Genomic DNA, 68,926 nt, shown 5'->3' with positions numbered 1-68,926 from the left:
GGAAAGGGAGTTCACACCTAATCCAATATTCTTAGCACTAAGAAACTGAGGCAAGAGGATCAGAATTTCAAGGTCAACCTTGCCTATTTAGAGAGTTCAAGACCAACTTGACATTTCATTTAAAAAAGAAAGACAAGAAAAGGTACTACTGTATCACAATAGTCTAGGTGAGGTGTGATGAAGAACTAGAGATAAAAATTAAATATGGCCAGCATATGATTAAGCAGGTAAAGATGCTGAACACCTGAACTTGATCCCCAAGGACCCATAGAGCAGGAAAGAACAGATTCCCACAAATTGTCCTCTTTGGCATGCAGTCCCACATTAAATAAATAAACATAAAAGCAACACAAACAAACAAACAAAAAAACCTGTCGGGGTCCAGCCCCGACACAGGATCGGAGTTCTCAACTGGAAGCAGGGATATCTAGAAGGCGCATAATAAATAAAACAAAAAAATTAGGCACAGACTACTTTTGGGTACAAGCTGACAGGCAATTTTTCAAGGCATAAAGTTTCTCTCTCTCTCTCTCTCTCTCTCTCTCTCTCTCTCTCTCTCTCTCACACACACTCACACACACACACACACACACACACATGCTCACACATGCTCTCACACTTGCTCTCTCGCTTGCTCACTAGCCTATCTCTTGCCCCAGTCTTTTTGATATTCCAAAAGCGGGTAGAGAAAAAGACACTGTATAATCATTGCCAAATCAAATTCAAAAGAATAACCACATCCCACAAGGAATTTAAAATTACAGTTGTTCACCAAAGTTTCAAGCTTCCCCTATTCCCAGGTCTGTGACTGAGATAATAATAATTGCAAACTTATCATTATTTAAACTTTAACTCTTGACTTATTACACTTCAGAGCTCAGAGCACCAAGGTCAGCTACTTGCATTTTCCTGTGAAGCTGTAATGATAAATGACATGGGCAAAGCTGCCAGGCAGTGGTCAGAAAGAATCAAATTAACCCTCAACTCAGTAGTTCCTCCATCTTTTTTGTTCCTGTACATTGTACACAATGACTCTCCGAAGAATCCCAGTATTTTGACTTAGTTTTTCTAGTATATAATTTCATGCATTCTATACTTTCTTATCCAGGAACCACCCTCAAATGTTATGCAAAACTTATTTCATAACTTCAATAACTTTTTCCTTTTTTGGGTCCCAATGTTGGCTCTAATTCATTTTCTAATAACTTCTTCAAACTTTCATTGCATGTTGAGCATTAATCTGGAACTATCATTGTGCAATTATTACATTGTTTCCAAGATGAGAACACACAGCATGCACCTGGGACATTAGGACTGTGCTGTGCTGTGCCTCTGTGCCTCAGTTTCCAATTGTTTAAGAATCATTACATCAAGGAACATCTAGTTTCACAGAATCCACCAGAGCAGAAGGAAAAAGAAATAGGAAAGTCAGATATAGTAGGATAATTATGCACACCAAGGCCAACTGAAAAGCAGTCACACACAAAGGAAATCTATACAGCCATTGTCCAGGGCTAAGGTTAGGAGACGTGGGAACAACTGTTGTTTACAAAGGGCTGCTACAGTCTACTGAGATGTCTCCATCTCAGCCTACTGCTGGCAGTCCCTGTCATGGTATGCTGTCCCCAGCAAAAACCCTTACTAATAATCAGAGTTTGTTGTGCACATCCAAAATCAGATAGATGTAAGGGGAAAAAATCCCCCTACCAATGCTTCTAGTAAATTGAGCTTTGTACAAAACAAATAAAAACACCTTGAGGCAGTCTTCTGAGGTGAGAAGAGGCCCCTACTTGCTAGGCCTAAGCACTTGCACAGTGCTTTGATGAAAAGTTCCACAGGAAGATCTTGGAGATGTAGGAATCATTGTGGACCAACTTGGACTTCTTCTTTCTGCTCTCGGGGGGCATCAACGCACATCTTTGAATTCTGCAGCAACTTTGATGCAGTGCTTATCAAAGGCCGTACCCTGGGCCAGAAGATTCTTGTTTTATGACAGTTGATGAAACATTTAGTTCCTGGTTTTTGTTGGATGTGTTGTTTGGTGGTCATTTGTCTTTTTAAACAGTGTCTCTGTGTAGCTCTGGCTGTCCTAGAACTTGCTTTATAGATCAGGCTGGCCTCGAACTCAGGAATCCTCCTGTCTCTAGCTCCTAAGTGCTGGAGTTAAAAGTGTACGCCACCAGGCCTGGCTTAGTCTCTGCTCTTAATCCAACAGCCTGAGCACAGAGAAGAGGTCTTCATTAAATTCCTCCTCCCCAGATTCTGCAGCCCTGCCTCTAGGGTCTTGGTCCTTATAGGTTTGTTGATGAGAGTCTCCTTCAGCTCCCTGCCACTGGGGAAATGAGACCCCAGGCTCCTGCTGCAGAGGTTGAGCTGGCTGAGCATTCACTCTGGTCTGCATCCATTGCTTTGCCTCTCTCACTAATTTTTGTTTCTTAATGGATGGGGGTGTTTTCCCTGCATACCTGTGCATGTCCAGTTCCTGGAGAGGCCAGATGAGGGTATCAGATCTCCAGGAAGTAGAATTACAGTTTATAAACTGCCCTCTGGGTGCAGGCAATCCAACCCAAGTCTTCTGGAAGATCAGCAAGTGTTTTTAATGGCTGAGCTATCTCTTAAGCTGTTCCCCTTCCTCCCATCCTCACCCCTACCTACTGTCTTTAAAAGACATGTTCTTAAATATCCCAGACTGGCCTCAAATTCCATATATATTCAAAAGTGACTTGAACTTATTTTGTGTCTTCACCTGCAAGTGCTGGCATTGGAAGCACTGAAACTGCTCCTTTACATTTTGCCTCCTTCCTTCCTTTCTCCTTTCTTTTATGGCTTTGTTTCTTTCATCTCCAAATTACAACTGCTGATACACCCAGTTGCTAAACTGTTCCTGCCTCTCTTAACTCCTCTTTGGCATCTTTCAGCTGAAAGCCAACCCCTACAGAAAACATCACCCTTCTCTTTCTTATTAAGGCACCTAGCAAGCTAAGTGTGGTGGGTGGCACAGGCGCTTAGTCCCAGTACTTGAGAGGCATAGGCAGGAGGATCTTTGTGAGTTCATAGGCCAGCATGATCTACAGAGCAAGTTCCAGGACAGCCAGAGCCACACAGAGAAACCCTGTCTTGAAAATTCGACGTAGCAACAAATGCTTGCTTTTGGCCTGAGTTTACTTTGTCCAACCCAGGACATCAATAACTAGGGAAATTGACTTTGGAGCTGAATTAGCCAGGAAACTCAGTCTTTGGTTCTTAGTGGTCTGAAATAAATCCCTCAATGTCTAGTCTTTAGATTTCTCATATGTAAATATCAAAGATGTAAAAATAGTTCCTATTTTAGGAAGCATCTTATTGTGAAGGTCGAATAAGATGGCTCCTGCTCTATGTGCACACAGTGCTTAGCAATTATATCCCCCAAACACTTGGAAAAGCATCGTTGACATTATCGTCACCATCATCATTAGTGTGAAACTATCCTGACTCTCTTTCCAAATGTAGGTCAGCGTTGGTGGAGTCAGTGTCCCAACATACATATTTCACATCTTTTCTTTTCTTGCAAACAGGGGCTCATGTAGTCTCAAATCTACCTAATACCAAGTATGATTTTAACTCTTAATCCACCTGTTTCTATAGCCCAGTTGCTGTGATTATGGGTGTGGGTCAGGTGCCCAGCCCTTGTATAAATCTTAACGTTTTGTGAGGTTTGGCCAAAATAGCCCCAAACTACAAATCCCTGTGACTAGGATTTGTACTTCAAATTGCTGCCATTCTCAAAGCAGCTCTTTTGTGGCTGGAACATGCATGTGACTGTCGCCTTAGAACAAAAAATATATCTTCCAGGAAGATGGTCCAATTTTTTAAAAAAGATACAGATGTAGATTTCATTGTATTATGATTGATAAATGAATGTAAATCTTCTTCAATTGGAGTAAGACATTTATTTTCAAGTTAACTACTAAAATCATTTTCAGAAAACAAGCTTGAATTGCTCAAGCTAATTTCTTTGCAGAAGGAATTCTGAAAGCCAATTCCATTTCCAAACTGAAATTACTGTCATTTGAATTCAATAAAGAAAGATGTCTTGGTAAACTTTGGGGGAAGCAATGCCTAGTTTTAGAATAGACAACCTTATTCTAACTCGTGTGCAGGATAGCTCTCTGGGTGACTTTGAACCTACTCAGTTCTCCCTCGAGACTTACCTATAATTCTTCAGAATGATTGTAAAATCTGTTGGCAAGACATGGCTTTCCCAAAATATCCTGGACCCTGTTCCTGCCCTTCCTGCCCTTTTTCTGAATGTTTCATTTCAGATTAGGGAGGAACAATTCTGGACAGCCCCAAATTTGTCCTGTTCCATTTAAAGCACAATGCCCTTTAAATTTTTGCTCAATAAGTCCCACAACCCTTGAGGTATACAACTTGAAGACAGGAACCGTTGGAGTGGCCTCAATCGTGCTAGAAGTGAAGTAGATGCAGTCCAGACTCTATCTGCCCCAGGAAGCTTTGGAGGACCAGCTCCCAAATGATCGTAAGATTCACTTGTGCCTTATACACACCTGTGAGAAAAATGTCTGCTCTGTCAATCTTCTACACAAACATGTTTTGTTTTACCACTTAATTGTAGGGAGTGGTGGTTCTGATACTTTTACTGGGAATCTGCATATGAACTCTGAAGATTAATAAAGGTGCTAGTGGCCAATGAGCTGCTTCCAGTTTTCCTGCAGGCAGACTAGCAGACACAGGAGAGAAGATTTGTCATGCTTTGGAGGGATAAAGAGCCATCATCCATATGACAGCTAGGATGGAGTGGCCATTGGCCTCTTCTCTGATTGAACCTGGGGTAGTAGGGGGTAGGTTAGAAACATAACTAAATTGAGGGCAGATTTAGGGGCCCGAGCTAGGACTAAAGGTAACTGAGAAACTTAAGTTAAGGGCAGATTTAGGGTGCTGAGGTAGGAGTGAAAAGAAGGGTTCAATAGAAAGTCTTGGAAGAACCCAGCCATTGAGCTAAAACATATAAAAATTATGTGTGTGTGTGTGTGTGTGTGTGTGTGTGTGTGTGTGTGTGTTTTATCTGTGGGTATGAGGGGACCTGGGAAGAGCTGGTAGCTTAGTCTGCCCTGAGCTTAAAGTGGAGTAGTTGGAAATGCATGCTACACTTTAAAAGAGTTGGGAATCTCTCTCTCTCTCTCTCTCCCTCCCCCCCCTCTCTCTTCCTCCCTCCCTCCCTTCCTTCATGTATGTGTCTGTCTATGTGTCTTATCTCTCCCTGCCTCTCTCTGAGGTATTTGTGGTATGTGTTTTAATGTTGAGTTCCAGAGATTGGCACTCAAAGGTTAGACTTCCACAGTTTTATCAACTAAGTCATCTCCCTGTGCCTTCTCCTCTGTTTTAGTTTCATTTCCGCTGCTGTAATAAAATACCGGGACAGAATTATTATAAAAGAGAAAGGGTCTATTTTAATTCACAATTCTAGGTTACAGCTCATCATTGTAAGGAAGTCAAGGTGGCAGGAACTTGAAATAGCTAATCACATCATTGCCACAGGCAAGAGCAGAAAGAATGCATGCATTCTTGTTAATGCTCAGCTTGCTTTCCACAATTATACAATCCAGAGCTCTCTTGCCTAGGGAATGGTGCCACCCAAGTGGGCTAGGTTTCCCCACATCAAATACAAAACAACCCTCCACAGACATGTACACAGACTAATTTGCTCTACATAATTCCTCATTAAGACTCTCTTTCCCAGGTGACTCTAAGTTGTGTCAAGTTGACTGTGGCTATTTCTTCACAGTGAAATAAAGCAATTCAAACCAGATTAGATTATACTAAAGGCAGGTTTATTGGGAAGCTGCTCTGAGAGAGAGAGAGAGAGAGAGAGAGAGAGAGAGAGAGAGAGAGAGAGAGAGAGAGAGAGAGAGAGAGAGAGCAAAATGTCTGGACAATGTAGGGAGGAGCCTCTGGAGGAAGAGCTAGAAAGTTCAGGAGTGGGAGCAGGGTATGCCACTAAGCCATCTCTCCAGCCCCCTCAGCCAGACTTTGTGATCCCCCAGCAGATGGCAGGAAAGGGAATGAGGAGGGTATGTGCCACTGGTAGCCATCCATATCCCTTTGATGTATCTGAGCCTGAAAATTCCCCAAGTGAGAAAGTAAGACCCCTGGGAGTCTGCTAGCTAGATAATCACAGAATTGAATATGTCAATAGGTTGCCTCTTAGTATCTGTGGGGCTGGGGAGAATGGCTATTACAAGTATTGTGGCCTGGCCAGCAATCTGGTCTGGAGTCTACTAGGTTTTAGTCCATGGTAACTGGTTCCATGTCTGGACCTGAAGTGAAGCAGTACTAACCGTGATAGGACAAAATCCCCAAAGACCCACTCCCAAAGTTCTACTTCCTCCAGCCAGGCCACACCTTCTACCCTCTACGACCACTCAATAATCTATTCAAAGTTCGAATCCATCATTAGATTAAACTATTGATCACATTAGATCTTTAATGATCTAGTCATCTCTGGAAACTTTCATGGGTACTCAGTATAAACTCCCGTGAGCCTCTGAACCAAATCAAGTTGAGAAGATTAACCATTATACCACTAAACACAACTCTCCTTCCCTCCCTCCTCAACCCTTAGTAACTAATTTCTATCTCCATGGTTTTGAGGACTTTAAACACATCATAGGAATGGAATCATATGTTGTGTGTCCTGGAACTGGCTTATTTTACTTAGCAGAATGGCTTCTACCTTCATCCATATCATACATGAAGGTTTTTCTTTTCTTCAAAGCTAATATTCCACTGTACCACATTCCCTTTATTAATCTGCCCTTGGCCATTTAGGTTGCTTCCACCTCTTGGGTATTGGAAATGATGCCATGAGAAAGAATGCACAAGTATCTCTCTGAGATCCTGCATTGGATTCTTCTGGTTATCTACCCGGAGGTGTGATTTCTGGATCATATCATAAATCTGGTTTTAGTGGATGTACCATGACACTTGTCTGCATCTTCACATCACTGTATTCCATTTTTTTGTCTGGTAGTGATATCATGATGGTCATGCTGTGATAGCTCATTGTTGCTTTGATGTACATTGTCCTGATACTTAGTGATGTTGAGTAGCTTTTTGTGTGTTTACTGGCCCCCTGTGTATCTGCTTTGGAGAATTGTCTGATCAAGTCTTTTGCTCATTTTTAAATTGGGCTACAGGGGTTTTTTATTCCTCAGTTATTGAAGTTCTTTAGTGTATTATGGATATGAAGCTCTCATCATATACGTGATTTGTGATGATCTTTTCCCATTTTATAGTTTTCTTTTCACTTTGTCGGTTGCTTTTTGTGATGAGAACTTGTAACTTTATGTCACTTCAATCTTGTTCTGTAGATTAAACCCAATGCTTCTCATATTTGAAGCATGAGCTTGGAGACAACTAGAAACATTCTAAGATATCTACAAGGAAGCACAATAGTGCTGTGCATTCTTCAAAATAAGTAAATCATCTAGATTTCATACCGACAAGTTTCTCTCTGTGGGTATAACAAAAGTCTTCTAAGCCCCTGTATAAATCAGGGGGCTTCTTAAATCAGGCATCTGCCATGTAAAGAACTTCAGCAGCATGTCTTCTCCACTCCCAACACACACACACACACACACACACACACACACACACACACACACACACACACACACACACAGTCACACCTAGGCTAATAAGTAAATAAAATCAATTTTATAAAATATTAAATGGTACTGAAAAGACAGCTCATAAGTTTAGAGCAGTTGATACTCTTGAAGAGGAACCCACAAGATGGCTAACAACCATTTGTATTATAACTCCAGTTACAGGGGATCCAACACCCTCTCTTGGCCTTCTTGGTCACCTAGCATGTATGTGGTGCACAGACATACATGCGGGAAAATAGCAATATACATAAAAGAAAAACACTGTTGGAAATTCCATTGCAATCCATGTGAAAGTGTATGAACAATGCCAACTAACAAATGTCTGCCTACTAGATGACTACTCTTTGAGGTGTATTTCTGTAAACTCAGCATGAAATATTTCTGTATTCTAGCATTTCAATCATTAGAAAATTCTGTATATGCTTCATCCTGGCTAATTTTATGTCAACTTGACACAAACTAGAGTCATCTGAAAGGAAGAAACCTCAATTGAGGAAATGCCTTCATGAGATCCAGCTGTAAGGCATTTTCATAATTCGTGATCAAAGGGGGAGGCCCCAGTCCCTTGTGGGTAGTGCTACCCCTGGGCTCTATAAGAAAGCAGGCTGAGCAAGCCAGGGGAAGCAAGCCAGTAAGCATCACCCCTCCATGGCCTCTGCATTTGGCTCCTTCCTCCAGGTTCCTGCCCTGCTTGTACATTTATAATGTGCATGGGGTTGTGTGTATGCGATGAAACCTGCTTGGTCAGACAGCAGTTTTGTGGGGTTAGTTTCTTTTCTTCTACCTTTATGTGAGCTCTGGGGATAAGCTCAGGTCATTAGGTTTACATGGCAAGTGTCTTTATCCACTCAGTCAGCCCATGATTACAAAATGTATTTTTATACACTGAATTTATAACAAGTAGACATATAATATGCTAGTAATGACAACTAAAAATTAGTACAAACATACACATTGAGAAATCTGAGTACAAATTTTACACCCAAGTTTTGAAACAAAATACACCCAAAAATTATAGCCAGTATTCAACTAGGACATGTCAGTCTGGGCCCGTACAGATGTTTTCTGAGAAGCCTGGGATTTGTGCAGTCAGTTGTGATACTGTGGGTAGTTGTTAACATTCTGACTATAATCCCTACTGGTAATTCTACACAACTATAAACACTAGAAGACAGCTAAAGCCAAGTGGAATGGCACACACTTGTTATCCTAGCAGTTGGGAAGTGGAGGCAGGAGCATCTGGAGTTCCAGACCAGCTTCTGCTACACAGCACATTCTAGTACAGCCTGAGCTAAAGGATGCCTTGTTTCAAAAATAAAAATGATAACTAAATGTGTCAAATATGATAGTTGAGTGTGGTGTCTTGTACCCTTGAGAGACTGAGACAAAAAGATTACTTTGAGTTCTAGGCCAATCTGGCCTACAGAGTGGGACACTATCTCAAAACACAGACACAAACACACACACACACACACACACACACACACACATTCATTCACAAACACACACAATGTAATACATAAAAACACAACACAATTACCAACAGGTTGCTTATAAGTTCAATTGCATGTTCTGTTAATATTCCAATGACACGTACTATTATCAGTCAAAGAGCCAATATATTTGATAAGATGAATGAAAGCTGGCCGTGGTGGCACAAGCCATTAATCCCAGCATTTGGGAGGCAGAGACAGACAGACCCTCTGTGAGTTCAAGACTAGACTGGTTTACACCATGATTTCCAGGACAGCTACATAGTGAGACCTTATCTTAAAAGAATCGGCACAAAATACTCTAAAACCAGTAAGTGTACACCTAAATGGTGGTAGCCAAGAGTGGGACCAATGCTGAAAGATGATACAATTTAACAGTCTGAGCAAAAGGGAGGCATTGCTAAATTCACAAGAACCTCTTGTTGAGGGTTAAGCTCCTAAATTAGGCCCAAGCAGAGAAATCAAAATCAGGCACTCAAATTAAGCTCCCATTTAGTCAAGGGAAAACTAAACTGTTTATCCGACTTTCTGAGAAACATATTAGAGAGATTTAACAGTTAATGAAGATTCCTCTTCCTCAATCCTGTCATAAGGAAGGGTGACCTCAGGTAACTTGATGTTATTTGGTTACAGGATTTTGTGTTCTTGTTTTGTCTTTGCTTTATAAGAATAGGAATTTTGGAATGTTGTTACAAAAAAGAAAGAAACCCAGAAATGTATACATATAAGTATTATTAAATGCTGTGTTTTAAAATAATCTAGTTATAAATTTAAGCTAATATGCATTCAGCCGAGATGCTGCCTAAATATGCTGTCTTAGGGGTTGGCTTCGCTGGCTGTTGGCTTGGGCTTCACTTGTATATTGAGCACATAGTCATGGCGGAAGGAGGAGCGGACAGTGCGATTCATCAGTGGCTGAAGTGGGCGGAAGTTGTCCACCATTCTCTTCTCTTTCTCTCCCTCGGAAGTGAAAAGCAGGGTCCGAAACTGCTCAAGCTAGAGACAGAAAACATTAAGAGTATCAGTAAAAAAAAAAAAAAAAAAAAAAAGCTTTAGTATATAGATAAATTATTTTCATTTTGTTTGTTTGAGTCTCACTGTGGAACCCTTAAAACTCATTATGTAGACCAGGTTGGCTTCCAACTCCTGGAGATCCGCCTGTTTCTGTTTCCTAAATTATGGGATTACAGATATACACCACACCGTAGTTGGCTTGCTTTAGTTTATTATAATTCTACAACACTTTGTCTCACATTGCATTCAGAAGGCAAACTTATTTCTGAGAAATGTCTTTACCCCTTGACAAGGGGTTAAAAGCCATGTTGTGGCATGGTTCTATGACAGCAGCAGGAAGTGGTGAAAAAGCCAAGCTTTTGGAATCTGAAGATTAGGGATAAAGGCCCTTGTCCCCACATATTAGCTGTTTGCCAAAGGTGAGTTACATCATCTCCTTGATTTTGAGGTATGTGAGTGGAGAGAAAAAAACTAGAAAAAATGCTATGTATAAATGATTCCATTTTGTCCTAAAATTATGTATATTACAAAATCAGAAGGACTTGCCCACATAATTAATAATGCCGAGCTCTAAAATGAGTGGCAATTACAATTATACATGTCAGATGACATTTTAAATGTTTTGCTAGCATATATTAATTATACAATACAATGGGCTTCATTATGAAATTTTCTTACATGTAATATATTTTGATTCTGCTCACTGCTACCCCCATCCCCATTATCCCATACTTCTACTCCCACTGGTCCTTTGAAAAATAAGCCACCAACCCACACCTATCAAAACCAAAAGGAGCAGATGGCATTAGAAGTAACCATGGCAAAGACTATGAACCTCAGAGCAACGACCATTACACTCCAACAAGTTCACAACCAAGATGCTCAACAAATCAAGGTTGAACTGACATTGGCAGAGGACAACTCTAGGCTTGGGGTTGAAGATATAGCCCAGTGGCTAAAAGCAGTGGCTGCTCTTGCAGAGGTCCTAAGTTCAATTCCCAGCACTCACATGACAGCTCACAACTGCCTATAAACATAGTCCCATGGGGTCCAATGCCCTCCTTCCTGACCTTTTTTCTTCAAGATCTTCTTAATGTATTTTATGTACATGAGTGTTCTGTCTGCATGAACACCTGCATGCCACAATAGGGTGCTAGATCTCATAGTTGGCAGACTGAATGTGTAGGTCACTGAGGCCAGGCTTACGAGTGCTCCAGCTCTGGACTCTCATTTCTCTGTGATTTGTTTGTAAGTTCGACCATAAAGAAATGTTCAAGTGTAGTCTTATAAACTACTTGTGTTCCTTCAGACTTCTGGTTTTCTTTTTTTAGTTCAAAGAGCTCCATTCATTTTGTACTTTGAAAGGATTTCCATGTGCTGATTTTTTACGATGCTTTCCTGTTTTGCAGTATGTGGGTACTCCCAGAAGCCAGACAAAGTGTGACTTATGTTTTGCAGTGCTGAAGGTTAAATGTGGGGATCACATGTATGCTTGGTAAGCGGTTTAACACTTAGCTGTATCCCTATCTGCAACTGTGCTGGTTTTGTACATGCTCCTGTAGAAAGTTTGAATGCTAAATCTAACTCCCCTTTCATTACCAAGCATCATCCTTAGTGTATTTTATAGAATACCCTGTCCTTTTTCCTCACTCAGCTGAGATGCCCTCTTCATCATAAAGTAAACTCTCATAAGTGCTTGGGCACATTTTTGGATCTACTAGTTTCTTCCTGCCAAGGCTGCTTTTCTCTATCAGCTGGACTGGGGGTGTGCAGAGAGCTGCTTAACCTATTTCTGAGTGTGTCTGGGAGGGTGCTCGCCTGAAGAGATTAGGATTTGGACTGGGAGACTGAGTGAAGCAGACGGCTTTCTTTTATGAGGGTGTCAGCCCCGGTGGAGAGCCTGAATAGAACCAAAGAGTAGACAGCTCATGTTTCTCTCTGCTGACTCTTTGGTGGTTTGTTTTGAGAAAGAATCTTAAATAGCCTAGGCTGGCCTTGAACTGAAGGTGGCCTTGAATACCCGTTCTGGTGGCTACCTCCCAAGCTCTGGTATTAATAGGCTGTACCACAACACCTAGTTTGCGTGGAATTGGAGAACCTAATTCCTGCCTGACGTTCCAACAGACCAACATAAAAAATTAAGATGCAGGGGATGGGGGTGGTGGCTCCTCAACCCCAGCACTTGAGAGACAGAGACAAGCAGATCTCTGGAAGTTGAGACCAGCCTGGTCTAAATAGGGAGTTCCAGGTCAGCCAGGACTACATATATAAGACCCTGTCTCAGAACAAGAAAGACAGAGGTAGAGTCCTACTAGACTTAACATTTCATCAAGAGGAAACTAAACTGTTTATCTGCCTTTCTGAGGAATAGTGACAGTGAAATTTAACAGCTAAGTCCCAAACAGAACATTTCGATTGGTTTTGTAATGAGCATTCCTCTGCCTTAATCCTGTCACAAGAAAGGGATAACCTGATGCTTTTTGGATGTGGCTTATTTTCTGATTGTTCTGACTCCTTCTCTATGCTTTTCAAACTACACCATGTCTGGCTTGACTGCTTTTGAGCTGAGCCAGCATCAATCTGCCTCTGCCCTGGGAACTCCTAGCTTTCAGACCTTAAAGCCGAGATTAGAACACATACCACTGGCTTTCTAACTCTCAGACCTTTGAGCTCACCTCTGGGGTAAACTTCAGGTTGTAGACAGCAAACCAGAAGCCTTCTCAGCTTCTATAATCACAGGAGCACAAAAAGCCTGGCTCAAGAGACACCACTTTAATTCATCCCCATTTCTCTCCCTCCTCCTTCCTGTCCTCCCTCCTGATGTCCCTCTTCCTTTTTCTCCCTTTTCCCCACTCTCTGCCTGTCTGTTTCTCTGTCTCTCTGTGTGTTTCTCTCTGTGTTTTTCTCTCTCCCTTTCTCTCTCTCTGTCTCTCTCTCTCTTCCTCTTCCTCCCTCTCCCTCCCCACCTCAGGCTTTGTGTCTCTGTTTCTAAACACTTTTCTTGATTTTTTTTTTTTTTTGTTATTTCTGTTCCAGTTCCAAGGCAATTAGTTACTGAAGCCTTATAACTTTGTGAATCTAATCACTCCTCCTTTGTTCTTTTAGAAACTTCCCTGTCTATTTCTGCATATTTGTTTTGACTCAGATTTAGTTGGGGACTGGAGAGATGGTTCAGTAGTTAAGGGTGCTTGTTATTCTTACAGAAGATCCAAGTTTGGTTCCCAGGACCCAATCTGAACAACTCATAACAGCCTCTAACTTAGGCTCAACTGTATCTGACACCCTTTATATGTTTTTGGGGTATACCCACAAACATATGAGTGTACACATACGCAATTAAAAACTGAATAAAATGCTGAAGAGACGGTTCAATGGTGAAGAATACTTGCTGTTCTTGCAGAGGACCTGAATTCAGTTCCCAGCACCCACATTGAGGCTCTTAACCATCTGTAAACCCAGTTGCAGGGGATCCAACACTTGCTTCTGGTTTCCCTAGACACTAGGCTCACATGAGGTCTATTTACATGCATGGAGGCAAACATCCATATACATAAAATGAAAATAAAGAAAGTCAAACCTTTTAAAAGTGATTTATCTACTTTAACTTCTAATGGCATATTTATTGGGGCTACACTAAATTATGGAGAATAAACAATTCATGGAAAATACAACAATTTAAGAAAAACTGACATCTTTATGATCTCTTCCTAGCCAGAAATAGAGTATGAATTTAATTAAATCTTCTTTGGTGTCCTAGAAGATTTGTTTTATTGCTAACACTTCTTGTTCAAACTACTCAAAGGTATTTTACAGTTTTATTCTGATCATATCTAGGACTTTCTTCAATTATATCTTTGTATCATTATACCTTTTACATATATTTGATATATATTTTATTTCTATATATTAATATTACCCTACCAATTGCTAAATTACCTTATTTTGTGCTATTTTCTAAACTGTTTTCCTCATTTAGTTTTATTTTTCTGATCTGATCATACTGGAAATTTCTATAACATTTTTTATAGTTTTTGAGACAGGGATTAAAGACATGTGCCACCACACCCAGCTCTATAGCATATGTTTTAAGAGGGGGAAACTTGATATATTGCTCAGTCTACTTTTGAATAGCTAGACTCAAGTAATTCTTCTGCCTGCACCTTCTAAGTAGCTAAGACTGTAGGCATACACAGCACATAGATAATTTCAGAATATAATTTAATATAAAATTTAATGTGGTAATAATTATTTCCAGTGGACATGGTGGAATGTACCAAAATTTAGGAGATAAAGGTGGGAAGATCAAGAGTTCTAAGTTGTAGGACAGTGGACCATGAGAGGTATCCTGGTCCTTGGCTGAGTTAAAGGCTTTGAAGCCCTGGAGGCCCTGAAGGGACGGCAGGAGCCTTGCCTGCTCCCTGGCACTAGGTCTCTGTCACTAGCCATGGTCCCCCCATAGATTTGTGTCTACCAGTCATGTAAGGGCAGTGCTGTAAGCTCCTCTACACTTAGGTGAGGAAAAGGATGTAGTCCCTTAGCCCAAAGACACAGATCATCATTCTAATGAGGTACATGGAGGCCTGAAGGGCATAGCCAGTAAGCTTTCCTTCCCAGACATTCCACCTTGCAAAAGGTATTTAGTCTCAGGCCCACCCTGGGAAGTGGGGTTTGGTTTTATGCATCCACTTTCCACCATGCCAATAAATGATTTAGAACCATGGACTGTCTCTCTTTATCAGGATCTGTAGTGGGGAAAGCCATGGAGAAGGCCTTTGCCTACAGGGCCGCTGTCTAATCTCCCCTAGAAGGCGTCTTTGCTTGCAGACAACCATTGGACTGAGAACGGGTCCCCAATGGAGGAATTAGAGAAAGGACTGAAAGAGCTGAAGGGGTTTGCAACCCCATAGGAAGAACAACAATATTAACCAACCAGAACCCTTAGAGCTACCAGGGACTAAACCACCAACCAAAGAGTGCCCATGGCTCCAGCCATGTATGTGGCAGAGGATGGTCTTATCGGGCATCAGCGGGAGGAGAGGCCCTTGGTGCTGTCAAGGCTCGATGCCCCAGTGTAGGGGAATGCTAGGGCAGGGAGGTGGGAGGGAGTGTGTGGGAGAGTGAGGGAGTACCCTCATAAAGGCAGGAGGAGGGGAAATGAGATAGGGGGTTTCTGGAGAGGAAACCCGGAAAAGGGGAAAACATTTGAAATGTAAATAAATAAAATAAGCAATAAAAACAAAAGAAGGCCCCTTTGTACTCCCAGCCACAACCACCACCAAGCCAAGCCTGCAGCATGCCATCCAGCCTAGGACTCTACTCATAGGAGCAGGCAGAGTGGTCCCCTTCCTACCCTTCCTGACCTGGGCTAGATCCAGCCCTGTGGCCCAGATTCTACTGTCAGCTCCTCTGTGTCTTTCAGAGGCACCTGAGTGCCTAAGAGCCTAGGAACGCCATGGTTCCAGCCTCTTCTCAGGCTCCAGGGACACCCCCCCCCCTACAAGCCAGCTCTTGCTCTCCCTCTTTCCCACCCCTGGACAGTGCCCTAGGGCTTCCCTATGGCCCAACCCCCGCCCCAGCGTAGGGCAAACATAGTCAAACTTCCTCATCCCTCATCACCTAGAGGCCATGACATATAATGAAGCAGACTCAGTACCCATAACCCTACACCAAGTCATCTTTAACTACACCTGAGTCCAAAAGATTGCTTCCATATTAAACACAATTATTGGTATTCTATATCCTTGGTTTATATAAATATTAGAAAAGTACTGTTGGCACTCAGGAGGCAGAAGCAGAGGATGTAATTTTGAGGTCAGTTTGGTCTATAGAGTGAATTCTAAGACAGCCAGGAAACTGCTCCTATTAAACATGTACAGATATTTTTCTTGTCATTATTCCCTAACTGATATAGTTTACATAGCATTTAAGCTGCAGGGCAATATTATCTTTAAAAGTAATATAGATATGATTTAAAGTATATTGGAAGATGCGTAAAAAGTAATAGAGATGTGATTTACAGTGTATTAGAAGATGTATAAAATACAGATCTGATTTAAAGATGTGTGTAGTCTAAATGCAAATTTAAAATTTTTATGCAATTCCACATAAGTTACTTGAGCATCTGCATGTTTTGTATATATTTGGAGTTCAGGAACAAGTCTTCCACAGCTACTAATGGATGGCTATATTTACTTTTAAAATATACTTATTTTACTTTTTGTTTCTAAGAGAAAGTGTGTGTGTGTGTGTGTGTGTGTGTGTGTGTGTGTGGTGTGCCTATGGAGGCCAAAAGAGGGCTGGGGATCCCTCGGAGCTGAAGTTGCAGGTGACTGGGCACTACCTGATGTGTTTGCATCTTCCAGAAGAGCAGCCGGTGCTCCTATCTGCTCAGCCACCTCCCTAGCTCCTGTATATACTTTTGAATGAAGATCATTGGGCCATGTTAACGATGTCTCCTCCTCTATATATTATTAAAACTTATTAAGGACAACATAGAGCTGGGTGGTGGTGATGCACACCTTTTGTCCCAGATTCCCAGAGGCAGAGGCAGGGGATCTCTGTAAGTGTGAGGACAACCTGGTCTACAGAGCAAGTTCCAGGACAGCCAGGGCTACACAGAGAAACCTCGTTTCAGAAAGCCAAAAAAGAGAAAAGAAAAGAACAGTTACAAGCATCCTTCTGCATCTCCTATAGTGCTGGGTCCTGTTTCTAATATTCTAATTCTCCTCTTTTTGCCTTCTGTATCTATCAGTCTACAGTTCACTTTGCTGGGAGCATCAGAGCTGTGTCAGCTTGGCTTCAAAAACAGAGCTTGAAAGGTTTAGTTTGTTTCTTGTGACAATTCATTGAAATCAATATACATCCCATACAGCAAGTATGAGAAACTATTAAGAACTATCTGTTTGACGTGTGTTTGTGGCAGGGGTTGCTGGGAATTGAATCGGGACCAAGCTAGATTTCAAGTCCATAAGTAAATATTATTGCACTTCAGTTGTAAACTAAACTGTGTTATATGTATAGTAATTATCACTTCAATCATTTTTTTCCTAAGGAAATATTAGACCATAGGTTTATTATTTATTATGAAGAAGTATTAAAAGTTCCTCACAGTCATTGTTAGAGTCTCTTTATTCTGGGCCTTCACCTGGGTCTTTATTTTAAATAGAGATTCACAGTTACTGAGGATGCACATAATTCATAAGCAAATATAGAAGCAAATAGCATATGTCCTTCTATGCTTTAATCCTTTTTCCTGATTAAGACTGGGGACAGAGTCCCAAATGCTTGCCTCCCATGTGCAAGCCCCAGAGATCAATCCCTACCACCACAAAACAATAAAACAAGCACACAAACCATTTGTGAAAAGTTCCAGGCCAGCCTAGGTTACCCGAGACCCTACTTCTCCCAAAAGAAACAAGCAAGTAAACAAACAAGAATGATGTCATGGTTTGAGCCCAGCTTGAACAGGCAGACTAGCAGACTTCAGGTGGAAAATGTACAAGGAATACCTGGTCACGGTCAACCTCGACTGGCTGCTTCTTAATGATCCAGGTAACAGACTCCGAGAGAGGAGGCGTAGTGAGAGATCCAGAGTAGGTCCAGTAATCTGGGCAAGTAGGCATCAGACAGGAAGGGTCAAATGATCCAAATTTTACCAGGGTGTCCTGTCCGAAAGAAGGAGCTTCTGAGTTAGTAGTCATGGGGAAAGCCACTCAAGTATCGGAGTGGCAGTGATTCCCATGGAGTATCCAGGGGCCAATATAATGGTCCAGGGGAGATTAAGGGAGCTCAAGCTCTAGGGGAGGTTAAGGCAACTTCTGAAATAATCGTCACTACTTAACACAAAATCACGCTGTGCATTTCTGACCATTTTCTCTAGGAAAACAGAAAAAAATTCTTCTTCAATTCTCTTAGGGGTTACTAGGTAGTTCATAAACGGAGGGGCTTCTCTTCTTCAAGAGAAATGAATACAAACTTGTCCTTTTAACGCAGTACAGAGCTGAGGGTGTAGCTCAGTGGTAGACAGCTTGCCTGGCATGCTCAAGCACTGTCTCCCCAGCACGGCGGTGAAAGAGAAAGGGAGGGAGGAGAAAGGGAGGAAAGAAGAAAGTGAGTGCCAGAATCCTGGACAAAGGAGAATGAGAAAAAGAGGGAGACAGGAATGGAGGAAGGGAGAGAAATAAAGGCAGTGAACAGAGAAATGCTGTACTGATTTCCAGGAAGCAGCGCCTATGGGATTCTGAAAATTGAGGAATTCATCTGGGGAGCTGAACAAAGGATATGGGGCTCTTCCCGTCTCCACAAGTTAAGTCGCTATGAATCTTTTCTCCCTGCCTACTTGTGGGAGGTAGCTAGAGGAGAGAAGGTTGCTCTGAGTGTTTCTACAAAGATGGAGAAGGAGCTGGTATCAGGAACAGAGTGGATGCCTCAGTCAGCAACTGCTCAGCAAACCCAGAAAGCTCCTTTTAGGCAGGGTCTTAACCACAAGATAATCAACATCAACACACCATCACCTGTGCCAGGTCTCCTGCAGCACTGTTGAAAGAGACCTGAATACGGTCCATTCAATCTGTGGTCCTGCTTCTTAGTGTGTTGTCTAGTCCAAGATTCAAATATAAAATATACTTCAAGTGATAAAAGGCGGAAATTACCTTGTGCTTAATTGATGGCAAAGTGTCCACCAATTTCTGTAGTTCTTTATGATGTTCACCTAGCTAAAAGAAAAAAGAAGTATTATACACGATGGCCACCTCACTGTAGAAATTCAAATAGAACGTGAATCAAAATTAACCACCTGGTGGTTACATATAAACAAACCGCAGGACTGAAACTAGACTTCAGCTGGTAATTACAAATATTATAAATATCACTAAATTAAACTAGAACAAAATGAGCAGGCTGTTTGCTGACAAGACCAGCGTGTCTAGAGAAAAGTGCCTCCTACTCCCATTAAGATCTTACATTGATCTTTTTTTAGTGTTTTAAATTTTATTTTTATTTTATATTCATCCATGTTTTGCCTAAGGTTGTCAGAAGCTCTGGATCTGGAGTTACAGACAGGTGTGAGCTGCCATGTGGGTGCTGAGAATCTAACTTGGGTCTTCTAGAAGACCAACCCCTTCCCCAAAGACAGGGTCTTACTTTGTAGCCTGGGGTGGTCTTGAACTCTTGACCCTCCTGCCTTGACCCTTGACCTCCCAAGTGAAGCACATTTCAATTGCTCACTTGCTTCATATGGCTTGTGTTTACTATGTTTGACTGTGTATACTTTTAAAGATTGATTTAATTTTTTCTGTATGTGTGTCTGTGTAGGGATAAGTATATGTGAGAGCAGATGTTCATGGAGGTCACAAGAGGATGTTGAAGCTGGAGTTACAGGCAGTCATGAGTAGTCTGATATCCATGCTGCAAACTGAATATCACCCTTCTACAAGAGCAGAAAGCACTCTAAACGGCTGAGCCATCTCTCTAGCCCCTGATCTACATTTTTATACCAGTTGAAATATATTCATAAGAGTTTTTGATTTTAGCCACTGTTTTTTTTTTTACCACATACATGTAAAATATTCATGCATGCACACACACTTAAGAGTCTCATTTTGTAGTCCTGGCTGGCCTCACAGAGATTCACCTACCTGCGCCTCCTGAGTGCTGGGATTAAAGGAGTGTGTTACCACACATGGCCTGGTACTAATAATCTTTTTAAAACACTAATTATATAAAATAATGACTTTTCTTGTGATATTTCCATATATATATTTCATATACTTTAATTGTATAAATTCCTCTTTCTTCTCCCTCCTCTTCTTTTCTACTGATATCAATGTTCTTTTTTTGAGACAGGAATCTCTCTGTTTTGTCCTGGATATTCTGGAATTGCCTCTGTAGACCAGGCTGTCCTTGAACGTACAGAGATTCACCTGCCTTTGCCTCCCAAGTACTGGGATTAAAGGCATATGCCACCATATTTAGCCCAATGTTCTCTGTTGAAAACGTTTTATTTAATTATTTTTAGAGGTGTGTGTGTGTGTGTGTGTGTGTGTGTGTGTGTGTGGGTGTGAAGGGAAGGTTAATGTACATACAAATGAATGCATTCCATATCCTGGAGCTGGAGTTTCAGGTAGTCATAAGTTGGTGGATGTGTGTGTGTTCTCGTAACTGAACTGGGTCCTCTACATGAGTAGCATGTATTCTTAACTACTAACCAATCTCTACAGATTTTTTTCTCTTAATTATAATTTTGTTCAAATAAATTACTTATAATGTTCTATCTTTTTAGTGATACAATATATCATTTGAACTTGGTACAGATAAGTTTTTGTTTGTTTGGGACAAGGTCTGTCTCTTCTCTCCCTCCCTCCCTCCCTCCCTTCCTGTCCCCTTCTCCCTCCCCCCTCCCTCTCCCCTCTTCGGCCTAGCTGTCCCAGACTCATTATGTAGAGTAGGCTGGCCTTGAACTCAGAGATCTGCCTGCCTCTGCCTCCCAAGTGCTGGGTGCACCACCACAGCCAGCTTGAATTTTTGTTTTTACCTTTAAAAAGACACCTATCACAGCCAAACCATTTTCTTCCAGTGCTGCATCCTCAAAGCTTTCAAATTTGACTGCATTCCAATGTACCAAGTGCAACTGAAACAAAAGTAAAAGTGGGTTTATACATGACCATGTAGGATTGGTCCAAAATGACAGCCCCATTCAACATGAAACATTTAATCTTATTTCATCACTCAAAATAGAGACACTGAGATGTGTGTGACAGTCTGGTGTGAAATAAGAGCAACATAAAGAATGGGAAGAAGGCTTTGTGGCAAGAAGAGAAATATTACTTTGGAAGAAGAAGGTTTGTTAGCAGAGAAAAAAATAAAATTTACATAGTAAAGTAACTTTGCAGAGAGGGATCAACATTTCTTCATCCCCATTCTGATTTGCATGAAATACTAATATCCCAAATCCATTTGCATCTAAAGGAGAGAAGATGTTTATATTAAGAGAAATGCACTCTCCCAGTGAAAATTAGATGGGAACTAAAGACAAATTTCTTCTTGGAGGGATGATCACTTAGAATGTTTTCCCTTTTAGCATCACATTTGAAACTAAATTAAGGGGAATGTTGCATGGAGAAATTCCATCTGCAAGGAGAAATTCTATTTGCTTGTGCTCTGCTTGCATTTCCAAACCAATCATTCTTCACCAGCACTGTCGAACTGCAGCTTCATCATCACCCAGCCTCCCAGGTGAGCCCCTTCCAGGTCCCAGTTAGCTTCCCCACTCCTGAAATGGAGCCCGTCTGCATATACTGGTGTTTTGGCCTTTTGATTTCAGAAGACTTTCATACTTTTCTGTTTCTCCTCCTTTGCCTTCACTCGCTTAGGCTCCCATTATTCCCCTCTTGGACTAACCCAGATTTCCAGATCTCCAGTAGCTCATGGCTCTAGGAAGGATTGCACTTAGCTCAGAATTCAGAAAGAATTCAGTTCTCAGTTTTAAATACTTATTTATTGTATTTTATGTAGATGAGTGTTTTGCCTGTATCTATGGCTGTGTATCATGTATATCCCCGCTGCCTGTTGAGGCCAGAAAAAGGCATCAGATCCTCTGGAACTGGAGCTATAAATGGTTGTGGTACCAGGTACATGATGGGAACTGAACTCAGGTCAGAGAACAAGAGCTCTTCCTAACTGCTGACCTATCTATCCCTCCAGCCCCAGAATTCAGTTTTATCTTCTTACAGTTTATTTCATGTATACTATTTAGAATGGATTTTTACATGTCTAAGATGGGAAGGCTTAGGATTTAAAGCATCACCTGAGACTTCCTGATAATTTCTTTGAACCTTAGACTATCTCCCACCTTTCCACATCCATTGCCATTGGGGCCTTTTAAAACACACCTCTGCTGTTCTACCCAGGTGTGAACACCTTTAATTGCAGCACAGGGGAGGCAGGGGCAGATGAAATCTCTGTGAGTTCAAAGCCAACTTGGTCTACATAGTGAGCTCCAGGATAGCCAAGATTACAAGAATACCTTGTCTCAAAACAAAAACAAAAACAAAACAAAACAAAAAGAAAGAAAACAATGGAAGGAAAAGAAATATACCTCTGCTGGGTAGCATTTGCTGTCCACAGTGTGCTCGGAGCCCCAAGCATCGATGGCCCCCCAGTGAAAATGAAACTGCTTTAGTCGGTAGTTGTGCTCCAGGGGTCCTCCTTTAATCACTGAAATGACACATCCAGCAATTCAGGGAACATGGGGAAAAGGTGGGCCTTGCCCTTGAATAACCTGGAGTGTGTGATTATCACACACAAGTATTGATGAGACTGATCTCCACAAAGTAAATACACATGGAAAGTTCACTTTACGCAGCTTCACTAATTTTTGCTTCTGTAGTTTTTTGGGGGCTCAAGTTTTCTACTGTGTGAAATACAATGCAAATTTCTCTTGGTGTATTTACCCAATTCAATTGGATGAAAGGAGACTATGCAGACAAAAGATATTGGAAACAGTTAAAAGACTCTCTGGGCAGAGAGCATGTCACAGGCTCTCATTCTTTTCCTTCTTCATTACTTATTCACCCACACCTTCCTTTTCAACTTCAGGGGTTGCTTGAGACAGGGTCTCATTATGTTGCCCTGGGTGGCCTGGAACTTACTCCTCTGTAGACCTGGCCTCAGACTCCAAGAGATCCACCAGCCTCTGCCCTCTGAATGTGTGGATTAAGGGTGTGCATTGCTATGCCTGGCTGTTTTCAACTTTGGGCTTTTTTTAGGTTGATTGGTTTTGGTTTGGCTTTTTTTTTTTTTTTTTTTAAAGATTAAAACATTGTTTCATGTGAATGGGCGTTTTGCCTGAATGTTTGTCTGTGCACCACTTGTGTGCCTGGTGCTTATGGAGGCCAGAAGAGGGCATCAGATCCCTTCAAACTGGAGTTACATATAATTGTGAGCCATCACATAGATGTTACGAATCAAATTTATTTCCTCTAGAAGAACCGGTGTTCTTAACTGCTAAGTCAACTCTCCAGCCACTCTTCTAAAGTTTTGAACACACTAGTGTTTTTTTCCACTTTTGTTGAAATTGACTGGGAAGGTTGCAAGTCAAAAGTTATCACCAGGGAAATGTGGCCAAAGAGTACACAGTTTCAGTTAAATAAGTGAGTTACATTTTCAAGGCACATTGCATAGCATGGTACCAATAGTAAGTAGTAGCATCTACTCCAAATGTTCTAAAGGCATACATTTTAAATGCTCTCACTACAAATAAATGGCATGTGAGGTGCTGGGTATGTTAACTAGCTTAATATCCTCATTCACAATGTGCACATATATAAAATACCATACTGTATCTAATTGACATATATTGTTATTGTCAATAAAATAAGAAACACAACATTTACTACCTAGCTCCCTTCAGACAGAATAAACCATGTGAACCATCACACTGTTTGCTGCTGGCCTTACTGATAAATGATAAACGAAGGGTGTTTTGTTGAAACTATTTTTTTCTGGACACCAGTGAAATCAATACAATATAAAAATATTCTATATTCTAACTTATATCCACAAATGATGGAGTCTAGCAATTGCAAGGATCAAATATACTGATATATCATGCAGTGGTTAGCTCTGGATCTTACTGACCTCTCAAGATTTCTCACATGCTTTCTTCCTCATAAATTGAGGGATGTGGAACTGGGGGTAACCACCAGCAAGTCCCAGATGCCAGGAAATCAAGAGGCTCCCAGGACCCAACAGGGATGAGATTAGCTGAAATACCCCACAAAGGGGAAGGAGAACCTGTAGAAACTATATCCAGAGGTTAGGCAAGGACCCTGGTTGAGGTATGGGGCCACCCACTCATCTCCAAATTTTTAACCCAGAATTGTTTCTATTTAAAGAAAATATGGAGACAAAGTGTGGAGCAGAGACTAAAGGAAAGGCCATCCAGAGACTGCCATACTTGAGGATCCATCTTATATACAGACATCAAACCCAGACACAATCGAGGATGCCAAGAAGTACATGCTGTTTCCTGAGAGGCTCTGCCAGAGCCTCAAATACAGATGGGGCTGCCAGCAGCCAACCATTGGACTGAGCATGGAGAGCCCAACGGAGGAGTTAGAAAAAGAACTGAAGGAGCTGAAGGGATTTGCAACCCCATAGGAAGAACAACAATATCAAACAACCAGAACTCCCAATCTCCCAGAGACTAAACCACTATCCAAAGAGCACACATGGACAGACCCATGGCTCCAGCTGCACATGTAGCAGAGGATGGCCATGTTAGTCATCAATGGGAAGAGAAGCCCTTGGTCCTGCCAAAACTAGATGCCCCAGTGTAGGGGAATGCCTGGGTGGGGAGACAAGAAGGAGTGGGTGGATGGGCGACCATCCTCATAGAAGAAGGGGGAGGGGGTAGGGATAGGAGAAACCAGGAAAGGAGATAATATTTGAAATATAAATAAATAAACTATCTAGTTTAAAAGGATAGAAAAAAGTAAAAACGAGGAATAAAATTATTAATAAAATTGAAAAAAATTCGTGGTGCCAAGTGTGGTGGTCACACACCCTTAATCCTAGCACTCAGGAAACAGAGGCAGGTGGATCTCTGGGAGTCTACATAGTTAAAACACTGAAAATAATGTGGGAGGTGGGGCAAAAGACATTTCCATTAAGAGGTAGGTAACGTTACCAAAAATATGTCTTCTTTGGAGGGCAGAGGTGATGTAGAGTTAGTGACCTGAATCATTAATTTAATAGGAGCACAATGCTACAATAAACTGAAATAAAAATTCCCTTGTCATAAAAAAAGAAAAAAAATCATATTTTTTCTGGAAATAGGGTTTTATGTAGTAGAGGCAGACTTTGAACTCACTACATAGCAGAGAATGACCTTGAACTTCTGATCCTTCTGCTCCATTGCCCACGTGCTGAGATTCCCCATGTGTGCCAGGCCTGGTTTTGTATGTGATTCTGATACTTGAGCCCAGGGCTTTTTGCATAGTAGGCAAGCATTCTACCAAGTGAGCCACATACTCATCCACATTTTCTTAAAGCTCTAAACTGTGAACATGCTTTTGTCAAATATTGAATTGGATCTTTTGAATAAAACTGAAGTTCTATCCCCAAGTTAAATAAACAGTGCAGATACAAGGGCCACTTTTTCCTCGCCTTTCCCTAGAACAACAATGAAAATATATGCTGGACCTTGACTGTATGCTTGCTCCCAAAATGTGGGGCAAAGCAGAGAGATGTCACCAACTTCGTGGCTTTAAGCAAAATGAAGGGCTCAGAGTTGGTCTTGCATAGCATTGATTCACACCATATGAAATTTGCTTTTAAATTCCCATGCCCAGAGTTCAAGCTGGACCATTTCAGGACTGGGATGATAATTCAATATTTAAAGTGCTCTCACCCAAGTGTGAGGACTGGAGTTTGAATACCCAGAATCCATGTAAAATGCCACGTAGGTAGGTAGATGGACGGGATGGTATACCTGTATGTAATTCCAGCCAAGGAAGGCATAGATAGGCAATCCCCAGAACAAGCTAGCTAGTAAGACTAGCATTAGTAGCAGGCTCTGGCTTTGATTGAGAGACCAATCAATAGGGAGGAAGAGTGATTAGGGATGACCCCTGGCATCAACCTTAGGCTTCCACATGCACATGTGCTACCACAAGTATATAAGAACAAATGAACAAACAATAACAAAACCACACACACCATGCACATACATGGAACATGGAAATGGAAAAAATAAGTTAAAGCCAGATAGTTTTACAAAAAAATACACATTTTCATCCTGACTTGCAACAGCGAGACTCCCCTGGCTATGGTGGGTACACAATCTCACTGGGCATCAAGCTGAGTGAGTAAAAAAGCTGCCCCCTTGAAGTAGACTCACATATTTTCCACGTCTGTCATGTCCCTCAAGCTCTGCCAGCCTGAGACAGAGAGATGGCTCAGTGGTTAAGAGCACTATCTGTTCTTCCAGAGGTCCTGAGTTCAAATCCCAGCAACTACATGGTGGCTCACAACCATCTGTAATGGGAACTGATGCCCTCTTCTAGTGTGTCTGAAGACAGCTACAGTGTACTTACATAAATATAATAAATAAATCTTAAAAAAAAAACTCTTCTAGCCTCACCAACTCTCATTAGCTCCCTGGCCTGTAGAAATAACCATGTTTGTGTTCCCTGGGCATGAAGGTGTTAGAGGACCAGCATTATCTCTGGCACTTAGTAAGTTACAAAATCCTTAGTGTGTGCTTAACATGTATCTATGTCACTGAACAACTGAGAGAAGCAAGGCAGAGAAGTGTTCTACCACATAATATGATTGACAAGGTGTACCCTGAAGGAAAGGACTGTGGTTTGAACTAGTTGGCTACTTGTCATTGAGACCTGTGATAGACAAGGAGTTAGATATGAGATAACCAAGGAAACGGCAACTGTATGTTGGGAATTGTGTACCCTGGGTTGGGAAGTAGGAGAGATGGGAGGAAACCAATGAACTAAACCTGCACATTGGGAGCCAACCTCTTATGGTTCTGGGTGCCCCCTTTGCAGCTGAACAATCTGAAGCTGCAGTTAGGTTTGTCCCCACATATCAGAAACCCAAGCCACAGAAAACAAAGGGACTGGCTTCCACCTTGCTGGCTTGCTTGTTTGCAAAGCCTTGTTGCAAAGTTCCTCAGTTGCCAAACATGCTCCTAAGCAAAGAATCTGCTAACAAGCTCCAGACTTCATACAGTATCGCTTACACTGTGAGTTTTTAGAAAAAGAGTTATATATTTTTTTAATGTGGATGACTGTTTGGCCTGAATGTATGAATTTAAACCACATGAGTACTTGCTGCCCATAGAGTTCAGAAGAGGGTGTCAGATGCCCCGGAACTGAACCCAGATCTTCTGGAACAGCAGTAAGTGCTCTTACTCACTGAGCCATAGCTTCAGTCACATGTTGTGGTTCTGATGCTCCCTTTTAAGAAGATCATGGGAAAAATACCCTAAAAGAGAGATCTGCTTCACCATGATTTGAGAGGGGACTAATTGTCACCTTACTCATATGAACGTGGCACCCACCTCATAATTGATTAAAACATCGTTAAAATTCAACCTAGTGCTAGTACCCAAGCTTTGGTCAGTCTTTGCCTCATTATCTTCTGAGTGTATGGTTTGCTTTACTTCACTTAAATAACCTTCTGCTTGGACTGTCTACATTTCACCTAATTTTTTTTTTCTTTTGCAAAGACAAGAACCAAGGAGATGTCTTACCCAGCAACATTATTTGCCACCTGTGCTGTCAACTTCTAACTTGATGGCCAGTCACTCCCATCCCTGGGTATTTATATAGTTGTCTGATCCCCTCCTGTGGGTGTTAGCGGAGACTCACCACATGTTTCTAAGCAAGGAAGTGACAGGATGTCTCTTTAGGGATTGGGTTACAAAAAACGACAGCCTGTCATCCTGCTTGCCCTCCCTGACTTTTCTCATATGCTTGTTTGCAAAGCTTGATGGAGCTGTCACATGATAAGTGGTCCTATGAGAAAGTCTTCAGAAAAAGAAAATGAGGTGGCCTCTAGCTACTGCCATTTGAGTGAGTTTGCAAAAGAATCCTTTGCCTAAGGAACCCTGAGATGAAAATGCAAACATAATAATACTTGCTTACAGCCCTGTGCTAAAATCAGGTGCTCAGCTAAGTTGTGTCCAGATTTTTAGTCTATGTGCATGGTATGTAGAACTCTCCCCTAACCAGCTCCTGCCACCACACCTCTGAATCTGCTCCAGATACTACCTCCTTCCTACAACTGATATACACTACAAACATCACACAGCCTCACACCTCTGTTAACATGGAGATCCCCTATGTGTCACCTCTTCCAGGATGCTTTTACCCCTACCATATTTTATGTGTGTGTATATATTTATATATGTGTGTGTGTGCATGTGTGTGTGTGTGTGTGTGTGTGTATGTGTGTGTGTGTGTGTGTGTGTGTGTGTGTGTGGTATGTAACACCCTTGTATATAAACATCAATACCACAGTAGGCATGGTTGTACATCCCTGTAATCCTAGCACTCAAGAGTTGGAAACAGCAGAATAAGGAATTCAAAGCTACATGAGACCCTACCTCAAACAAATAAGTATTTTTGCCCCCAAATAGACTCTCTAAATAGATCAAAAATAGTAATATAAGACCTTAAGTGGCTCGACAGATGGCTCAGTAGTTAAGAGTACTGACTATGCTTTCAGAGAACCAAGGTTTGATTCCCAGCACCTACATGGTGGTTCATAGATATCTGTAAGTCCACTTCCATAAGAGATTTGATGTTCTCTTATGATGTGCATAGGTCCTGAACTCACATACTGCAGAGACATAGGCTAAACACAGACATAAAATAATACATTTTAAATTAAAAATTCCTTGAAAAGGGAGAAGAAGGGAGGGGAGGAAAAAGGGATGGAGGGAGGCAGGGAGGCAGGGAGAGAGGACGAACACTTTCAGCCACAAAAAGTAAGAAAAATTTGTCATTTGCTGGAAAATAATGTGTGTAAATCTGGAAATATGCCAAACTCAGAAAGACAAGTAATCACGTTTTCTCTCATTTGTAGATACTATTGTTATAGGTATGTAAAACCATGTAGATATGCATATATGGCAAGGAAGAAAAGTAGCAGGAGGGAGGATAGAGAAGGAATGGGATACAGGATCCCTATGCTTAAAATACATGATGTCCTTACAGTTATCTTTATGAAACCCAATGTTCTGTCCAATGAATGAACAATAATTCAAGAAAAACTGCCTGTCTACCGAAGATCAGAGGCAACCTGGGGCCCATCCTTCAACCCCTGCTCTCAGAAAAAGACCAGGCTCTTTTGTCATCCCAGATTTCAATGGTCTTTTCTCATGTCTTTCTTGGACCTCCAAAGACCCATTTGGAAACCATCCCATTGATTTTTCTGTTCAATTTGTTATCATATCTTTCTTTCTTGCTTTGGGTTCAATTTCTTCTTCTGTTGCAATTTCTTAGGGTAGGAAGCTAGGTTTAGTGATGGGACAATGCTCTTCTCTATTATGGACCTTTTCATCTATGACTTCCCCTCCAAATGCTCCTTCAGTGGCATCTTATAAGGGTTGGCAAGATGTTTTATGCACATACCTTCCCTGGCTCCTTCTCCTCCACTTCACTCCAGATCTTACAACACACTCTGCAGCAGCAGCATATCGTAGGGCATTTTCATTTTACACAGTATTTGGAAATCCATAAATTAGATTTCTCCCTAAAATTGTTTCTTGCTTTTCATCATTTCTAGGATGTCTTTGCTTCCTTTCATTGTTTACTTTTTTATGTTCAGTTGCTCTAATTTCATCCCTCTTTAAGTGTTATGGATCTTTTTGAAACAGGATGAAGAAATAACAATGAAGAATAAGCAGGAATTTAAGAGGCAGTCAGTCACTGAAAGGAGAAAGAAGAGGGAGACAGAAAGTCAGGTAATTACTACAGATTGATGGGATTCTACAGGAAATAATAGTCAAATACTATAAAAGAGGTGACTTTCTTGTCCTTTCCAAGAAAGTGAAAATTAAGTAGCTTCTTTAGAAATTATCTTGCATGTTTATAAAACAAATATAAGCAACAGTATGACTGACTCTTACAGATCTATACAGTCAGGGAGACAGGACCTTAGCCAAGCAGCTCCATAGTCCCTGAATATCTGTTGCAAGGAAAACATGAGCCGTTTGTCTCCACCTGATATAACCCACGCAAATGAACAGAATGAGATTTTTTAAATCTACAATTCTAAAGAAAAGAACTAACTTTATTTTAAAAACTCCATTGAAGCAAAGTCGTAGCATACCTGTAATGCCGGCACTTGAGAGTCAGAGGCTGAAGGACCCCAGAGTTCAAGGTTATCCTTGGCTACATGGAAAGTTGGAGGCTACCCTTGGGTGAATGAGAGGCAGTCTCAAAAACAGAACAAAGCCAGGTCACAGCTATTTAACTCTGAAAGCTCCTGGCCTTAACTCATTTGGCTACGAAATCCCACTGAACAGCTTTCTAAGATTCCCAACTCAACACAGCATGACAACTGTCCACAGGCTGAGTCTACCAAGAGCTTTCACAGCTGATCAACACCTTAGGACCTGCAGAAGAAAAGAAAGATTCCCAGGAACTGTGATAGGACTCAGCTCGGATGGGACTTTGTGGTGTATCCAGAGTGAATTATACAGGTAGACACCCACACCTGGTCTGAGAGATAACACTAGAGCTCCAGCATAGTCCCAGGGAGCATAGAGCATTAGTTTCCGGTTTTGAAATTTTCTGGAATTCTTACACATGGGGTTAATAAGAATGTCCAGTTGAAATGGGAATAGACTCTAGAGTTTGAGAGAAATTATTTAAAAAAAGTCCACAAATCTATAAGGAAGAGAAGCAAATTCCTTCTTAGTTTGAGATATGCTAAGTAACACATACAGGGATTGCAGAGCAGAGCTATGTTATACTATAAAGAAAAGAGAAGAGCAGGCTGGAAAGATCATCAGTGGGTAAACAGAATTGGTGTGCAAGCATTAAGACCCAGGTTTTAAACCCTAGTATCCATGCTAGAATAGGGAATGCCTACACATGCTTGTATCCCAGCATTGGAAGACAGAAAGAGGGTCATGCCAGGTCAGTGGCTACCCAGTCTCCTGAAATGAAAGCACTGGTTCAGTGAAAAACCCCCATCTGCAAGGAAGAAGGTGGCTAGCAATAGAGGAAGACATTGCCATTCTTTTCTGGTCTCTATCTGCATGTACATAGGTACCCATATCTATATATACTGCATATACCTGCATATACTACTATAAACATAGCACACACACACACACACACACACACACACACACACACACCAACACGGGGCAATGCAGAGAATGGGGGACATGGAGGCATTTTGGTCCAAAACAGCAGGTTTAGATACTTCCTAAGTCATAGCAGAGAAGGATGCTAGAAAGGAGAGAGAAGGGGCAGAGGGAGAGGGAGACAGATGGAAGAGAGAGAGAGAGAGAGAGAGAGAGAGAGAGAGGGGGGGGGGAGAAGAGGGAAGAGAGTCTGTTTATAGTCCATGGAGCCAAAGAGGCTAGAGCACCATACCTAAACACCAGAGAATCACAAGAAAATGCAAATAAAGAAAAGGAACAGCTGTAATTTCCAGACCAATTAAATATGCCTATGTTTTTTAAGTTACACATTTTTAATTTATCCAGCATCACTGTAGTGGACTCAGCTCACAGTCCTGAAAGAAAGCCAGTTTCTCTGCACTCAGGAAATGTCACTATCAGTTCTATCTGATATCCTAATCTTCATGAATGGTGGTCTGTGTGCCTTGTAGGTCCTGAATCACTAAATGCTACTGTGTTCTTCCCTACTGGTTGAATTTCCCAAAGTGCCTACAGAGTTTTCCAAGAATCTCCAGTCCAGGGACCCAGGAAGGAGTGGAGCCATAGGAGGAGGGTGTCCAAATTGCCCCTAATTTTGAACCACTTTATTAGCTATACTATTTTGAATAATAATTGTTGCGGAGTAGTAATTATTAGACATTATCAAATTTACAGTGTTTTGTTGGTGTTTTGTTTTGTTTGAATTGGATCTCACTATGCAGCCATGGCTAGTCTGCTCATCACTATGGACACCAGACTGGCCTTGAACTCACAGAGATCCACCTGCTTTTGTCTCCAAGTACTAGATAGAATAAAGGTGTATGTCCCCACACCTGGAAGAACTAAGTAATACAGTTTAACAAAACTAGCATAATGTAAGTTTCTTATTTCTCCAATATGTGGCTCATCTTAACTAGTTAAAACCATAATCTAGCAAACACACAAATATTAGTTTTGTCCCATTTCAGGTATATTGAAATCTGGTACATTAAATGTGGTTAAAGATATTTCTATTTAATATGATGGTTCATGTAAAGTCAGCAAGCAGAGATTATTGTACATATTGAATATATACATAGAAAATAAATTTCTAGCAAGGTTAAATTTCACATATTCTCTTTTATACTGGTTATAGAATGGATATGTAAGCAACAAAATATCACTTATATTGGATGAAAGAAAATGATTGTAAAAACATTTTACATATGTTCAAAAAGTAAAAGTGAGTTTAATTAAAAAAGATCACTAGTACCATGGAGATGGAGACTGCATGATGTGATTTTTTGTGATTTATTTATTTATTATATATACAGTATTCTGCCTGCATTGTATGCCTCATGCCAGAAGATGGTACCAAATCCCATTACAGCCAGTTGTGAACTACCATGTGGTGGCTGGGAATTGAACTCAGGACCTACGGAAGAACAGTCAATGCTCTTAACCACTGAGCCATCTCTCCAGTTCCAGATGTGTTCTATTTTGATGTAATGTAGTTACTTTCACTATCCAAATGACTACCAGATCTTGCCTTTACCTGATTTATCTGTAGAATCTTCAAATTCCACAAGAAAGGAGTACCCATTGTTCCAGATGTGGAGGCAGGTGGCTGGGTCATAAGAAATGGTGAGTGGTTTTAAGCCAGGGTCATAAACACTGTCCCTCCATCGGATGTTGATGGGTGACTGCCGATCACCAACAGGAACAAGGTCCAAGTTCTCCCAGAGTGGAGGTACTAGGAGAGAACAAGTCCAGGCAATTAACAAAAACAACCACTACCTAGTACTACACATAAGACCATCCTGCTTGGGAAGAACATAGAGAAGGCAAAGACAGCTCACAGTCTCAGAAATTAGCTATTTGGGGTCTTAATCAACTGTGTGAAGGAAGCAGATCATGGCAGGCCAGAGAGCACCCTGTTGGGGAGTCTTCATTCTGTCGTCTCAGAAAACCAACTCATCTCAGCCTGTGATCTGAAGTCACTGGCATCGTTCTGAGGAAGCAGCACATCTGAAGAGTAGAGTGTAGATAGAGTTTTGACAATTCCGTGCTTTTCCACCACCTAAACTGATTTCAGTTACAAAGTCAAGTGACCCTTCAAGAAGGAACTTTATCTCACAAAGGAAACAGGGTTCGAACCGTTGGAAAGCACCCTCTAGTTCAGTATTGTCTGTTTTCACTTGCTTGGCTGGTGTAGCCTGCCTCCTAGACAATGAGTGTGCTACAGAAGTGCACATGACACGTTAGCCCTATAAACAACTGTGAGGACTAAGCAACCACCTTATAAGACCTGTGTGGAAACCAAGCATTGCTGAGGTCCCCCAAGTTCACTTTGTCACAAGAATGTGCACACTGTCTCTTAAGGTACACACAACATGTACTGACTATATGGCTTGTGCCTTCTTCCATAAAACCAAGCCTAGACTTTTGCCATAATATATCAGCAGACTTCCTGATGATGACATGGAGAGACCTGTTGAACTACACAGAAATGATGAACAGAACCCACACCTATCTGTTTGGGGTGGTCTCTCTCATCAAACTGGATAGTTGCACATAGAAGAATCCAAGTAGATCTATATTTATCACTCCACACAAAACTCAAGTCTAAGTGGAACAAAGACACTGAACCTGATAAAAGAGAAAGTAGGGAGCAGCCTTGAATACATTGGCACAGGACAATACATTCTGAATGGAACATCATTAATTAACATAGTCACTAAGATCAACAACTAATAAATGGGACCTTATGAAACTGAAAAACAAATGACACCTGTGATGGTCTGTATATGCTTAGGCCAGGCAGTGGCACTATTGGTAGGTGTAACCTTGTTGGAGTAGGTGTGTCACTGTGGACATGGGCTTTAATACCCTCATCCTAGCTGCCTGGGAGTCAGTCCTAGAGGCCTGCAAATGAAAATGTAGAACTCTCAGCTCCTCCTGCACTATGCCTATTCCTCCACTGCTGGTGGGAGTGCAAACTTGTACAGCCACTGTGGAAATCAGAGTGGCACATTCTCGGGAAGATGGCAAAGGATCAGATAAAGCCAAAGGATGCTTCATCCTACCACAGAGACACCTGTTGCTCTATTCCTAATATCCAGAAACTGGAAACAACCTAGAAGTTCCTCAAAAGGAGAACTGATGAAGAAAATGCAATATATTTTATATAATGGATTATTATTCAAGTGTTTTTTAAAAAGTAAATCATGAAATGGATGGAACTAGAAAAAAATCATTCTGAATGAGATAATGAAGACACAGAAAGAGAAAGGTGGTGTATGTTTGCTTATTCGTGGATAACCAAGCTGCAAGCCATAGAACCACAGAGGTTATAGACTTAGGAGACAGATAGATCTCCATAAGAAAGGAAAACAGAATAGGTAGTTATGGATAAGTGGGGGTGGAGAGGAAGATCAAGTTTGGAGGGGTAGTACAAAAACCTAATGTAGTACAAAGTTCCTAAAATATATACATATATATAGAAAATCTAAATGATATCATCATAAACGGGGGAGACAGAGCCCTAACTGGATATCTCTTGTCACCAAATGAAGCTGCTAGTACTGGGAATGGGTTATATCTAAATGAGTTGTTGGACAAAGGCTCTCATGGGAACCCGCAAACATCCCGTGCTGCTCCCAAGACTTAGGTACTCTGTCCAAACTGAAGACAAGGCCCTATTGCTGAAGACAATGCCTACACAATTCATTGGACATGAAGATATTGAGCTGTGCCTATAGAGTCTTCATCCATCGCTAGGTTCTAGCGTCTTTGATACAGGAAGTTACTCTGCAAGCTACCAAAAGAGAAACTTAAGCACTACCTCAACTGCAAATCCTTTGTTCTACAATAGCATCCTGCCTGTAAGACAGGCTAGGGCCATGGTGGCACAAAGCTTGTGGGCGTAACCAACGAATATCTGGTTTGGGTTACACCCCACTCCATTAGACCCAATTTATACCTGATGCTCCTGGAGTGACCAAGAGCCTAAGAATAGATAGCCCAATTCTAGTGAAAGAACATAGCAATAAGGTGACTCCTAATGACATTCTGCTCTACTCATAGAGCAGTGCTTTGTTTAGCCACAATCAGAGAAGAAGATGGGAACAAACACAGAAACCCACAGGTAGACATTATGCAGAGAGAGACCTTGGAACACTCAGCCCTAGGTGAGCTGTCTCCATCAAACCCCTTCCCTCAGAGCCCAGGGAACCCTGTGGAAGAGGGGCAGAAAGAGTGTAAGAGCCAGAGGGGATGGAGGATACCAGGCGAACAAAGCTCAATGAATCAACACGATCAAAGATCACATGAACTCAGAGACTGAGGCACATATATGCACAGGACCTGCACAGATCTGCACCAGACTGGGTCCTAGAGCTGAAAGAAGTGGACACGTGCCCCCATCCCTAACCTAGCAGTAGCTCCAATTGATAACCACTTGCACATGTAAATTTACTCTCCCCCAAGGGACGCACACTGGGGAAATAAACTACTCTTAAGGGTAGGCTGCATGTTCAGCAGTAGATGGCCAAGAGAAGACAAACTCAATAGCACCTGTGTTGCTTCATATATGATTGGCCCAGGAAGTGTTGCTTGGAGGCATGGCCTTGTTGGAGTAGGTGTGTCACTGTGGACATGGGCTTTAATACCCTAATCCTAGCTGCCTGGAAACCAGTCTTCTGCTAGTAGCCTTCAGATGAAGATGTAGAACTCTCAGCTCCTTCTGCACCATGCCTGCCTGGATGCTGCCATACCTTGATGATAATGGACTGAACATCTGAACCTGTAAGCCAGCCCTAATTAAATGCTGTCCTTATAAGAGTTGCCTTGGTCATGGTGTTTGTTGACAGTAAAATCCTAAGACAGCATCTTTACAGGTTTTTTGTCTCACAGAGTTGGGCATATATATATGACTTACGGGGAGAAAAACATATATATGTGTGCGTGTGTGTGTGTATACCATAAACATACATATACATAAGTATATATGTATACATATACATATTTTTTCTCCTTTTTCCTTGTTTGTTTTGTCCTATTCCAATGTGTTAGTTTTTATTATTATATTAAAAGTTTTTAGAAGCCTGTTTGTCCTCTAGCCTGATCCATAGAATGAGTTCCAGGACAGCCAGGGCTAAAGAGACCCTGAAAAAAAAACCAAATAATAATGATAATAATAAATTAGTTGAAAATGTCAGGCATGGTGGTGGCACACACCTTTAATCCCAGCACTTGGCAGGCAAAGGTATCAGATCCGAGTTCAATGCCAGCCTGGTCTACATAGTAAGTTCCAGGACAGCCAGGACTATATAGGGAGACCCTGTCTCACAAACAGCAGCAACAACAACAACAACAATAGAAGCTTGCTTATTTTCTACTGAGAGAAAGAAACACGGAGCTCTGGCTCTGGAACTCCCTCTGTAGACCAGGCTGCCCTCTAACTCACAGAGATTCACCTCCTTCTGCTCCAGGGATTAAAACTAGGATTAAAACTCTTCACCATCACTTCCTGCCCCACCCCCAATGTCCTCAATAAAAGGAAAACAGATAGAAGAACCAAGGGATGGATAGATTCAAGGCCACCAAGAAAAGAAAGCTGCCAAGACGGGTCCAGAGAATCTGAACTTATAATGGGCCCCAGCCACATGTAACTCCAGCTCCAGAGGATCTGACGCACTCTTGTGGCCTCTGCAGGTACTTCCACAATTAGATACACATACAAATAAAAATTACACATAATTACACATAAAAGTACATATAAATAAAAATCAAATAAAACCTTTTTTAAAAGCAGGGGCAACATAAATGGACAGAAGTTAGTACCAATGTCCTGTGCATCATGCCCCACAGTGAGTCTAAGGGTTTGACTATGACAGTTGTGCTGTTAGCCAGGGAAATCTCACATATACATCGACGTCATTCTCATCCTATTAACACGAGGACAAATCCTATCTCTAGTTCACTATTAGGGACAAGATATGTTGCTTCCTTTTGTTACCTGCCCAGAGCTAAATTCTCCAAGACTTGGCCTTAATTTTTTTGTTTGCTTGATTTTTTAAAAAGTGCCCCAGCAGTGTGTATATTGAGTGCTCCTGAGGATGTAGACCAGCTGTTCTCAACAGCATGAAGGAATCAGCCCCCTAAGGGACATTTGATAAGTTCCTGATGCTACAGAGTAGGGTTCTACTGCCCTCTACTGGACAAAGGCCAGATATGCTGATAAACACCCTTCCCTACACAGGATAGACAGGGAGACTGGAAATGTCTCTAGAGCTGGAATTGAGAAGCCTTCACCTAGAGCCAAAAACTATACATGAACTCAAAGTTTGATTCTCAGCCCACTCAGTCTCAAAGATTCCTGCTCCAAGGAAACCTTCTATCTTGCATCTATGATATTCTCAGACATGGCTAATATACCTGAGAAGTCAGACCATTCAAAAGCCAACAAGTGAGAGTCTCCTGTGAAGATTACGGAAGATCTGAAATGCTGGTCCTCAAGTCCCCAACATAAGGCCCTCTGTCATCCTTGATCAAGATTTCCTTCGGACACCAGGAACTGTGAGTTCTTATATCTCTTATTCCCCCCTCTCCCTTTCTTTCCCCTTTTAAACAAAAAACACAGATGGAAATAATTTCCTGATACTTGATGTTTATTTCCCTGGAGAGGGGAGGGTTGTGTTGTGTTCTTATATGTGATCTTATTGTCACATATCTCTCATAGAAAATAAAAAAGCAATGTTTTTGTCAACTACAGCTCAACTTAGTAGAGTCAGATTGTCCACAAGGATCTGTAGTCACTATTGGTAGTGGCTCAGTGGCATCGTGGTCATCTCCCAGGCATTGTACCCTAGGTTCAATCCCCAGGACAGCAAAGAACAGTTATAATAATAAAAGATCCTGCAGCTGATAAGCACCAATAATCATTTAAGATTCTTTTAAATTTATGAATGTGGCTGGTTTCCCCCCATGGCTGGCTGAACTGCATGCATCTCTTCAGCCCCTCTAAACTTTAGATTCCATGTTAACCATCCATTGGCTCTTAACTCTCATTCGTGGAGCTCTGGTATAGTATGTGCTTTAGCTCACAGTATATCAGAGAATGAACGGCTTATAAACAAAAGAAAGACAACTTTCCTCATGGCTCTAGAGTCTGGAAAGGCCAACAGAAGGGAGCAACAGATTTGGTGTCTGCTGAAGGCTACTTTCTGGTTCACAAACAGCTGTCTTCTTGGTGTCTTCTCAGTCTTATAAAGGGGCCCTCATCCCATTCATAAGGACTGAATCTTCCTCATCTCATTGTCTCCCGAGGCCTCATCTCTTAAGATCACTGGGAGGTCAGGAATTGTACAGACAAGTTTTAGGGAAAATCATGGAATTCACTGCAGACAGCTATTTGTCCAGCCCCAACAGTACCCCTGTTTCAGCCTTTGAAACATGAAAAGCACACTCCTCCCATAGAAGCTAACTTCCCCTCATTCAGCTCAAGGAACGACTTCCATCAGTTCCTGGGATTAATTGTTCCCTTCTCAGCCAAGTTTCCCTTCATCTTCTTATAACAGGATCCTCCCTATATCTTAAAAAAAAGTCTAACTCTGTAGCCCTGCTTATCCTTAGAACGTACTATGTAAGTAACATAGACCAGACTGGCCTCAAACTAACAGCAATCCATCTGCCTGTTTCTCCAGTACTGGGATCAAAGGTATACAACAGTTTCTCAGAAACTTAGGAATAGTTCTATGTCATGACCCAGCTATACCTCTCCTGTGCATATACTCAAATGATGCTCAACTATGTTCACACCAGCCTTATTCATAATAGCCAGACGCTGGAAACACCCCAGTTATCCCTCAACAGAGGAATGGATACAGAAAATGTGGTTCATGTACACAATGGAGTACTATTCAGCTATTAAAAACAAGGACATCAGGGGCTGAAGAGATGGCTCAGAGGTCCTGAGTTCAATTCCCAGCAACCACATGGTGCCTCACAACCATCTATAATGTAATCTGGTGCCCTCTTCTGGCCTGTAGGCATACATTCAGGTAGAACATTGTATATATAATAAATTAATAAATTTTTTTAAAAAGATCATGAAATCTATAAGCAAATGGATGGAACTAGTAAATATCCCAAATGAGGTATCCCAGACCCAAAAGGACATGCATAGTATGCACTCACTGATAAGTGGATGTTAGCCAGTTACAGGATAACTATGCTACGCTCCACAGACCCAAAGAAGCCAAACAACAAGGAGGGCCCGAGGGAGGATATCTGAATATCACTCAGAAGGAGAAATAAAATAGCCATCAGAGGTGGATGGAAGGGGGCAACTGGGTAGGAGAGGGGTTGGGGAGGGGAACAGGGTGTGAGGAATCAGGTGCAGGGAGAGAAGGGAAGGGGGAGAGAATGAAAATCACGACAGGCAGGTGGGGCAATCTCTAGGACATGCCGAAGATCTGGGACAGGGGAGGAAGGCTCCAGGGTGTCTATGGGAGTGACCCTAGCTGAGATACCTAACAGTGAGGGATATGGAGTCTGAAGAGGGCACCTCCTGTAGCCGGGCACAACTCCCAGTGGAGAGATAAGGACACCAACCCACCAACAAAACCTGCTTTGTGAGTGCCATAAAAAGGTGCCATCTTTAAAACCAAGCCTCTGCTAGACACTTCATCTTCTAGGGCCTTATTCTTGAACTTCCTAGCCTCCAGACATGAGAAATCAGTTCTGTTGTTTATAAATCACCCAGCATTTGATTACAGTAGTGTAAGTGTGGCACTGTGATTTTACCTTTCGTTTTAAATCTTACTGTCATATTACTTCTTCTGTAGGGTCGTTCAGAATCACTTCTTCCTTGTCTTGGCCATGTCTCCCAGCCTAGTTCAATCCTCTACAACCTAGACCTTCCTAGGAAGTCTTCTACTGGCATTCCCCCATCTTTGTCGACCTTCTATACCTCCCTCCTTCCCTTCCTGTTTTTCAAGAAAGTTTCCTGTGTAGCCCTGGGTGTCCTGGAACTCCTTCTGTAGATCAGGCTGGCCTGAAACTCACAGAGCTCCACTTGCCTCTGCCTCCTGAGTGATGAGATTAAAGGCCTTGTTACTCCTCTGCCCAGCTGTTTCCTGCCATTTCTGACCGTTTCTGGAAATGAACAGTTTCATGATATGTATGTGCTAAATAAAGACTGTCCTTCAGGTTGGACTTTTGGGGGCCTGAGGCCCAGCTGACCTTACTAAAGCAATGTCATGCCATCTCCCCACTTCCTTCAAGGCTCATGTGCTGCTGCCTTTCTTGCTACTTGTCCTCCAACTCCTATGCACACAGACATAGCTCTCTCTTTGCTCATGCTTTCACTTCCTGTTTGCACTTTCCGAAAGAGCTCCACTTCACATGTTCAAGTCGGTTTCTCCTACCATCCACATCCTCCTTTGTCCAAACTCACTGTGTTTACTTCTACACCATTCAGCACCCAAATATTTCTCATGGAGCCTTTGTTTTCTTTATCTTCTCAAAGGGCCTGTGTCTAAGCCCACAGATCCACCTTTTCCATAAGCTCCTGAGCAATACTTGGGACTGGGAACAGTGAAAGTACTAAATGCTTGTATTAGTCAGAGAGAAATACCAAGCGGGCAATATGAGGTCCGCCTTTCTTACCTCATCCCTGCGGTGGCTTTCTATCGGGCAAGCTGGTTTACCCCCAGTACCATTTTAGTTCAGCCAATCAGACCTGCCCATTTTTCTCCCATTTCAATGATTCTCCAGGGATTAGGGATACAACTCAATCACCAGAGAGCTTGCCTATCATGAGTGAAGCCATCCGTTGCTTCAATCCCCAGCACCTCAGAAATGAGGTGTAGTGGTGCATGCCTGGAATCCCAACCCTCGAGATGGAAGCAGGAGGATCGGAAGTTCAAGATCATCTCCATTCACATAGTGAGTCTGAGGTCATCCTAGGCTACAGGAAGTCCTGTCTCAAAAGAAAAAAAACAATCCACCAGTTAGGTCGGTTCAAGCCCCCCTGAAAGCTCAGTCACCCCCACCTGTCTACTCTTACTCGCTAGCACTCACTCTCTTGTTGAAACCAAACTTTACTCTTAAAGTTTTAGTTAAAGCAAACACAAAATCGCAGCAATATGACTGCCTTAGCATGACTCGAACAAGGACAACAGATATGCTATGATAGAGAAGGAAAAGCTTACAGGGACTCAACCCTAGACAAAGGCACAGGTGACCAAGGAATCCCAAGAGCAGAGAAATTGTTTTCCCCTGGGAAGAGCACACCAAGTGATTATCCAAGCCCAATGGTCATCCCTGAAATCATACACACAAGTAGCAATATTCAGAGCTGGTTGTACTTACATATTTAGGAATGAGTGTGTGTGTGTGTGTGTGTGTGTGTGTGTGTGTGTGTGCAGCCATGAATTTGAAAAATAGCAAGAATATATGGGAGGGTTTGGGAGGAATAAAGGCAAGGGAAAAGTAATGTAACTATATTGTAATCTCAAATATTAAAAAAAATAGGAAGGGGGCATTAGAGTTGTTGGTCAGAAAGAAAGTAATACAGGCACAAGCTGCTCAGTCCACTGAAGCAAGGTTTGAGAGCAGTTAGAAAAATGTCTGCAAGCTCTAGAAACCCAGAGTATTGTCAAAATGACAACAGGAGGAAAGAAGTTATGTTGTTGATACTGAACTTATATGGGATCTAATGAAAGGAACAGGCCTACCTAATGCACAGACAGCTTCGGGACAGGAAAACAACCTGTAAAGAGATGCAGTTCTCTTCCCAACCCCATTCCCTTCATCCCTAGACTCTTTGTCATTAGATTTAGAATAGCTCAAATTATTGCTCTGGTCCATCTCTGCACCTGAGCTTTTCAGTATGATGCTCACTTAGCTCATGAAGCTACTGTAAACTGAGATGTGCTATAAATAAATGCCTATAAGGTCTTTAAATGCTTAGCACAAAATCATGCAAAAACTCACTAATAGTTCTTGTTGGTCTTCTGTAAACCCCACCCCACAGTCACCTGACAACAGACAGGTATATCCCACCCTACAGTTACCTGGAAACAGCCAGGTATGCTCTACCCCAGTGACCTGACACTACAAAGGGAGCTGCTTGCCCCTCCTCTCTCTCTCTCTCTCTCTCTCTCTCTCTCTCTCTCTCTCTCTCTCTCTCTCTCTCGTCTCTCATTCTCTTGCTCCTCTTTTACCCCCTTTATCCCTCCTCTTCCCATTCCCTTCCACCCTCTCTCTCCATGAGCTCATGGCCAGCACTACTACTCCTCTCTTCTCTCTCTCTGCCCCTACTACCTTCTCAACTCCCCTCCCCATGCCCCGAATAAACTCTACTCTACACTATACCGTCCTGTGGTTAGTTCCTCAGGGGGGAGATTCCCAACATGGGTCTGCCAGAGGCACCAACTTCTCACCCAGGCCTCACCACACCTCCATGGAATATATCCCCCGTCTCTTCATGTTTTTCCCAACAGTTCTTAAGAGTGATTTTATGTTAGCAATATAATATTTTTGATACAGTAGGTTAACTAAAATATATTAGAATTAATTTATCTAAGTTGTACTTTTAAATTATTATTATTATTACTATTACTACTACTAATTCATTGACTATATATGGGTACTTTGCCCATATATATATATGTATATACATATATACATACATATATATATATACATATATACATATATATATATATATATATATATATATATATATATATATATATATATTTGTCTACATTTAAGTCTGTGCAACGTGTGCATGTGTGGAGATTGCAGAGATCAGATGTCAGGTGACCTGGGACTAGAGTCACAAAGTCTGCTGCTGGGTATTAAACCTGGATCCTCTTTTTTTTTTTTTTTTGAAAACTTTTTTCGCTTACCACTTTATTTTTTAAAAACAAGAGGGATAAATATACAGGATTTTAAAGGCATTTTGGCGTAATATTATATGAATATTTTTGTCAGTACTTGATTCTTTTAGAGGATTGATAGCAGGCATTGAAATCCTACTAGTTACCATAAGCATGAAGTACATGTAGGACAGAACATAACATGGAAACAGATTTCTTGTTGAGTATGGATTAAGCATAATGATCCATGAATACCAAAAATTGCAACAAGGCTATTAACTCAGCACTTGGATTATTAATGATTTGAAGTCTAGGTGTACCACACTCTGAGAGGGTGCTATACATTTTTTTTTCCTAAGAAGGCCTGACTGAGGCTGTTTTTTTGTTTTTTGGTTTTTTTTTTTTTGTTTGTTTGTTTTGTTTTTTTTGTTTTTTTTTTTGTTTTTTTTTTTTTTTGTTTTTGGCCATTGATTTTCTTGAGCTTCATATAGCCTGTGAGTTGTTTCTGGGGTATTCAGAGCTTGCTGGGGTTAGTATCCAATTATCAGTGACTGTATATTATGTCTGTCCTTTTGTGAGTGGGTTACCTCAGGATGATATTCTCTAGATTCATCCATTTTCTTAGGAATTTCATAAAGTCATTGTTTCTGATAGCTGAGTAGTACTCCACTGTGTAAATGTACCACAATTTTTGTATCCATTCATCTACTGAAGTACATCTGAGTTCTTTACAGCTTCTGGCTATTATAAATAGGGCTACCATGAACATTGTGGTGCATGTGTCTTTATTGTATGTTGGAGTGTCTCTGGGGTATATGCCCAGAAGTGGAATAACTGGGTCTTCAGGTATTACTATGCCCACTTTTCTGAGGAAGCGCCAGATGGATTTCCAGAGTGGTTGTATCAGTTTAAAACCCCACCAACAGTGGAGAAGTGTTCCTCTTTCTCCGCAACCTCACCAGCATCTGCTGTCATCTGAGTTTTTGATCTTAGCCATTCTGACTGGTGTGAGGTGGAATCTCAGGGTTGTTTTGATTTGCATTTCCCCAATGACTAAGGATGTCCAGCACTTCCTTAGATGCTACTCAGCCATTCGATATTCCTCAACTGAGAAGGTTTTGTTTAGCTCTGTACCCCATTTTTTAATAGGGTTATTTGATCTCTGGTGTCTAGATTTTTGAGTTCTTTGTATACCTTGGATATTAGGCCTCTATCAGATGTGGGGTTGGTAAAGATCTTTTCCCAATCTGTTGGCTGCAATTTTGTTTTCTTGACAGTGTCCTTACCCTTACAGAAACTTTGCAATCTCATTAAGTCCCATTTGTAGATATTTGACCTTAGAGCACAAGCCACTAGTACTTACCAGGCCTGTGTTCCTGGATCTCCACTGTTCCAGGTGGCAAAGGGCTTGAGCGTTTGGTCCACACACAAGGGGTTTCTGGGCTGATACCAAGTCCCTATGGCAGAGTTCCTGTTCCCCTTAACCAACTGGAGGGCCGTGCCTTCCATGCGTTCGGTTTAGCCCTTTCTGCGCCCTGGCTACTCACAGTGCAGTCTCACCAGGCCTGCCTCCCTGGATCTCTGCTGTTCCAGGTGGCAAATTGCTTGAGCATTTGGTCCGCATGCAAGGGCCTTCTGGGCAGACACCGAGTCCCTAAGGCAGAGTTCCTGCTCCCCTGAACCAACCGGAGGGGCCACGCTTTCCGCGTGTTCAGTCTGGCCCTCTCTGCACCCTGGCTACTCACAATGCAGTCTCGCCAGGCCTGTGTCTTTGGATCTCTGCTGTTCCCGGTGGCAAAAATCAAACCTGAGTTCTCTTGAAGAGCAGTTAATGCTCTTAATTACTAAATCATCTCTCTAGCCCTTATTTGTACTTTTAAAAAATGAAGTCACTAGAAAGCAGAATTAACCATATGGCTGATATATGGTTTATGTTTCACATCTATTGTACAGCATCATTTATGAATAATTCTTATACTAATTACCTGTTAACTATATCAACATCCAGAATACCCCAAATTAAAAAAAAAAAAAACATCACCAAACTAATTAGTTTCCTTTTCTGTTTTCTAATCCACACTGCCTCTCTACCCTGTCTTTTTCACAAGGGCTGTGCTTTTCCCACAGAACCAAAGACCTTCTTAGTAGGCTCTGGCCTTATGATGGAGTGCGCAGGCTCTCATCAAGGTTTAACTGACACTCACAGAAGCACAAATCGCTTTGCTGGATGATCAGGGTCATGGGGGAACCTCTGAGGCCGAACTGACTAACCAGTGGAATCACATGGCATTGCCACCTCAGAAAATAAAGCCTGCATTTCCTGTGCTGAGCTCCAAGGCTTCCTGTTAGTCCCAGGGAGCCGCAGATAACTTTAAACTCAAGAACTTCCAATGAGCTCTCAATCTTAAATACAATTTGGAACATCTAGGGCCTTTATCACCAAGGAGTTATCAATGTGCTTTGGTTTGGTTTCGAGAGAGATTCTCACTATGTAACCCAGGCTGGCCTGGATTCATACTCCTCCTGCTTAGATTTCTGAATGCTTGTGCTGGACTCACAAGTGTGAGCTGCTATATCAAACATTAAAAGGCAAAACCAGCCAACCCATCAGCCTTTAAATGGGCTGGAGAGCTGGCTCCATAGCTAAGAGCGCCTGCCTCCTTGCAGAGGGCTTAAGTATGCTTTCCAGCACCAATATGGGGAGACTCAGGACCATCTGTAGTTCCAGGTTCATTAGATCTGATTTGCTCTTTGGGCCCCAGAGGCCACCCACAAACATGTGGCACACATACACATGAATTAGATGTAGAAAGAAGAAGGTTCTAAATGTGCTTATTAATTTATTTTTGTCTGTTTTATTATGTTCCTTTGTTCATGCTGGGATCACCACACACAGCTTTAGCTACTGTCCACCATGCCTAGCTAAACAGAGATTGTTAACAGTACTAGAGTTTATTAAAAGACATTTTAAATGTAGGGGGGTTTTTTGAGACAGTATCTCACTATGTATCTGGAACTCACAGAGATTTGCTACCTCTGCCTCCCAAGTGCCGGGATTAAAGGCACATACCACACTACTCCTGGTTTAATATAGAATTTTAAGTATGGAAGTCACAATTAAAAAACAAGGATAGAACAAGACATACCCAAGCATGAGCTTCTTAAAGAGAGTTACCTAAATAAGTTTTCCCCCTTTAGATTATCTATGTGTGTATGTATGTATTTTTACTCATGTGTCTGTCTGGTATGTGTGACTAAGGAGGTCAGAAGAGGGTGTTGGGCGCTCTGAAGCTTGAGTTATAGGCAGACGTGAGCTGTCAAACATAGGTACTCCGCAAGATCAGCTTAACTGCTGAGCAATCTCTCTAGCCCCCTGAGCAAGCCTCATAAATAAAACAATGCTGTAAAATTTCCATACAGGAACATCCAGTAGAATTTCTTTTGAGAACGGACACTTCCACTATGGTTAACTATTAGGCACACACAGTTCTAAAATATTAATACATTTAAATTGACATGTAAATACACGAGACTAGAGACGACATCTCTTTCTTCTCCTTTTCGTCATTTGTTTCTTCTTTTGTTTTATGTTTGTAATTTCGTGGTTTTTAGTGGCTATATTTGATATAGTGCATGCAGTTCATTAATTTTAAAAGAGTCAGATGTGATACACAGCTGTAATCCCAGAACTCAAGAAATAGATACAGGAGAATCAGAAATGTAAGGTCAACCTCAACTACAGAGAAAGTTTGAGGCTAGCCTGGGGTATATGAAACCCTGTCTCAAAAAGAGCAAACAAACAAATGAATAAATAAATAACTCTAGAAAGACTGAAACCATTAAGCAACACTAATGTAATAACAAATCTGCCCCATTTTTATTCTCTATAATCTTCTTTATGCCTTTCATTAAATTAAAAATCACTAAGTCATCAAATTCGTTTTCCTGTGTTTTAGGATCTTACACCTAATTTTTTAATATAACAATTCAGCTAAATGGCACTCTGAGTGAAACTAATTTTATTTTCATCTCTGGTAATAGGTATACAGCCTATTAAGTCTTTAAGAGTTACTGATTACAGCTCTGGAAAACAGTGAACAGCAGTTTGAATAGACAACCATGATTACTGGACAGAGAAAGAAGGGAACGGAGATGAGGTGCATTTCCCACAATCTCCTTCCTCTTTATTCCTTGGTCTGCTTTATATTACCTTAAAAAGATCAGATTTGAAGCTGGGTGTAGAGGTGAGTTACTGTCACGTTGGCACACCAGCGACTAAGGCAAAAAAGATTCAAATTTCAAAACGACCCTGAGGATGGAGAGATTGCACAGAGGTCTTGAGTTCAATTCCTAGCAAGCCCATGGTGGCTCATGACATTCTGTAATGGGAACCGATGCCCTGTTCGGGCATACATTAAACATGCAGACAGAACCCTGTATATATAATCAATAAATAAATCCAAAAAACAAAACAGAACAAAACGTCTCAAGACCATCCTGGGCTACATAAGAGAGTCTGAAGTCAGCCTGAGCTACATAAGAGCAAACAAACAGCAGATAGAATGGTCAGATTTGAACTCTGATACAAGTATAGAACCTATGAAGATGGCAAACAGGATAAAGATAAGAATGATTGTCACACTTAAAAAAAAAAGCGGCCAGAACTGAATTTGTAATCTTTGACATCCTTTCCTGTCTCAGAGTAGCCAGCCTTCTGTCGGGCTATTGAATTGTTAGAAATAATGAGCTGTGTCTTTCCGACTAAGCAGGGGAAGGTTATAGGCCTGCACACAAGGAAATATGCTCAGTGGGGCAGCAAAGACCATAATATTCTCCTGCCTGGAAAAAGATTGGGATGGTTGGTATATGCCAAGAGTCATAGAAAAGGAAACTGTGCCCAGTTTTCCCCACCGACTTAAAAACAAGAACGTGTCTGAGTATGAGGGAGATTAATCAAGGGAAGCTGGCCTTCTCTGCCACTACTGTCTGCTGCAAACACTGTCCTAATGTCAAGCAGACAGGATTTTATATGTGTAACTTTTAACCTTCTGCTCAAAAAATAAATAAATAAAAGAAGAAAACTTTAGTAGCTGGATTGGTATGACTAATTTTTCCCTTTCAGACCATAGACCACAAAGTACTGAATTCACAGTAAGCCACTCTGGGTAATATGTGGGCATGCTTGTAGGAAGCCACACCCAACAACCAGAAATTTCTTATGACTCAGGCCAGTTTCTTTTAATGAGAAGACACCCAGGGCTGAGAATAAGGGAACTTTCAATTAACACAGATTTATAGAACAGTTTCAGAATCCTAGGCTTAAATAAGATTAACACCGTCATTGGCAAGCATTTTCTTTTACCTATCTTTTACATATGGAGTCAGGGAGAAACTGAGGTCTCAGTGTAGGCCAACATTCAAAACATCTGTGCGGGGCTTTGTTGCGTTGTTTTGTTTTCTGGTAGTGGAAATTTCCTCTTTAGTGCTAATAGTTAGTGACCTCATCTGCCAATAAACTCAAATGAACTGTGTCACAAATGTACACAGTATTCTTTCTCCTCATCTCAATGGTCAGTTTTTATCCAGGGGGCAATTTTGTTTCCTGGAATTCATTGAGAAATGTCTACTTGTGATTTGTATAGCTGGAGGCAATGGGAGCCTGGGATCAAGGGAGTAAATATACTCCCCCACCGCCCTGCACCTGTGCCAAGGTAGAGAATCCCTGAAACACCATGGCATGGGCAGCAACTTGAGTCTCCAAGGGAGCAGCAGGGCTTTGAGGGAAGAACATGGGCTGCCTCATTTCATCTCCTATGTTTACAGCAGAGCACACATTTGCAAGCAGGTCAGCTAGCATTAACTCCTGGATTTATAACTCCAGTCAGCATATTTTGGAGCATGAACACACTGACCCACTTGCAAAACCTAATATGCAAATTCTATAAATGTAAGATCCAATGCAACAGCCGAGCAGTGGTGGTGCATGCCTTTAGTCCCAGCACCCAGGAGGCAGAGGCAGGCAGATCTCTGTGAGCTCAAGGCCAGCCTGGTCTACAGAGAGTTCCACAGTAGCCAGGGCTACACAGAGAGACTGTGTCTCAAAAAAACCGATAGATAGATAGATTAGATTAGATTAGATTAGATTAGATAGATAGATAGATAGATGATAGAATAGATAGATAGATAGATAGATAGATAGATAGATAGATAGATAGATAGATAGATAGGCAGGCAGGCAGACAGACAGATAGATAATCCACTGCAACAGTTTATAATTTGTAGGTCAATTTTAGTAAAAGGAAATGAACTGATAAGATGACAGACTTAAAGACATTTCAATGTCTTCATAGTCCTTGTCCACTTTCAGCATGACATCATTTAGCATGCTAAAGCAAGTGGTAAATGACTTTTCATGTCTGCTGTCTTTACAGTCATATTCACAGTTCTTAAGATGTATAAGCCCACACTGGAATGTCTCCAGGTGACTAGCAACCAACCCTTTCACTCTCTTAAAGGAGTGGAGTACTTACAGGCTCGGTTTCTGGTTCTGTACGTGCAGGTATAGAGACTGCAGGACCTCAGTGGCACCAACCTTGGAACCCAGAACCTTCTCCATGGCAATGTACACGAAGAGACTTGTAGAATCACCCTCAGGTGACTCATCGCTGTCATCTTTAGCTTGGAATACTTGGCAATGGCTAAACAGCTCAGGGATCCTAAAACCTGGAGAAGGACAGAGGAAGGAAAGCTAAACACAGAAAGTGGTGGAAAGCCCAAGGAAACCTGGGAGAGGACAACACTGGGAATGTTGGTTCACATCCTGATGTGGGGGTGGGGCAAAGGAGAGGTGATAGTTTACTCTTGTTTTTCAGACTGAGTGCCTTGGTGGCATGCAGGGCTCTGAGGACTGACTCGGGAGCTTGGCAGTTCCCTCAGAGTTGGCAAATGTTAGAGGCCCAGAGAAAAGATTCTTCTTCATACATATAAATTAAGACTGTGGTTCCTACCATTTCTTCAAATTAAAAGAAAATGTATTGTCTCACATCGTAATTAGTTATCCAGTATGGTAGTTATATATAGAAAGAGTTCAATGATTAATGCTCCTTTCAGGCAGCTTCAATAAGAAAATAAATCATCTGTTTCTGGCTTCCTTAAAAAAAATAGCCAGAAACACATGATTTATTTTCTTATTCAGGCTGCCTGAAAGGAGCTTGTTTTAAAAAGCAAAACAAAACAACAGCAGCAACAACAAGAGCTGGAGAGATGGTTTGGGGGTTAAGAGCTGCTGATCCAGAGGTCCCCAGTTCAATTCCCAGCAACCACATGGTGGCTCACAACCATCTGTAATGGGACCTGATGTCCTCTTTTGTCTCATACTCTTCTGTCATATGGGCATACATGTAAGTAGAGTGCCCATCTACATAAATAAATACATCTTAAAAAGAAAACCAACAATAGATACATCCTGCCAAAATAGCTGCCGGTGGTTTTGAAATCTAAGCTTAAGTATATTCTGTGACTCTTGCCAGCTTTTCATGTAACACTGAGCCTGGAGCACAGGAGGAATGGACAACGTCATGGCTTGAGCTTTGTCTCTACCCCTCACACATCCACTGTGAACATCTCAGAAGCAATGCTTTCCAAGCTATTCACTGCACAGTCTGCAGTTTCTGGTGACATCAACTCTGAAGGGCTCCTTCCAGTATGCCCTCACCCCTGGCCCACTATTGCTTCATTAACTTCTCCTGAAAACTCCTGTAACAAGTGAACAAACAAGTTCTGAAATTTAAAAAAAAAATGGCTTGTTTCAAAACTATATCCATTCCTAAAGCCATTCTCCTGCTTTCTGTGCCTGGTCAATCCCTGCTTACCTTTGTGACTGATTACAGAGCCACTTCCTTAATGCTTCCCCTGACCCTGCGCTCACCACTTTAGTCTCACATCCTCTTCTAGGTGCTTATCCCAGCTGCATTAAGTAGCTGATGAGAAGTACAGTTTTCAAGTCCATTCTACCCAGAGCCTAAGCCCTGAGTAGGAGAGGTTGTGTCTGTCTTGGTCAAAGCTACATCTCTTGGGAACAGTGCCTTACAGAATATGGGTTTGGGGACTGTAGTTAACAGCTTGGGGATTGGATTCCCAGGACACACATGGCGGCTCACAACCATCTGTGCCTCCAGTTCTAGGGGATCCAAAGCCCTCTTTCTGGTCTCCATAGGCACTACAAGCATATAGTAGAACACAGACATACATGCAGGTAAAATATCTGTACACAATATAACATTAAAAAGTAATAATAAAACATGGATTTGAGGACTTGAGCAGGTTTCCTTGTAGTTGGTAAAGTTGTTGATACCAATTTTAAGAACTGAGAACTATGACATAATAGCCATTTGGACCAGTACTAATGGTCTTTCCTAGGGTTTTGGTTTGGTTTTATTTTATTTATTGAAGTGTTAAGTATCCCAGGGTCTCAAGTATGCCAGGCAAGTGCTTGACCACAGTTATACCCCCAGACCGCATGGGTTGTTTATATTTTTGATATAACCTTTCAGAGGAACATCTAAAAGATCCACAAAGTCTTGCTTAGTCTAAATAAGAAACTTCAAAGTGCAATTCCAATCTAGGCACTCAAGGTGGGAATTCTCCCAACACTTTTAGTTGCTGTTTCAACATTTATTGTCATTTCCTTTGTTCCAGACACCGTGTTGAATATTGTGATTCTGAGGGACAAAAGTCATACAAAAAGTAGTAAATCCTGATGCATGCTTTAACGTTAGTCTGCTGGAGGGGGGAAAGCATGTGTTACTCCTGTCACTGTATATTTCAGCTTATACTTCTAAGTCTTAGTCTATCATTGAGAGGAATCAGGGCAGGAACTGAAGCATGAGCAGATACCATGAAAGAATGCTGAAAGAATGCTGTTTGATGGCTTGCTCTGGCTTAAGGTCAGCTAGCTTCCTTATATAGCTCAGGACCACCTGCCCAGGGAATGGTACTGCCCACAGTGGGCTGGGCCCTCTGATATCAGTTAATAGTCAAGATAATCCCTCATAGATACTTTAAAAAGTTGACAGTTAATGACAACTAGGACAAACTCACATTTACACATTAGTTTTTACCACCGCTGCTAACTAAACAGGAATAAAAAAATATGACATTAGTATCTGTTTTTTTAAAAAATAAGAAAATTGGGGTGAACAAATACCTTTTTAAAAGGCAATGGCTTTGTCATTTCTACTTCAAATGCAATCTATACCAGACTTGTTAACTGATACGACATGCTAATCATCTGTTGGAACCTGAGTGTTTTAAAGATTGAAAAATGTTGATCAAAGCCAGTGTAATGCTATGTGCCTATAATCCCAACACTTTGAAAATGGAGGCAAGTAGGATTAGAAATTCAAAATCATCCTTGGTTACATAGTTAGTCTGAGGCCACCCTGGACTACATAAGACCCTATATCAAAAAGGGACATGGGGAAGCTCTAGAGAGCTTGATGAGCAAAGGCCATACAAGCCTGGGGACCTGAGTTTGATTCCTGGAACCCATTGGTGGAAAGATGGAGTCCACTTCTGTAAAATTGTAGAACTTGTTCTCTCACTGACATGTGTGCATGCCCACCCATGCATCAAAATAATAATAAATATGAATTTAAAATAGTCTTGCTCAGAATGACTACCCAAATACAACCTAATACCATCTACGTATCACAGCTAAAACCAAGTGGGCAGAATTCTCACCTGCTATAAAGCAAATGCTTTGTCTTATATGAGGTCGAGCCAAGCCCTGAAGTACTGACAGAAGGAAACTGTCCACAGAGGCTGATGGCTGCTAGGGCATCAGTGAAAGGGAAACACTAACAGGCTACTTTAGTGGGTCAGCGTTTTTCTTTTTCTTTTATCTTTTTCTTTTTTGTTTTGTTTTTGAGGTGATGGAATACCTTGGAACTAAATAGAGGTGATAGTTGCCCAAAACTGTGAAGATTTTAAATGCCACTGAAATGTTCATTTACAGAAGTTGGGACTTTACCTAAGCATTTGTATTTTATAAAGTCAAGAACCAGAGAAAGATACAGCAAACCATTTCACAGGATGGTGTTTACCGTTTACCACAGCACGGTTTCAGCCATGGATGGAAGAGGCTATCCTCAACAGTTAGATCTTGACTAGGGAGCAAAGGGGCATTCGTGTGTGTGCACACACACAAGAAAGTTCAGAGTTTCCAGAGGTACTTCAATACAAACTTGAAGTCTTCTTCCCAAGAAGAATGTAAGATGAAAGAAACAATGAAAAACACACATGCAGAAAACTGGTTTCCTGACCCTGTCTCTTCAAGCACATCCCTGCCAGCCAGTGGCCAGAAGCTGGCTGCTTTCCTCTGTACTGCTGTCCTGATATTGCTCCTTTCCATCTAGAGATAAGAAGGCAGGCTACCTCAAGTAAAAGGAGAGAGAAGTCACAAGCAGCGACAGAAGTGTCCAGTAAAAATAGGAGCAGAGTTACTTCCTATAGTTAAGGGACAGTTAAAGGCCCCAAACAGAACAGTTAACTGTCATCAAACCATCTGCCCAGGTGGTTACATGGTCTCTCACCCAGTCTCCAGCATGAAGTGTGCACCACTTTGTCAAATGCATATCCTAGAGCAGCAAAGGACATCCATCAAACAAGAAGAGAAATAAAAAGTTTGTGAAAGCCAGTGAGGGTCCTTATTACAAGTCCTACCTAGGGGTTTTACACAAGTGATTTCTAAACTGTGTGTAAGTTTGCTCAAAGGGTATTTAAAATTCTCCAACCAAAGTTAAACTCAATTTTGTTCATATTATTATGATTTTGAGTGTATACATCTTTGGATAAAGCACAGATACCAAACCTGACTCAGTATTTAAACACAACACTGTAAGAAAATATAAACAGATTATCAAGATTATCATACTGGTGGTGGGGTGGGGTAGATAGCTCAACTTATAAATTGGTTGGCATACAAGTGTGAGGATTTGCGTTTGGATCTCCAGCATCCATGTGAAAAGGTAGGTGTTGCAGAGCATACCTGTAATCTCAGTACTAGGTAAACAGAGATAGGAGACTCTCTATAGTTTGTGGTCAGCTAATCTAGTCAACTGGTGAGCTCTCGGGTCAAGGTCTCTCATCCTTGTCTTAAAGAAAAACAGGGATGAGTGATGAAGATATATACTATCTTGATAGTGTCTTCAAACATAATACCTTGTTTTCAAATATATTCTCTAACTGAATTAATGGAGCAGCCTTACAGAACAAGAGTTCGCTTACCAACTCAATCCATCATCTAATTCTGTTTTCTTAATCTTTTATTATGGAAAACTTCAAATGTATATAGTGGGGCCTCTGTACTTGCACTTATGGATTCAGCCAAACATGAATCAAAAATATTTTAAAAAGAATTGCACCTGTATTGGAAACAGGCTTCTGATATTCAGTTTGAATTATTTTTGGAACTTAAAATTTTTTCTCACTGGGTGCTATGGCTCAAACCTATAGTACCAGCACTTGAGAGACTGAAGTAGGAAGTTTCTACTTTGAGACTAGCCTAGGCTATCTAGTGAGACTCTTTCCAAAAAGGAGGCAACAAAATAAATACATGAACAGATTTAACATACATCAATACATAACATTATGCACATTTACAGAGGACTATAAGATATTTCAATACATGTATATACGTTGAGTGTATCATTTTATATATAAAAAAATTGAGCACCTTCAGATTTTGGTTCCTGGGTAGTTCATACAATCATTCTCCATGGATATTAAAGAATGACTGTATAATGGGAAATAATATATTAAACCCAGGTATATATCCGGCATTCTACTTCAAGAATTATCTACCTGCTAATAATCATGATTTTATTAATACTCCCACTTCCCCTCTGGTCATTCTAAAGATTTAAAAAATTTATCAGTGTAATTTACATGTGTGTGTGTGTGTGTCTGTGTGTACCACACACATATAGAAGCCTAAGAGGTCAGAAGTGGGTGTTAGAACCCTGCCACTAGCACCACCACCAACCTGGAGTTATGGTGTACTTGTGAGCCAACCGGTGTGAATGCTGTGACAACTGAACCGTGATGTTCTGAATTAGCACTCTCAACTGCTGAGCTCTCCCTCCAGCCCCTCTCTGAGATATTCTAAAGTAAAGCTCAGAAATCATATTAATTTAGTTTGCCCCGTGGCTGTATTTTCATAGGAAAAAATATTCTGTTTCATAGTTTCCCTACAATAAACAGTATCTAAATAGAATCACCTTTGATGATGTTTATCAGAGGACATGAAACTGATCAAAACTTCAAAACGTTAAGAAAAATAGCACCAAGTCTAATAGTGGACAGCACTGTACTTCGATATCGATGAAAGAATATGCCATCTCCCCACGCTTGCAATCTATAAGGAAGACCAAATACTTTAGTTTTTTTCTATCTTCAAATATTTATGATAAAACATGCATAATTACCTCTTTAACCAATTTCAGTTCTACAAATTCAAAAGGATTCATAAAACTGTTGCCATCACTCCTATGTGTGCTCAAACCAATTTCTTCATCCCCAGTGTAAACTCTGTACTTGTTAAGTAATACCTCCTCCCCACCCCTTGTTAATCTCGAGACTGTATATCTGTTTCTTCTTTTGTAGCTGGCTTATTTCCTTTAGCATAACAGAACAAGAATCTCTTAATAAAAGCTGGATTCAGTGATAGTCACAGTTCAGTGCAATGAGAACACAAGAAGCAGAAGTTCTAGGTTTTAGGGCAGAAGCATCAGAGAGGATTCCACGGGGGGGGGGGGGGGGTGAGTAGAGAGAAGGACAAGGAACATTTCAGGCAGAGTGAAGACATGAGGAGGTGATAAGGCCCCTAAGCCAGAGAGGGCAATTGAGGTTGAAATGGGCAGAATTTAGCTTTATCCTGAGAACAATGGCCCTGTTGGATGTATAGGCAAAGGCTCCACAGACAAAAACAGACTCCTTTCTTGCTAGCAGTGTAAGTTGGGAGACTTGGTAACTTTCAGGAAAAATAATACCAGGTACAGTGTGTACTTAACAGAAGGAGTATGCTAGCTCAGCCTTCAAATGGAAGGTTGTGATAAGACAAGGCCAAGGATACAGTGACTGGGCACAAGAACTGGACAAACATGCATAGCCATACACATGACCTGAGCACAAGGTCCAGCCTAGGTACACTCTGGGGACCTTAGACCTCTTAGCATGGTTCCCAGAAAAGTCTTGCCTATGGCCTCATCCCTTCCCACTGTCATCAGGAAATCCCTGAGGCAAGTCTGGGTTATTTGGCAAGCCAAGAAGGAACAAAAGGCCCTCAGGACACCTTGCTAAATGCGTCACACTCAATAATAACCCTGTCAGGTAACAGGGTCATATGTCATATGACAGGCTCATGGTTCATAATGCCTGGCCCACAAGCTAGGCCTATGCATATCAAGACTGGCGTGTTTTTTTTTTTTTTTTTTTTTTTTTTTTTTTTTTTTTTTTTTTTTTTAGGGCTAGGGGTCAGGAAGACTCTAGAGGATCTCAGGTCATGCCTACACTCTTTGTCATTCTCCAGAAGAACCTGTAGTACTCTGGAAATCTGAACCTCTCTTGCTAATCTCCCCTTAAGGGACGCTGACTCTTCAGATTTTCTTTTTGTGTTCTGGGGGAAAACAAATAAACAAACAACAGGACTGAGGATGTGGCTCAGTTGGTACTGTGCTTGCCTAAAATATATGAAGCCCTGTGTTTGATCTCCAGCACCTCATAAACAGCACATGGTGGCTCAGGCCTACTGTCCTAATTTAATTCTTGAAACTAGGTGAAAAAGTATCTCAACCTCCTCATCATCCCAAGCCTTCTACTGTAACTGGCCTAGCAGATAGCAGGGCTTGCAGTAGAAGGCAGGGCTGGACGAGGATCTGAGATTGATTTGGGAAACACACATTTCCAAGTGTCTAAAAGCGTTTTGAATGTCCTTCCAGGTAATGGATGATTTCTGATAGCTCTGGCAGCAGAGCCAGAGAAGTCAAGGAGGAGGTGATTATTTCAGTCACCCTTCATTCATTTTTAGTTTCTTCAATATAGCAACTGAACATCTGCTAGATGCCAGACACTCTTCTATGCTCACGGGAACAAAGCAAATATCCTTCCCCTGTGAAGCTCAGGCTTTAATAGGGAGAAACAGATAGTAAACAAGTAATGTGCAGTAGTCAGGTATAGATTTTATTCAAGTATGTTCAATGAACTATAGATCCGGACATAGTAAATCTGGAGTGCCACTAGACTGGAAGTGTTATAATTGACCTAATTAACAAGGTGATATTTAAGATATGGACTGAAAGGGGTAGAGATTGGAATGAAAGGGGAATTCTAAGCAAACAAAATGTTTGTGCAAGATCCAAAAGTAGGAACATACTGGCCATATTAAAGGGGGAAGTAAGGATGCTAATAAGGCCAAAGCAAAGTGACTGGGAAAAACAGAAACAAACAAAACAAAATAAAACAACAACAACAAAACAACCCAAGGAGCCAATGAGATCCAGAGTCAATGGATATACATGAATAGTCACTATTACCTACTAAAAGTTGCCTTGTAGCTGGGTGGGTTACACACCTATAATCTCAGAACTTGGGAAGCCAAAGCAAGAGGATCATGGTGAGTTTGTCATCAGCCTGGTCTGCATAGCAAATGTCAAACCAGTCAGAGTTAAAACAAACCAAAAACGCAAATGAACAACAGCCACAAAATGGTGCTGAGAATGCTGGGAATGGAGCTCAGTGGTAGAGTGCTATTTTGGTATTAAAGGAAGGCAGTCGGGCTCACACTCAATGAACAAATAGATGAAGGCATCAAGAGTATATAGCCGGCAGGATAAAAATTAATCCTTGAACAGAAAAACAGAACCTGGCAGGAGAAACAAGGAAACATGGTGGTCTTACCATCTACTGTACTAAATTGGAGACACCAAGGGGAGAGCCAAGAGGAAAGTTCCAGGGTAGTTGGCAACACAGTTCTGGTGCCCAGGAGCAGTTACAAAGCTACACACACACATACACACAAACACTCACATGCACACACATGTGAATACATACACACACACAAATACACATGTATACACATGAGCACACACATGTGAATACACACACACACACACACACGCACACACTCACACACAAGATCAGCCCCTTCTAAGAGTTACAGGTGTACCAAGGAAGGCTGGCAGAGAGGGACAGTTAAGGGTGCACCTGCCCATAAAGGAATAAATAATGAATCCAGAAAGAACTGAAAATTGATGGTCAGGCATGAACAGAGTTCAAAGAAAATTGAAGTAGAAATTCAGTTTAATTACTGCTAGGCTACACTACCTATAACAATACTTAAATTTGTTTTACTGTTCAGAACTATGGTCAGTCCTTTCTGTTAAACTGAAAATAAATGTCTTGAGAGTTATTTATAACTTACTTATTGAACTCATATTGTCCAATCTTGTTAAACAGTAAATAAAGTTTAACTATCAAACATATCATATCTCAATGATCTATCAGCACATTTTACTGTTTGATGAAAAATCTACCCATGTTTCCATTTGCTCGGAGAGGCATGTCAATGTGCCATAGGGAGCTAAGTTTTCCACACACATGTGCCCTTTGCTCACACTGATTCTTCATGTAGACCCTTGGATTTTATTGGCATGTCTGATGTTTTGCAGACTTAGAAATGAGTGTGAGGAGAAAATGTGAAAAGGTTATAAGGGATCATCGATGAATTGTGTATTTACTGTGATAAGTTATGTGAACTCTGCTTGATTTAACTTGCTCTGTGCAAAACAGACAGCAGAAAGAAAATGTACTCTGGATAAAGGTTACAATCACATGGAAAGAAACTGCATTTCTCATCAGATTGACTCCTGATTTCAAAAGGAAGCAGGCCTTTTGCAACGCCTCAAATCTGAATTAGAGATTATCTTGCCAAATCGGGATAGAGAAAGCACAGCTTCCTCCTCTCACCCACTTCTTCCCTGGGAGCATGACTCCCATCTGAGAGTGGTACCCTTGGTGCTTTGGGCTCTCAAGGCATTCTAGCCTGATTTGAAAGGTTGTGAATTAAGAATGGAACTCCTACGAATAAGAAAAGTTTTCTATGTCCAACACACCGGTGAACATCAGCTACTCTGAGCACTGTGCAGGGACTACTCAGGGATTCATGGAAGCTTTGTTCGTTCACAAGAAAAAAAAAGGGGGGGGGGTACTTCTGTTCTGTTCAGAATCTAACCAAGCCTTTGAACAGTAGCATGTAAAGTCACTAGATTAGCAACAAAGGCGACCAGGAAGCAGAAAGCAAAGTGGTTTGCAATGGCTGAGGAGGCGTGCTTTGTCCAGAACTAAGGTGTGCCCATTAGCGCCAAATATTTCTCAAACATATAAAGGGAGGGCACTGAAATTAAGATAAAAAAGCTGCCACCAGCCCTAGGGCAGAAATACTTAACAAGGAATGTCACAAACAGTAACAGCCACCAACCATTCTATATTTTGGAGGTACCTCTCCTCTAGGTCTAGGGCGGGACACGAAAGTTAAGGCTAGAGTGAAAAAGTTTCTGATTTCTGCAAGGAGTGCTGTGACAGTGTTCATAGCCTAGGGGATGGCTGTGAGCCGGTTACCAGCTCCAGGGCTAAGTGGGGGTGGGGATGAAGAAACACCAGAGAGAGAGAGAGTCAGAGTCTTAACTGTGCCTCAGTTTCTAAGCAGCCTCAGAACTGGTAGCGATTACGCATGTCTCCAGCTGTTTTTTTTTTTTTTTAAAAAACAGGATGAACTTTTTAAAACTTAGATTCAATCAACTCTAGCAACATGACCTCACAAGTGACTGTTCCTCCCGTGCGTGAGCCCCCCTCCCCTCCGTTCTCTCAAGCGGAAAAAAAAATGTGAAGGATTCTGGTGACTCCCATAGTGGAGAAAAGGGGCTAGGGCAGAGAGGACGAAGACCAGTCAGGCCCTCTGGAACTGAGGCAAGACTGGCAGAACCAACAGCTGTCACTGCCGGATCTGTGGGGTAGAGGGTCAGGAGTAGAGTTGTGGTCCTCACTGGGTCTTCCCAACCTCCCTGAGGTTCCCACTCCACTCGGCTGCCCATCCTTACCTGGCCGTTTCTGTTTCTCCGACGGTACTTAACAAGAGCCACTGGCAAGTTAGCTTCCCAGGACCTGCGACTGGCAACTGTCCAGCAAGGCCTCGCCCCTTGGCGCCCGCACCACGCCTCCCAGAAGCCACGCCCCCAGCTCCTCAAGCACCGCTAGAGTCAGAGGGACCGCCCTAATCCTGCCCCATTCAGACCTGGCGTGCCTCGGCTCTCTGGCCTAACAGACCACTTCTACTTACACCACGCCCCTCAGCCCGAGCCACGCCTCTGAGCTCCTTCAGAAGGGGAGGGCATCCCTGATCAACACTGCTCCCTTCTCTGCTTTCTACAGGCAAGGTTTCTGGGATAAAAGTAACATTTCTTGGATACAATCAGATTGCTGGCCTAAAGTTTAGTCTAAAAAGTGTCTTTCCTCAAGTTTCATCCATTTCAGAATATCATGAAATGCTGGCTGCATTCTTTCCTATTCAGCTCAATTTACCCAAGTTTCTAAACATCCTCTGAAATTGAACTGTGGGTTCGTGGTACTTCCAGCCACTTTTGTATAACCTTTTAAAATGAGCCTGGGGCTAGCTAGAGAAATGGCTCAGTGGATAAGAGCACTGACTATTCTTCCAGAGGATCTGGGTTTAACTCCCAGCACCTACATGGCAGCTCACAGGTAACTCCAGTTCCAGGGTTTCTGACACCCTCATTGAAACATACATGCAGACAAAACATCAATCAACATAACAAATAAAAATAAATTATAAAAGGTAACTTAAAAAAAAAAAGGACTGTGACACTGTTCTAGTCCACTGGCCTTAGTTGACTTTAAATGCAAGGCAGAGGCATCAAATAGGCAGGCTCCCGTCTGTCCTGTAGTCTCTTACAGATGATTTTTCTTAGGTGACCAGCACCTTCTTGCTATGTTGAGACTGATTGTTTTGACATTAAGCTAACTGAAACTCTGGTTGTGACTCGGTGCTTTGAGAATATGCTCAGTTATCCTTCCTCCTTCAAGTCCCCCCTCCCCCCCCCGCAAATGTGGAGAAATTACAAGCAGCTTGCTGCCCTTGTACTTAAGACCCCGACTCATTTATTCAAATCACATTTATGGTGTACATACTCCCCTGGCAAACAAGACAAACCTCAAGATGCTGATGGTTGGATGTTGCCCCAATTCGGGTTGGGATGTGAGGATCCCCACCCCTCAAAAAGAAAATAGCAAGGAGTTGACAGGTGAAGAAGATTTAATAGTCACAGGTCCTTCTCTTTGATGCCATGAACATGCACTTCTTTCCTTAAAATAATTTTTTCAGATTAATTTTTCATGTGCTTGAGCATTTTGTTATATGTAAATACACACTATATGCATGCCTGGTGCCCATGGAGGTCAGAAGAGGGTGTTGGATCCCCTGGAATTAGAAGTATGGATGGTATGAGTTGCCGTGTGGGTGCTGGGAACCAAACCCTGGTCTTCCGCAAGACCAGAAAGTAATCTTAGCCTCTGAGCCATCCCTCCAGCCCCTGAAGATACATTTCTTTAAAAAAGCTTTCAGGTATCTTGCACAAGAAGCAAACTAGTTTGTCTTTAAAAAAAAAAAAAAAGTAAGTATCAAATCTATAGCCCACTTCTCACTATAATTTCTTCTTAAAGCAACTTTGCTTACAAATAGAGCAGCACATGATAAAACTGAACATTTATTGCTTTCTGTTCATAGTACAAGCATGTATGCATCTCAAATCATATTTTAGGTAGTTTAACATAAAGTGCATATATAGTAATATGCACTGACTTTCTCACTTCGCAGGTCTTCTCTATTCCATTAGGAAGAATATTACTGGGTAGCAGACACAGAAAGACATTTTATAGTACTTAGTACACTAGTTCATACACCAAATACCCCATAAATCCTTAGTGAGTACCTATTTTTTCAAATGTACACAAAGACACAATTTCTGCCCTCGTGCCTATGTAATTTGCTGGCTGGTGGTATGCCTTCACATCCCAATACTTAAAACATTATGATTGCACATCCATTCTTTCTTGCTTCCTCTCCTATTACATTTCTGGCATGAAGATGGTGAGAACAGTCAAAATGTTATACTCAAAGGAGCACAGAGAAAAGAACACATTACAACAGAACTTTTGATTCACCTCATCCTGGCCTCATTTGTGATGTTTTTATTACAACTGGGTAGGAGAAAGGGCTTTAGAACATAATGAGGAATTGTGGGCTAGACTGGAACATTGTCTGAGAGGATAATTAGAGAAGAGTGAGAACAAAGAATATTATGAGTAAATGAGGACCCGTGGGAGAAAAATTAATTGTGACATAAAAAGAAAATGAAGCCTGATGTGATGGCACGGACCTTTAATTCTAGCAAAAGCATCTAGGTTTCTGCAAGTTCAAGGCCAGTCTGGCCTACATCGTGAGTTTTGAGGCAGTCAGGGATATACAGTGAGACCTTGTTTCCCAAAAGGCATATGGGGATGGACAGGTAGTGGGAAACTAGGGGAAGAAAGTAGACAGTTGTGAGAAAGCCAGACTTTGTTCTGGGGGAGTAGAAGATAGTAGAAAAAATAGAGTTGTAAAGAGGTCAAGTTCTTTGGCAGAATTTCATATGCAATGATTGCAACTTTAATAACTTGACTGCAATACGGTAAAGCCAATGCCCTCTTCTGGTTTCCTCAGGCACCAGGCACACACGGTGCACAGACATATATGCAGGCAAAACATCCATAAGCATAACATAAAATAATTTTAAAATAGAAAATGTTGTGGTCGGTAACACGATTTTAAAATAAGGAGGGAAAAAGCAGGTTTCTGAACACAATGGAAAAAAAAAAGCCCTTATTAAAAATTGGTTGACAGATTGACTGCATTCTATCTGCTCCTACTAAGGGTATGATGACAATTTTAATATCCTTCCAGTATTCATAAATTAAAACCACTGTGTGGTTGCTTTGTTAGCTTGTCTGAATGTAAAATCACATAGAAGATGGTAAAGCATACCTATGGCAGTGTCCAAGAGTATGTTTCTGGAGAAGATTGGGAAGACCCACTGTGACTACGCACAGCACTATACTATGAGATGGTGATCTACACTGAATAAAAAGAGCAAAGTAGAAAGCAAGCCAAGCACTGGTGGCCTAATTAGTTTTAACTGTCGATTTTATGGAACTAGAGTCACCTAAGAAGGCAATCTCCATTAAGAGATTGTCCCAATCATATTGGCCTGTGAGCATGTCTAGGAGGAACTGTCTTATTAGTTGATGTACAGGGCTAAGCCCACTGCGGGCTGCACTAATCCCTGGACAGGTGGTCCTGGGTTACATAAAAAAAAAAAAAAAAAAAAAAAACTCCAGCTAAGCAGGAGTCTGAAATTGAGCCCCCCCACCCCAATATTCCTCTACTTCTTTGGCTATAAATTAGTTCCTTTAGTTGAAGGTAGAATAGAAAGGAGCCCCGGCTTCAAGTTCCTGCTTGAATTCCTTCAATGATAGACTGTTGTTGCAGTAAGTATTAAAAAATAAAAAATCAGTTTATCTCTCTATTGGCCCTGAGGTCTCACTCCTCAGGCCCGACCCTGATACCTAGCCCTGCACGCCTCTGATGCCCGGTTGGAGCCAACACAGCCCAACTTGTCCACACAACTCCTTTCCCTGGCAGTTTTCGACCACCTGTTTTCTGCCTCTGTCCCGGGGTGTTTCTGTACCCCAAAATTCCACATAAATACAACTCTATAGCCCAATAGCTTTTCATACAGGTTTATATGTTTAACTCTCAATCCACAAACCCTCTACACAAGATTACATCAAATAGACAAAGATACAAACTGCCCTTCTATATGAGATACTAAACCTATAAAATCCTTAATGTTCATAGCTATTTAATGCCAATTAATATCACCTGGGTCTAGCTGGTCCTTGGGAACCTCCATATTGCCAGGACCTTCACCCTCCGTCCTCTGACCTCCTCAGACCTCTCAGCCCTCTCCACCTTCCTCACCCTGCCCAGTCACTGGCTTTCCTTTATTTTACTAATTAAAATGGGAAGGTTCAGTTGGAGTCATGTGACTAGGCAGCCCTTCTTGGGGAAGTGAAGTTAACATTAAAATACTAACAGCTTCAGGACAATCTATAGACTGTGACCTGGAAGTATAAACCAAATAGATCTTCTCCTTTTCTAAGTTGTTTTGGCCAGTGTGTTTTATCATAGTAACAGCAAGAAAACTGGAACAAGAGGAATTTCTCATCTGTCTGTTTCCTGGCTCACCACGTCATGAACTGTTTTGCACTGCCACACCCTTCCTGCCATGATGGAAAGATGTAGTGTTAAATATTAAAAAGTGACACCTGTTGAGTTTAATATTTTTTTAAAAATATAAAAAGGCACCATGCCATGCTAGTGCTGGCTACTCTCTAGCACCAGCAGCAATCTTGACCTCATGGCTAGCTCCAGCAGTGACAACCTATGGCAGGTTGCTTCCACAAATACCAGAAACCTGACAAAATCAAAACTTTATAGGCTTATAATTTATCAATCGGATTTATATCAGTGAATTCTCACCCCACATAACGTTCACACACTAAATTCAGAGTCAACTGATATTGATATAAACTGCCCACCTAGATTAGACAAATTTTCCTGTAATTATCCATCTCTTATAAGATATTCATATCTACCTGTGGCTATTTAAAGTCACATAGGGCTGGTTCGTTCTTCTCTTCCTCCATCTTGGTTCTTCTCTCTCCATACTCTCTGCCCTGTCTCTAAAATTCTCAGCCTGCTTTTCTTTTCCACTGCCCAGTTACAGGCCCTGCCTTATCTTGTGTCTCCCCTCATATGCATATAGACATCAACCCACAGAAAGAGCCCCTGAAACTGTGAGTGAAATCTTTCCTCTCTTAAGCTGTTTCTGTCAGATACTGTGGTAAAAGAAACAGTAAAAGTACTCAATACAATTTGTGCAATCGATTTTGTAAAGTGTAGTGCTTCTTAAATGTTAGTACAAAGAAAAGTTTCAAATTCTAATGTTGTAAGTTAAGCAGCAAATATATACCCTAAAGAATCACAACACCAACATGATGGCTCGGTGAGCAAAAGTGCTTTCTGCTCCAGCCTAAAGATGTAAGATTGATCCCTGAAACTCCTGGTGGAAGGACAGAGCTGACTTTCAAAGGAACTAGACAGGTTCCTTCAAAGTATACCACTGTTACAATTGGAAAGCACAGTACATTGAGTCATTTCCCTGTACTGTCAGCATGTTTCTGCAAATTAAGTAGAGTGCACTGTTCCAGAATGGGCCGACTTAACCATGGCAGCATTTAGATTATTGTCCTGTGGATGGCAGGTAGGTTTCAATCCACACTTCCACTTTGATGTTTATAGCAGCTGCCTGAGATGTACTGTGAAATTCTAAGTTCTGTGACTGATTAACAATGTCTACTGGATACTGGATGGCTGAGTAATTGCATGAAACAACCTATCTGGCATTTCTGATTTGTAGCAACAAAAATCTGATGTAACATCTTTTGCAGTCCTCAAAAGCAGTTCTCAGCATTGGGCTGTTGGCAGCTACACTATGGCAGAGAGCTCAATATCAACAATAGCCAACATGCAAGGGCAGAAATGTTGAAATACTGAATAATTTATATGTTTTATGTATTAAGGGAGTAATTTAAGGTTCTGATATGAAAATGACAGGATCTAAACAAAAAAATTTTTGGCCTGTATTAGTTATTTTTCTATTGCTGTGAAGAGGCACTATAACCTAGGCCACTTATAGATTTTAATTGGGGGCTTGATTACAGTTTCAGATGGTGAGTCCATGACCACCATCCTAGGGAACATGGCAGCAGGCAGACAGGCATGGCACTGGAGCCATAGCTGAGAGCTTACATTTTGAGACACAAACAGTGGCAGGGAGAATAAGGTGATTAGGAAAGGTATGGACTTTTGCAACCTCAAAGCCCACTCCCAGTGATACACCTCCTCCAACAAGGGTATACCTCCTAACCCTTTCCAAACACCCCACAAACTCAGAACCAAGCCTTCAAACATAAGTGTATGGAGCCCATTCTCATTCAAACCACCACATGCCCTGATGTACCTAACACTTCTTTATAAAGGGCAAAGGAAGTTCAGATGGGCATGGTTAAACATTTTAGAGTAAACTCCAACAGTCTGTCAAATTAGTAACTGTAGACAAAAGTCCCTGCCTCCCACTTCCATGCATAGGTGTGAGAATTTTTAGACAAGCAAGCATAACGTGCCAATAGCATCTAAAGATTTCAACATAATGTCCCAGAAATAACAGAAGTTCAGTATGGTTATTAATGTATATAACTCTCTATGACTGAATGCTTATTCATAGGCTGAGAAATGCCTTAAATTCTCACTTTAAGAATATAAAGTTGAGCCAGACTTAGAGGTGCATGCCTTTAATCCCAGCACTAAGGAGGCAGAGGCAGGTAGATCTCTGTGATTTTTATGGTCCTTCCCAGTGTCATTTACACTGAAACCATTTCCACATCCACACCTTCACTCACAATGCACGCCAGGGCCAGTGTCAGGCAATCAACTCTGTTCGCTAAGAGCTGAACCCAACTTGGCTTGGTTCACCAAAGTATCTACACCAACCCTGCCCCTTCCCATGTTCCTCTGAGCCATCCAGTCCCTTGAGTTGGCCATGTGCATCTGTGGATATTTATTTTCAGTTTCCTGTGTGCTGACATTCTTCAGCATCTTAGCCTTTACTTGAGGTCCCTTGTGATTAGCCCCTCCTGTGAGCAACCCTTCTGTTGTTTTTAAAGTGACAGTCCATGAGATTTGGATTCTCACCCTCATAGGTGTCCCTAGCATTTTTTTTGTACCCTTACCATTCCTCTCTTGACAGAATGAACTGAAATTTCTTGAAAAGCAGGGCCTAAAATTTGTTTTTATACTCCTCAGATCCCGTGATAATTTGATGGTTGAGAATGATTGACTAATTATAATCATAAACTGAAATCCTACGTCCTAAAAGTTGTTAGGAATGATGTAGAGAAGAAAGGAATCATATGAAACTAGCATATTTAAAAGACTCACCAAGATAGAAAAGCTGGATGTCTTAGAGTTACTATCACTATGTCAAAGCACCATGATTAAAAGCACCTTGGGCAGGAAATGGTTTATTTGGTTTATACTTCTACATCATTGCTCATCATCAAAGGAAGTCAGGACAGGAACTCAAATAGGTCGAGAACATGAAGGCAGAAGCTGATACAGAGGCCAAGGAGGAATGCTGCTTGATGGCTTATTCAGCATAATTTCTTATAGAACTCAAGACCACCATCCCAGGGTGGTACCATCCACAGTGGACTGGACCTGCCCCCATCAATCACATATTAAGAAAGTGCCCTATAGGCTACAGCACAATCTTATGGAGGCATTTTCTTAACTGAGATCCTCTCCTCTCGTGATGGCTATAGCTTGTGTCAAACTGACATAAAACTAGCCAGAACACTCAGTATGGTGGGCATACGCCTTTAAATCCCATTGCTCAGCAGGCTGAGCTCTGTACGTTTAAGGCCAGTCTGGTGAGTCCTAGTACAGTCAGTGTTATATATAGAGAGACCTTGTCTCAAAAGAACAAAACAAAACAAAATAACAAACTAAACGATATAGTGTTGGGGGGGGGTGAGGAATGGCTCAGTGGTTAAGATCCTTTTCCTCAGTGGCTGTCCTTTTCCAGAGGCTTGGGTTCAATTCCTAGCACCCATCTTTTGGCTCAGAACTGTAACTCCAGTTCCAGGGTATCCCATGCCCTCCTCTGGTCTCCAAAGACACTGCATGCAATTGTTGCACAGACCAGCATGTAGGCCAATCACCCATACCCATATGAAAACATAAAAACGAATTTTAAAGACTATAATGCTGGCAAAATTACACTCAGGTTGTCTGGGTTAATTTTTATTTCCAATGAGTAGTGATTAACTTTCCATGAAGTAAACAAAAACGTTAGTCTGTGGGGGAGAGAAATCAAAGTTCATATTGGTTATGCCTGCCTGCCAGTCTGCTGACATGTTCCTCGACATAATCATGGATTAACCAGCCGAAACTGTAAGCAAGCACCCAATTAAAGGCTTTTGGCTATAAGTTACTTTGGTGTCTCTTCACCGAAATAGAACAGTGACTGAAACAACTACTGTGTATAATAATGTTGCAGTAAATCAACTTCACATATCAATTTCATCTCCTTCCCAGCATAGCCAAAAGGGGTATGGCAGGATCACAGAAAAATTCTGGTCTTAGTTTCTGAGGAGCCTCCACTTTCTTTCCTATGGTGTCTTTGTTCATTTACATACTTTTCAGTAGTGTATAAAGCTTGGGTTCCCTTTTCTCATCACCTCTAACAGCATTTTGAAAATGCCTCTACTAACTACAGTAAGATGAACTCTCACTGTAATTTTGATTTGGAATGAATGAGTGGATGCCAGACCACAGGGCCATGGGAAGAGATGAACCTTTCTGCAGCCTCCTCCAGCCCTGTTGCCCTGCCATATCTCGTAACTGAGCCATGTCCTCAGCTGACCTGGCTTTTTTACTTTCCATCTATGCCTTCATGTGCACTCCATGAAGAGAACAGGGTTATTGCTGTCCACTAGCTTTCCCTTGTCAAAGTTTCTTGGTCTGTGCACACTACCATATATGCACATACTGCCATTACTGATCACTGTGTGCTACCCCAATACTGTGAAAACTGTGCATGCTAGTACATGCCTACAATTCCAGCACTGAAACAGGGGAGGCAGGAGGAAGAAGATGAGGAGTTCAAAGTC

At 41.5% G+C, this 68,926-nt stretch overlaps 1 protein-coding gene across 1 annotated transcript; it reads right to left on the bottom strand.

Moving 5' to 3' along the window:
- Positions 1–8,995: 8,995 nt before the first annotated feature.
- Positions 8,996–60,210, bottom strand: CA5B (carbonic anhydrase 5B). Its single transcript, XM_080911069.1, has 8 exons — positions 60,118–60,210; positions 49,495–49,687; positions 32,629–32,826; positions 22,272–22,390; positions 20,709–20,804; positions 18,829–18,891; positions 17,686–17,841; positions 8,996–10,159 (listed from the first exon to the last, which is right to left on the bottom strand). Exons 2-8 carry the CDS (start codon positions 49,634–49,636, stop codon positions 9,980–9,982), a joined length of 954 nt encoding a protein of 317 aa, XP_080767195.1. The 5' UTR covers positions 49,637–49,687; positions 60,118–60,210; the 3' UTR covers positions 8,996–9,979.
- Positions 60,211–68,926: the final 8,716 nt, after the last annotated feature.

Source organism: Micromys minutus (assembly GCF_963924665.1).
Source record: "Micromys minutus genome assembly, chromosome: X".
Classification (NCBI taxonomy): Eukaryota; Metazoa; Chordata; class Mammalia; order Rodentia; family Muridae; genus Micromys; species Micromys minutus.
The sequence above is the reverse complement of the archived record's forward strand: the minus strand, read 5'-3'. Positions and strand labels throughout refer to the sequence as shown.

Excerpts from the sequence above, each read along its gene's own strand:
- CA5B (XM_080911069.1), bottom strand. The coding sequence starts at position 49,636 with ATGACAGCGATGAGTCACCTGAGGGTGATTCTACAAGTCTCTTCGTGT. Across the intron at positions 17,842-18,828 it reads TGCCATCAATTAAGCACAAG|GACACCCTGGTAAAATTTGG; the intron begins GTAATTTCCGCC and ends TCTTTCGGACAG. Across the intron at positions 10,160-17,685 it reads TCGAGGTTGACCGTGACCAG|CTTGAGCAGTTTCGGACCCT; the intron begins GTATTCCTTGTA and ends TTCTGTCTCTAG.